This window comes from Takifugu flavidus, chromosome 5, assembly GCF_003711565.1.
Source record: "Takifugu flavidus isolate HTHZ2018 chromosome 5, ASM371156v2, whole genome shotgun sequence".
NCBI lineage: Eukaryota > Metazoa > Chordata > Actinopteri > Tetraodontiformes > Tetraodontidae > Takifugu > Takifugu flavidus.
In genome coordinates, this window is record NC_079524.1 from 8,296,249 (window position 1) to 8,357,196 (window position 60,948).

The window sequence follows — 60,948 nt, forward strand, 5'->3', positions numbered from 1 at the left end:
TGGAGTGGCAAACAAGCCACATTAGAGTTATTCTATTCATACGTGGAGAGACAGAGAGATAGGGAGTGTGTGGGGGGGGGGGCATTGGCAGTTAAGTGGCTAACAAGACCCATTAGCCCTACTCAGAGGTTCAGAGTCATGGTTGGCAGACAGATTGACTAGCTTGCTGACTGACAGGATGGGAAGAGGGGGGCTTCAAAATAAGGCAAGAAAAACTGTGTGCTCAAAAATAGCATAAATGTGGACCCAACAGCGGAGCTTTAAAGATGGCTGCCTTTAGGGCTCCAGAAGTCAAATGTACATCCCACCTCCACCCATTTGTTTGAGTAAGAACAAAGCAAGGATTCTGAGACTTCATTTCTCAATGAGAGGATTTTCTGTACTCGGATGATGAGCGGATTCGTTTGCAAATATTACCTTGTTTAATTTTGTCTCGGAGCAAAGCCTGATGGGAATATAAGCTCACGCCAGCCATGGTAACGTTTTAGCTGGCAGCCTTGCTAAGATCAAATAGAGGAAAAAGAAAGGAGGGCGCGCGGAAGGATACAGTGCGAAGGGCTCGGTAACCTTTCAGATTTGTTCCATTGTCCCACATTAAAAGCACCAGTGTCCATTGTGAGAGCATGAGGGGGCAAAGTCGTCCTGAAGTTAGACAAAGGAGAGCAAGCAAAGAAACGGAGGATGACAGAAAGTCGAGGGGGAAAAAAGCAAGACGATGCGGCCACGGCATAAATTGTAAGTAAACAAAACGTACGACAGGAGGGACAGAGAGGAGAGAAGAGGGGGTGCAGGTAAAACAACATGATGAACGGCCCCTCCTCCTTCCCTCATGCTTGGCTGCTCCAGGACGGAGAAAGAGAAGGAGCGGGAGAAAGAGAGAGGAGATGGGGGGGAATAATGGAGGGTCACACCAGACAGTGGGGGCTTTGTGGGCACTTATCAGTGACTGATAAAAGCAGAAGACGGAGGGTGGGAAGAAAGCGGCGCAGATCCCTGAATGTGCGCGTGTTTGGGATGCAGAAAAAAAGGATTTGAATAAAACAAATCAGAGACAGGAAAAGAGAAAAGTGGAAAACAAGGAGATACAGAAAATGTGCCGAGCTAATTAAGCATCCTGTATCACTTTACCAGCCTGAATGCACCTTACGGAGAGTTTGAGGGATGGGGGGGGGGGGGGCAACAAAGAGCGAGAAGGTCAAGGAGAGGTATATGATATGGAGGGCGAGAAAATGGGAGGTAAAAGTACGACAGGAGGAGAGAGAAGATCGGGTTCCCGAGCAGCCACCAAAGATCAGGGTCACTTCCATCACAGACGGATTCAAGAGTCCACGTGAAGGGAAACATAGTGGGACACGGACGGAAAAGTTTTGTTGGTGTTGCTCATGGTTTAATTCCATGTCCAGCACTCACCCAACCCCACACACACACACACACACACACACACACACACACTCAGTCAGCGGCGGGCTCCCAGCTCCTGCGCCTGCTGAGAGAGGTCATGTCAGACATCAGCTCCCATCGCGTCAGCTCTTTTTCTCCCACAGTTCCCCACAGCTGAGGCTGTCAGCGGCGAACCCACCCCCCGCCCGCCGAAGACGGCCCAGACACCGGCCCCTAACGCTCACGGAGACATGCACATATTTATGACGTGCACACACATGAACCAGGATGCACACGCACAGGCGACCGCTCGCTCGCGCACATCCCAGCGGTGTCCCGCAGGAGTCAGACCCCCGACCGGCGCCCAGCAGCAGGGGTTCCTGCCGCCGCCTCAACCTTCGTGTCAGCACGGATTTCAAAGTTAACAGGGTTCGAATCCTCTTCCTGCGCGTCTCTGCGAAACTTCGCCCAAGACCAAAGCTCTTTTGAAGCTGCTGTCAGGCAGCGTAATTAACAATGTAGAAGAGGAGGCCGATGTAAAGAGCTGATATTCTATATCTATATTCACACCACAGATCCAGCTGGGACACCCACAGCTTGGCACTGCTGACCGTGTTTGGCTCCAGACCACTTAAGTCTCTGTCAGGCCACAATAATGAATCCTTACTCCGTGCAGCTAAATGACAGAGACATAAATGGAATCCTTTGACTCAACTGTAGACACGAAGACAATGCAGAGGCATGCAATGCCAACAAAGCTCTGGCTGAGCAGCGCCCTGCACGGCGGCCTAGGGACTGCTCATTGTCCCGCTGTCCTTCTGCACGTCGTCTCTTTAATTAAAACGCTTTGATAACGTGACAGATGCCGGCAGAAGCCGCTACAGCGCAGGCAAACGGAAGCATGTGTAAACTTTTAGGTTGTTAGATTACAGCGAAATGTTCCTGGCGTGGAGCCCTCACAGGTACAGGCTTTATGTGGAGGAATGCGGCGCTAACAAAGCTCGGTTTGACCGGTCTTCTGTAAGTCGGCCTGGAGGATCCGTCATTGTCTCTCCGGGATCGGTCGGTTGTCTCGGCTGCTCAAAAGCGTCACCTCCAGCAACACGGGAATTCTCCCCCGCTGCTGCTTCCCTTTGTCTCCAGGGGGAGAGAGCGGGAGCGCGTACATGAGTGATGACTAAACAAAAGCTGCTGCAGAAACGTCAGACGCGTTCGCTATCAAACTGCAGTTCAGAGCACTTTAGCCATGTCGGGGTGGCAGTGTATGGCTGACAGGGGGGTTCAAAGGTAACTCCTACTGTATGTGTGATGTATAAAATGTTTTTGCCAACAATTCAGACACACCCAGGTCCAGACTGCAGGAGCCAATCGTCTGATCACTCTTCCAAAACTTTTCTCTTAAAGTTTGCATTAGCTTGTCCTTTTGTGCCACTGGACGCTAACTCCCAGTGCTCTGGCATTTGCTCTGTCGTGACCTTGCTGGTGACCTCTTTCTTTTTCCTTATCTTTTTATTTATCTTTTTATTATATAGGTGCTGGCAAGCTGGTTGATTGTGTGTTCAGCCCCAATTGGTTAAATAAGTCCAACACTTGTGATCAATACTGCTTCTGCAGAATCTGTTTCTTTACGTCATCGTTCATCCAACATCAAACTGCCTACCCGACAGCATCTTAGATCGGAGGTTGACGACAGTAAAAATAAAGCCCATCGGTTGCCAACATTTAAACTAGTGACAGAAACTGTCATTAACGTTAGATCACTCGCTAATGAACTTGTTGGTGCTAAGGAGCAACTGTTGTTGTGTGACCTGGGACATGGCTCCCTCGTTACTGTTAAAACTGTTCTACGCTTAAAGCTAGCCTTCCACACATCCTATACAGGGGCGGGCCGGAGCCGGGGCGTCGTGGTAACATCCCAGACTTGTTACCACGGTGACAAGGTGCTCCCTGCCGCCGTCGGGTCTCGGCCAAGTTTGGGCGCCATGGTGACTGGGTGGTGACAGAATTTGTGAAAAGTCCACAGGGTCGCCGCAGTTGAGTCAGTGTTAGGAACATGCACCGTTACACATGCACAGAGATGCACTTGACACTGGCTTTTAAAAAAAACAATCCACCTTCAGATGCAAAGGTTGGATGTGTGTTTACACACACGTTCGTCATGATTACTTTAATTCGCTTAAATCGTCAAGCCAAACTTAACTTCTCTCTATCTATTTATGGACACTGGGTTTTATGGCGTGCAAAATAATCCGCTGGCTCCGACGAGGGTTCAGCCTCTAGAGATACTGTAAACTCTACTGTACACGCTGAAAGGAAATGATAAATAATCAAACCATCCATCCTGGTGCAGATGTAATGAGCGCACACGGGGCCAGGACGCCTGGCGAAGGCGAGGAGCCACAGTTTGAGCCTCCTGCTGCGAGGGGTCATGACCCCTATCAGACTGTGTGACAATCTGCCTATTGTGTACTGGTACAGCCCAAAACACACACACATGCATTAACTTACACTGTCTCCATGACGATGGTGAGGGCGACAGTAAGGCGACGGGATGGCGCTGTGGTTGTGATGGGAGGTGGCGATGATCAGAATATATTCACAGGTGTGGGTTAGTGTGTTGTGTGTGTATTTGTGTGCACATACATCTTGCATTTGCTGAGTAACAAATTACACATTTTACTGGCAAAGTGAGGACATTTTTGGCTGGTCCTCCAACTTCAAAGGACTGTTTGCGGGTTAAGACTTGGTTTTATAGGTTGAGGTTGGATTTGGGTTTAGGTTAAGGTCAAGGTTAGGAGGGCAGTCGACATGCATTAGAAAGTCCTTACAAGGATGTGTGTGTTTCTTCATGGTCGTTTGTGTTAAGGCATTGACATTGAGCATCAGTGATGGATGTAAAACATTATTATGGGCCTTTGCCATTAAATATTATAATGGTTATAAATAATTGTGAATTTCTGACGCTATTAAGCATGGCATTAATATAATTGACTTTGATAAATGAAACAAGAGGTCTGACATTTAGTTATATTTAATTTCACCATTAAAGTCACATTGATAATGATTAAAATGGCCACATTACAATCCAGTGTATTACTGTTCTGATTGACCAGCTGCCCTGAATGGATCACGGCCATTGTTAAGGTCAGTACCTACTGTGGTCCGACAAGTCAAAAGGTTGAAAAACTTTTCAAAACCAACAAGTGATTGAAAGAATTTGAAATTTAGTGAAACATTTTATGCCTGAGTGAAGAAATTTTGACATTGTTTTTTTTTCTATCAATTCTTTAGCCTAACCTAAAATTAAGTGATTTTCTGTTTAATTTATTTTTCTTTCATTTTAATTTGATAAAAGCGCCAAGGCACCCAACGTTTTAAAATGTTAATTAATTAATAGATTCATTAATTTGTAAAATGAAAAACTTTTCAGACGTTTGTTGTGAACATGTCTGTCCTGTTTCGCCCTCTAGTGGTGAATTACTGTTATAACACAATACATGGGCGAGGGGGGATTTTTAATCATTTTTAAGTTGTGAGAATCACCTCGTGCTTCTTTCTATTTCTGAACTTGTTAGTTTTGCAACATGTAAACTGCAGTTTTTCTGTTAATTACAGTGTAAAATATAAAACAATGTTAAATTAATGATTGCTTTATTACAGTATCATTTTCACTATATATTTAATGTCAATTATCTTTGATTGATTGATTGATTGATTGATTGATTGGAAGCTATATGCTTGAAACTAAACGTAACCTCAATACCAAATGTTTCATCTCCAATTTAAAGGTTTTTTGGCCTAAATACTATAATAGTTAAGAAATTTGTTCAGAAATGCAGCATGGGAAACTTCTGGGGAGTTTCTTAAAGAACAGTGTATTGTGTTATAGGTGTTTAATTTTAATCATTACTTTGTTAACCTGCCACACATGTGTACATTTTCATATAATAAATATATAATAAACATATGTGTTGCATTTAAGTGTCCTACCCAATCACTTGTGTTTGGAGGTCACAACTGCCCGGCTTTTTGAGACTAGGTGTAATTTTTATTATGTAACTGCTCTATTTGTAGTTTTGGAGGTTAATTAGCCAACAAGCATTAAGTTATGAGGTTAAAAAAAAAGCTGTTTCTGATGGGTCTTTTCGGTTCTTATGTGATCATGTTTGTTGGTTGTATAAGTGAAGCTGAGCAAGTTCTAGATAGTTCACCTCCTATTCCAAAATCCCACTGTACAGGATTTAATATAGACATGTAAAATTTAGAATAACACATGTCTCTGACTGGATCGTTGGAAATTACATTGTATGGGAATACAGGCCGTCGCATTTTAATTGGCATGCATTGTATTTATGTCTATTTTATATAAAACACATGGGTTTTAAGGAAGTCGAGCGTAACGGAAGTAACACACGGTGAACTATCTTGACGGAATCGGGAGTTTCCGCCTTCCTCCTGCTCTCGGACCAATGAAAGAAGCCGACACGACATCCTCCAGGGCCGCTGAAGATCGCGGGAAACCGGCTGTAATCGAGAAAACGTCGATCGTAACAGCACTCCAGACGAATTCCTTTCACATAGTCGTATTGCACATTTGGTCAGTCGACACATTTTACTACATTGCGCTGTAGAGGGAACCGGTATCACAACTTAAATCCATTCTGCCTTTAAGGCTTTGATGAACGCTAACACACGTCGCTAGTCGGCTAGCAAGGCTGTCACATTGGCCAACAAGGAGCGCTTCTTGCTGTAGGATCCAGAAGATACTGCTGGGTACAAAGAGACAAAGGATTTTGACGAGTGGTCTCCAGCTGAATGTCAATGAGCACTTTCAACCTAGACCGTTTTCGCTATGACAAGAAGTCAACGACGGCGTCGAACAAAGAGGAGAGTTGCTTCTCCCGAAGTCCCGATTCGGAGAAGGAGAATAAACCAGGTAACGAGCAGATGTTAGATGTTAACTAACAGCGGCGGTAGCCAGATGTGGCGGTAAGAAACCCGCTGTCATCCTTTTTCAAACGTAAATGTTCATCATCGGACGACTGTCCTGACCTGGAAACATCGCAAGGTCGCAGCCAATGTTGCAACAATTAAAAACCTCGCAAAATGTGCTACATTAGTAGATAAATCCTGTTAAACTGAACTGTTTAATGCTGAAAACTCCTGCTTGCAAATACAATAACAGTTGTGCTGATTTTCTTTTAGATTTATCAACGTGTAGTGATCCATACAGTAGAAGACTATAGTATTTCTTACCATTTAAAATTGTATATGTCAGGAGATGGAATAGTAAAAGCATGTGTGGTAATATGTGTACTGGTCTTCGCAGCTCAGAGGAAAGCTGTCAACGCGCCACCAAAGCCCCAAGCCCGAGGAGTTGTCTTTGAGGAAGTCGTATCTTCTGATTTGGACGATAATGAGCTCCTGTCTGAACCGACCACCAAAATATCATTAAGCAGGAAAAAGAAGTAAGTGTGAAGCAGATTCTCCCTCGTTCCCGTCGCTGCTGAGCTCTCTCGTTTTAACTCGTCCTCTTTATTGCGTAGGAACCCCGCAGGGCGATCGACCGAAACATCGGAATCTAACACAGACGATGAAGACGGTGAATTAGAGGAGAAAATAAGCAGAATACGAGAGATGTTTCCTCAGCTGACAAGAACTCAGCTATTGGACGTGAGTTGGCTTCCTAAACCTCATCTTTTCGACTTGTTTAGCATTATTAAAAATATTTTAAAAATCGATATTTCCAGGTCATTACAACTACAACCACACTGGAAGGAGCCGTCGCAACCTGTCTCTTGAGATATGGTGATAAGGAAGGCAAGTTTTGTTTCCTATAGCCTTTATTATATTATTATTATTGTTGTTGTTGTTATTGTGTTTACTGATTAAAATGCTTGATCACAGTCTAACGGTTCACCACACAGATTGGTGAATTCTTCAGGATATCGGTGCTTCTGCATCAAAAATGTTGTTTTCTCTGTTCAGTTGTAGGACGGAAGAGGAAGCCGGATGGATCCAGCAGTTCTCAGAGCAGCGATGAGCTTCATCCCAGCAAGAAGAGGAGGTCGTCCGATGTAAGATTCCTGATCGTTTGGTCCGCTTGGATACAAACTGGCACTAGAGCTATTTCACCTGTTCATATTATTATGTGGCACCTGTTGTTGGTCCAAAAGGCTTCTGTTAAAACCGACGAGGAGGACGGCGGTCCGAGCTGGGAGACGCAGGAAAGCATGGTTAGAAAACTGCAAAAAAAGTTTCCTGACCAGGACAAGGAGGTAAGATGGGACGCTCTTCCTGTCTGTCCTTCATCAAACCATTTCACCTTATTGTTGTCCAGTCCAATTTATAGATGAGGGGAAATAATTACAATGCACAGGCTCAGAGCATGAGGTCGTCACTCCGATCACATGACCGCGTGGAGGACTTCTGTTTCAGCATTATAAACTCTGCTAACACCTCAAAGTCCACCTCTGTGTTTCTACGTTGCAGGAATTGCGAATGGTGCTGCAGGAACATGACTGGAACGTGGAAGACGCCCTGCATGTTCTGCAGATGTTCTCCGACTCCGGTGGGAGCGGCTTCCTCCGTTAATTGCGCTGTCGTGGTCACGCGTTGATGCTCATTCGCTCTCGTGTCGTTTCTTTTCTTTCATCTCTGCAGATAATACCTCCTTCAGCTCCCCAGAAATGGAGGAAAAGAAGCCCAAGAAATCCAGGAGTAAAGAGAAGTCGGGCAAGGACAGTAAAAAGAAGCACTATGAAAGCGTGAGTGAGTCGGAGGAGAGCGCCGGCGACTCGGACGCTGCGAGGCATAGCGAGGACAGCGATTCGGACAAAGACGCCCACAAACGTTTGAAGACACAGAGCAGCGCTTCCACACTTTTGCCGTGGATTACCAAAGGCTCCGAGTCCGCGTCCTCGCTTCCCCCCGTCAGGAAAACCACCTCCACTTCCTCCACAGCTCAGATGCTGTCCCAGTTCGCCAGCGGGACCAGTATCGCCAAGAAGCAGGCAGCAGAGAGCAAGAGGAAGGCCCGCGCCTCCGATCAACACGTGAGCTCAGACGAAGAGAACGACCCCGAAGACACGCTGAGCAGTGAGTTCGAGGACTCGGACGAGGAGCTGAGCGCCACAGAGGGCATGACGGAGATAAAGACGGAGATTGTTAAGTTCTTCCAGACGGCGTCTGTGGACGAGATGTCTCTGATCTCTGGCTGCTCCGTCAAAAAGGCCCAAAAGATCGTGGAGCTCAGACCCTTCGACAGCTGGAGAAGCTTGGTGAGAAAAGATGATTCCGATAATGAATATGACTGGCATCAAAGAGCCGTCGACAAAGATTTGCTTGTTTATTTGGGGCTGTTGTATTTGATGTGTATCTGAGCTTCATGCTCTCTTCTTCAGCTTGAAGTTTTCCATAAGGACAACGGGCTGTCGGAGGACTTACTGATGGGCTGCAAAGTCGTCCTCAGAGAGCGAAAGGTCGTCCTGGGGCTCATGTCCAAATGTGAGAGTATTTCCTCCAAAATGGTCAAACAGGTCACCATGGTAATGCAGAGAGGCACCGCCTCCATGAAGCAGCCGCATGTTCTCAACAACCAGTGAGTAATAGTCCACGTTAATGTAAATCACTGGTTTCGATCCGCAATTTTTTTAAATGTGCAGCTCATTTGTCTCGATTGAACTGTTTGATGTTGATCTCTGAAATGTTTAGGACGCTGTCTGTCTGTCTGTCTGTCCTCTTCCAGGTTCCAACTGAAGCCCTATCAGCTGATTGGTCTGAAGTGGCTGCTGCTTTTGCACGAGCACAAACTGAGTGGCATCCTGGCCGATGAGATGGTGAGCAAACTTGGGATTAGAGATGCAGATTACATCTAATATCTGCAACGTTTAATTTGAGAACCACAGATGTTGCGAAATGCTTGTAATATTTATAATAATTGTGAATGCTGCCACCAGAAAGCTGCTGTGGAGTGACGAGGGTCATACGTACGAGGATTCTATTCCGAAGGGTCGGTGTTCAATTAGATATGTGCTTTTCACGCTCGGAATCTCTTTTTTTCCTTCCTTTTCCTCTCAGGGTTTAGGGAAAACTATCCAAGCTATAGCTTTTCTGTCCCAGCTGTATCAGAATGGAATAGAAGGTCCTCACCTCATCACTGTGCCGTCCTCCACACTAGGTAACCATTGCTGAAAGATTTAGCTGTTGATGCTGGACACAAGTTCTGGTATTGATTCATTCATTTCTTGCTTTAATGCTCTTGTAGATAACTGGGTCAGAGAGCTGAAGCTGTGGTGTCCCAGCCTTAAAGTTGTAGTCTATTATGGTAAGACTCTTCATTCTTCTCTTCACATTGAACTTTGACCCCTCTCCCCAGAAATAAAGGTTTTACGCTGCTGGTAAAGATTTTTTCCCGTGTTTGCACAAAGCTGGAAGCTCTTGTGCTCTCAGGTGAAATCCCTAGCACGCGGGTTTGATTATCATCGGGCTTGACCACGAGGTGGCGGTGTTTCCCCAAACACTTCTTGCTCTTCAGGTTTCCAACAACGATGTTTTTCAAAATGTCATTTTAGTGCCACCTAAATTGAAGTTCCCAATGCTGCCAATGGTGATATAAAGCACTGGAGACCATTGATTGTTCAGATGTTCACTCCACACTCTTTAATAGTCACTTTGGATGTATTATTGACAGTATATAGAATAGAATCTAAACAATTGACTGTACTGGAGCTGAATAGTTGAGAACGAGAGCATACACTGTGTATCTGTACCTGCGCATACGTGTCCTATTTAGATGTTTTGAAGCAACACATTTTGTCTTCTACGATCGTGCAGGATCTATTGACGACCGTCGCTATCTCAGACACGAAATTCTCAATGAAGACATTGAGTACAACGTCATTGTGACCACGTGAGTAAACGCACACCCAGACAGTAGGGGGCTCACTACACTGCATGAATGAATTCAGTGACAGCCTGTCCTTTTTTACTCAGGTATAACTTGGCCATCGGAAACGACAGCGATCGCAGCCTGTTTCGCAAGCTGCGTCTGAAGTACGCCGTGTTTGATGAGGGTCACATGCTGAAGAATATGAACAGCTTGCGCTATCGCCACCTTATGGCCATCAATGTTAGTTCATCACAGTTTCTCTCTGTTAGTAATCAGAATTCATTCATATTTTCTCGTTCCAGCTTTGCACCTCCTTTAACGTCTCTCTCGCTCTCTCGCTCTCTTCCTCCCCCCCTCTCTTCTCTCTTCCCTCCCCCCTGTACAGGCTGAGCATCGCTTGCTGCTGACAGGAACTCCTTTGCAGAACAACCTCCTGGAACTGATGTCTCTCCTGAACTTCATCATGCCCTCGATGTTCTCTAGCTCCACTTCTCAGCTTTCTAAAATGTTTTCTATGGTAAGACTCCAAACTAAAGCTGATTATTTGCAGATGCGTCTCTTCTATAGACCAACATTTAATGTTGCACTGTAGAAATCCCACGAGGAGCAGAGCCCCTTCGAGAGAGATCGCATTTCTCAGGCCAAACTCATCATGAAACCCTTCATCCTCCGAAGAATCAAGAGTGACGTGAGTTTGTGTCTTTCAAGTTCTTTCCTTTGACAATGACTTTAATTTAAAAGAGCTTTAAACATTAGAAATGGTGATTTGTCTCTGTTATCCAGGTTCTCAAGCAGCTACCAGCCAAGGAGGAGAAAGTCGAGACGTGTTTGATGAGTGAAAAACAGCGTGCTCTCTATCAGGCCCTCTTCACGAAGCTCAAGCGTTCCACTAGCGGAGAGAGTGAGCTTAATGCGCTCCTCTTTATGTTGTCTAAAGTTTCCCTTCCGTATACATGGCAGAAATAACACCTCCTCCTCTCACTTCGTTCCTCTGCAGAGCGTGAGCTGTGTAATGTGATGATGCAGCTGAGGAAGATGGCCAACCACCCCCTGCTCCATCGACAATATTACACTGCAGAAAAACTTAAAGCCATGAGCAAACTCATGCTGAAGGTCCGTCCCACTCTGGCCTGTCCCGTCCTCACTCGGCTCCTCCTTTTGTACTTGTCACCTCACCCACATGCGTGTGTGTCCGCAGGAGCCGAGTCACTTTGACGCGGACGCCGCTCTGATTCAAGAAGACATGGAAGTGATGTCAGACTTCGAGCTGCACCGACTGTGCCAGCAGTACTCCTCCATTGGCTCCTACCAGTTAGAAATCGACCTCATACTTGACTCTGGGAAATTCCTCCTCCTCAAAGAGCTGCTGACCTCTCTTAAAAAGAAGGTAAAGGCAGATGTGCGGAGCGCCGGTTATTTCCAAGTTCGCAAGTATCGTGTAGCTTAGTTTGAGGATTTTTATTCCTACAGGGTGACCGAGTGGTGTTATTCAGTCAATTCACCATGATGCTGGATATTATAGAAGTGTTACTCAAGCATCTCAGTCACAGATACATCAGACTGGATGGATCCACACCCATCGCTGACAGGTAACTGGTGTTACTGGGTTACCTGTGTTAAAGGAATTTTAGGGGGCTTAAATTGAGCCCGGACGTCTTTTTGTCCTGTAGGATTGTGCTGATTGATGAGTACAACACAGATCCGGACATATTTGTCTTCCTCTTGTCAACGCGCGCGGGCGGCCTTGGCATCAACCTCACCTCGGCCAACGTCGTCATCTTACACGACATCGACTGTAACCCCTACAACGACAAACAGGCAGAGGACAGATGTCATCGTGTGGGACAGACCAGGTGGGATGGAGTCCCGATCTTAAGAGTTGTTTGGTCTTGGTTAAGCTGGTCTTTGGACCTTCTTCGGGGAAAAAATCTGTTCCCGCAAATGGAGAGCAGCCACATTGACAATAATTTGAAAGGACGCCTCAGGACTAATTAACATTTCTCTTTCAGGGCTGTCCGGGTCATTAAGCTGATCAGCAAGGACAGTATAGACGAGTGCATTTTGCAGCTGGGCCAGAAGAAACTAAAGCTGGAACAGGACATGACTGCTGCTGAGCAGGGTGAGCAGATACATCCACATAGGAAATGCAGCAATTCCTGAGATAATTCCTAATTACAGTAGTTACATGTGTTGTCATTTTCTCTGCCACCAGTAGCCTAAACATCAAATTACTGAACGCTAAACAAATGCCACACCCTCGTCCTTAAAAACTGACTCTTGACCTCATTCCAAGCATCTCTTGGCCCATCTGTGCCTCAGAAAACATGATATCAAAAAGCAAAATTCAAACTGAACCTGAACCTGAACCTGAACAGAAAGGCGGGATCAAACATCTCGGTCACAGATACATCACAACTCGTCCAGTGGGTGGAACAGTCGGTCATTATCAGCACTTCAGGACTAGCGCACATTGTCTGGCAGATGGCAGCACTGCTCTGTGCCACATACAGTAGAAGGAAAAGCTTTATGGATGATGGGTGTTTTTGAGTTGGTAATGGATGCTTAATGCAGAAAATGCGTATTTGAGTAACCCTTAAACCCTGAATTTTCTGGAAAAACATCACTGCACATGGATTTTACATCAGTTGGGGATTGTGAAAATAAACTCTTGGATTATCTTTTTATGCTGGATGATGATACGTAGCACGCGGCTAAAAAACAACAGACCCGACAACAAATCATTTTGGGTTTCTACTATATGGAAGCAGGCGTGTCACATTTTTGACCATGGTTCTTTTTTTCCTAAGGTGTTGAGGGGACCATAACTGAAGACATGGCGTCGTTGCTCAAAGCCTCCCTCGGACTGTAAACCACACTTGAACCTTGGCGCGTGTCAATCCTCTTGGATTGCCGGAAGACTTGAGTATCCTGACTGAACGCACACTTTCTTTCATTTTGATGAGAAAACTACTGAGAGATGACCAATATATGCTGCCATTTCCTCCAAGCACATGATTGTAAAACCAGTACATTAAGGCAAAACTCACATTTTATGTACTTGTGAATACTTCATGTACCACATGGGCCTTAATGGAGAAGCCTGAAAACAAAAATGGGGTTTAGATGTTAGCATCAGGAATTCGTCACGTCTCTGCTGGCGCTCAGATGTTGTCAGTTGCATTCCAACTGTGGCACAGTGGTTTAGATAAGAGGCTTACTGGCAGTCGGTGATACATGCTCACACCAGAGCTCCTGCATGCATTTTGTACAACATCTCATTTGGAATTTTCTTCTATCTCTTCAAAACTCATAGAGGAAACTCATCCAGACTAGAATGTCGGTCGTAATGTCGTTTTTTAAGCGAAAACCCTCCGGATGAATCTAGGTGAGCTCAAGCTAATATCGGAAATATTCGGATTTTCTACCGTATTTAAACAAAGCATCACAGAAATTACAAAGTGTTTGTTCACGCGGTGCTTCGACTTGAAATGTGCTCACGCCGAGTGATACTGGTGAAGGTCGATGTGTTCAGGGTGTAGCCGCTGCGTTCTCGTACTGTACAAACGTGTTACAAGTGTTACTATATAAGACTGATGGCATTTGTATGTTTTGGTTTTTTATTGTTCCTCTTTCAACCGAATAAAAAAACAAAATAACAGTGTTTACAAGACTTTAGTTGCTAACATTCAGCGTCACAAATCACTTTATTTTGCATATACAGTAATATGGTCCAAGGAAAAAAAGAACATTGTTATGAACAGGTTATAGACTGTATCCAGATGTTAAACTTGACCTTGTTTTGTAGCGACCTACTCGGCGCTGGGAGAGTAGCGCCCACACCTAAAACCCGTCAGGTGAGCGTCACACTTGACCACATAGGTGAAGTAGAGAACCCCTCTCTTCAGCTGGCAGCTGAAAGAGTGTGTTCCCCTCTCGGGAACGGCGATGCATCTTCCAGCGACATCGTTGTAGAACACGTCTCTGTCCCAGACTTCAAGCCTCAGCTCCAGACCCACCTCCACTGACCCCAAGTCGTAAACGGCGTTCCACACTGGTTCGTCGTCGTCCATCACCGTCTCTGTTTCCTCGTAGATGCCGTTGTAGAAGATCTTCACGTAGGCGTCCGTCTTCGTGAAGGTGTCGGCGTTCAGGCCCGCAGCTCTGTGGATCATCAGTTTGAGAGTTCCTCTGCCGGACCGTAGGGGGCAGCAGTTGTGATCCAGGTTCGGGGTCGGGGAGCAGTTCTTGGACCCAAACTGGTCCTCCCTCAGCTGGTTCTCCTGAATGTACCCTGTGATGGCGTCTCTCAGATTGGCGGCGATCTGCGAGTCCTGCACTAGTTGATGCAGAGGGAAGATGGCGTAAGAGACGACGTCGGGGTTATCGTGGAGGCTGTTCATCCAGCTGTCATACGCCTCCGACGGGTCCTGCTGGTAGAGGATGTCGGGGAAGTATCTCTCCCCCCCAACCACTTCGATCTTGTGGGTCATGAAGCCCTGGTAGAAGCCCATGCTCAGGTTGCCCCTCAGAAGGTTGTCACACTTGTTGGAGAGGGTCACGTTCGCAGGGAGGAACCCAAGAGACATTCGCAGCTCCGCGTTCAGGCACTTTTTGACATCGATCTCGGCGAAGCCCTTCAGCGCAGCCAGACAGGTCCTAAACGCTGTTACCCGTCTCACCTTCCCGCCGAGCTGGACCTGCACGAGGGAGGCAGAAAAAGCGTTTGATGCTTCTTTACAGCAAATTTCAATGTCCAACATGGTCAGCTGTATAACCTGGTGTATGTAATGAGTTCCATAGGTGTTTATCAGCCGCCTGTACAGGGCTCTGTCCTGGGTCGTATTCAAACCCTGAGGGAGTCTCTTCAGATGTTTGGTGAACTCTGCGCTCAGCTGGGGGTGATCAGCCAGCCTGTAGCTGTACAAATAAAACAAAGAAGCTGTACTTCAACCATGGATGGATGGACGCCATCGCGCCCCAGCTGCTGGGCTTTACCTGTAGTAGGTGCAGCTGATCTCATGGATGGCGAAGGTGGCCTTGTCCACGCTGTGCTGCAAGCGTGCGAATTTTGCCAGGTCTGAGCGGCTCCCTCCCAGCACGGCGTTGCCAATATTCTCCAAGCTCAGTCCGATGCCCCAGTTGTTCCGGACCAGGGAGGAGGAACTGCGTAACAGGGAGTCCACGGAGTGGTGGAGGGCGCTGGAGAGCTGCTTGCTGCAGCGGCTGAAGGGGCGCCAGTCGAGAACAGCTGCTGGGAGTTTCTGACTCTGAGCGGCGAGATGGGAGGAGAATGGTCCAAGAATGGAGACTTCATAGCTAGAACTTTGCATTTTTGTACCTGTCCTTGTTGGAAGCGGTTGGAACACAGCGTGCAGGTGCTGTTGTCGCTCATGTACCCCTTGACGTTGATCACAAATGCTCCTGTTCGCTGCATACGCACCACATCGAACCCCTCCCCTGCCAGGTTGTGGCCCGGCACAAAAGGGGCTTTCTCGCACTCTGGACCTGAGGCGGTCCAGCAGGTCTGTCCACTGCGGACCTCCAGTGTGACCACTAGAGCCAGAACAAAAAGAACATAGCTGTTCCCTTTGTGTCCTGCTGCTCGCATGGTTACCTGAATGTTACAACGGGAAGAGTGACAGTGTTAAACTTTTTATTGAGGTCACTGTAGACAGAAGTCTGCCAGTTTGTTGATGGTACTGAGCTCAAGCCAGAAAAATTCTGGCATTTTATAGAGTAATTTCTGATCCGCTCTGTAATCTAAACCAAAATAATCCTCCACCAGATGTTCTCTCAGACCTCAAGTCTTACCTTATTATTTTAACGCTTCTTGTCTTCCTTTTGTTCCGTTTATGGACTTTGGACGAAGTTTCCGCTCTGTCTTTTCCTAAATTCCTCTGCAGATTCTAGTAGCCTGAATGATACATTTGTTCTCCCTCTCTCTCTTCTTCTATCCCTCAAAGTGCTCAGCTCACCGTAAACGATGTTCTCCGAGCGAGCTCCTCTCCTGATCTGGATGGGAAGGAGATTGCGCTTGGAAGAGTTTCGCCTTCTTGGCAGGCAGCGCCAAAATCCTGCTGGGTAACTAGGCAGTGTTCTGTCTTTCAAGGTTATGTGGCGCTCTCTCTCTCCCTCACTCTCTTCTTCTTTTTCTCTCTCTCCCCCACGGCCTTAACAATTTCCTCAGCGTGAGTGGGTTGTTTTGATGGATATGACCCAGCTTTCTGAATCCCTCACAGCTGTGTGTGTGTCTGTGTGTGTGTGTGTGTGTGTGCTGGGGGATGGAGATTATTGTGCAGTCACGAGAGGAAGGGCGGACATTAGTGAGTCCTCTTTATGGGAAATGCTCACATGTATGTATGCTTGCATGTGTTTTTAACGTGTGAGCTGGCCCGGCTTCCCGACATGAGCTCAGCTTCTCTGCTGTTTATGTTGTCTCCATCAAAGCATTAAACGCCACAATGAACCACTTATTTAACCCAGATTTGCTTGGACTAGTGTGTTCTTGGGTGCCACATCTGCAGCTTTTTCACCGCTGTAGTTAAAACATGTCTGACCACATCGACAGTACGACCTATGAACCCATACATGGATTTGGGTTCATGGAGAACTGCACATCTAAATGAATTTAGAGTTTGACTGCTTCTAAATCAAATGTATGTGTCTCTTTAAGTAGCACGTGCTGTGGGCACGACTGCTGGTCTCACTTATCATGCTGGAGCTGCTGACACAGTGTTTCAGGATGAATCAGAAATTTGACTCTGGGATATTATATTATACTAAAGCTTTCAGGGACTTCTGGATATTATGGCCATGGGGGGCTGAGCTGAGAAGTGGAGGGATCTCAGTTGAAGCTTCGGTGCCGACAAAACATGTAAGATGTTCTGGTATTAGAGGAAGGTGCAAGAACACCTTCAGAGCACTGCTGAGGTACCCTTGAGCAAGGTACCAAAGCCACCAATGTCCACATAGGGCCCTGGATGAGCTGGAAACTGGTCTGGGTGCGTGCCCAGCCTTCCCCCATGTGTGCACCTTCACAGTGAAACCGAAAATAGATAAAGTTGTCAAGAGAACGAAAGGGTAACGAATATCAGGGCCAAATATATACCGAACATGCACAAGCACATGTGTCTTTAAGCCACCACCGGCTTTCATTCAAACATTGAAACAGGCCATAGTTGTGCCCTTTTCTAGCTGTGCTGTCACCACTTTAGAGAGGATGGCATTCAGCAGCTTTATATGGGTTTCTTGAGGTTGGTCTAAGTGCAGACAAGCACGGAGGCAGACTCATTCACTGTTTTTATTTTTTATTATTATTATTTTAGTGACTTGCAATTGTTTCACTGTTATATTTGCAGTAAAGGTACTAGCAAAGGATATTGTTGTAGTATGAAACTGAAGGTTAAACAAAATTAAATGAAATTCAAAAGATATAAAATAAATGTGCTGATTCATTTTATTAGCAAAAACAGTTGTGTTATTAAACACTCAAAAAACGTAGATTTGTGGCGTTCTTCACACTGGCCTCCAGGGGGCGCTGCTATCCTACTTTCGGAATTACTTCCACTTTCCGGTCTGGTGACGGCTCTTTCCATTACAAGAATAGGGTTTAAGTGCAAAAAAAATAAAAAGCCAAATCACACAGCTTTTGAAGTGATTCTAATTTCCATTGTCCATAAAAATAGAGAAGCGAGGAACAGACTTCTTGTTTGTGCCATGTACTGACACTAAGAGGACCTCGTCTCATCAGTTTCAGTTTCCTGGAATAACCCGTCATGAATCTCTTCATAGCCGCGACCTCTCTGCAGCCAGGCACCCAGCCTTCGCCTCCTCTTCACCATGACTGTTGAAACCACAACCACAAGCGCCATCAAAGCCAGTACCCCGAAGGCTATGCCGGCCTTTTCTCCACCAGTCAGCTGGTTATGGGGGTCAAACTCACGCATGGATTCAGACATTTCCTCCAGTTTGACCAGCTTCCATTCCTTGCTCTGGCCGATTCTGACCCAGCTCTTTTCTCCCTCCGTCAGAACCATGACCGTATTAGTGGCTTGCAGGCTGATAAGTGGAGAACTGGTGAAAGGAGGCAGGTGAACGGGGAGCAGCTCTCCCCCTGTGAACAAACCAGACTGGACACAGTAAAGAATCTCACATCCGTCGCTCACTGCGGCCAAATGCTGACTGAACTGTGGAGGACAGCGCTGTTTGGAGTCCGCCAGTGGGTTGCTTGACTGACAGCTGAAGAGACCTCCAAACGCCACCGAGAACCTGGTGGCGGCTTCATAGTCGTTGCTAATGCAGATCATCTGGCCGTCGGACAAAAACTTCAGTGGAATGAAGTTCGCAGGGCAGCTTTTGGTATTGGTGAGCGGGTTGATGAGAGAGGGGCTGTAGATGCCACCAAACAGATACCCCGAGTTTTCCGGGGCCTTTCCTGTATTCACGGAGCACCAGTAGGTGTTGATGGTAGCGGAGCGAACGTGGTAGTTGTCCTGACAAACTCTGCTATGGCAGCGACTCCAGCCGAGAAAGCCACAGTGATGCGTTTCGTCATGGCAGTCATACGTGGTGTAACTCTGCTGTCTCCTCTCAGATCTCAGCAGCGTGGGGGTGTACGGTGCACGGCAGGAGAAGTCGCCCGTGTTTGGGTTCTTTTGGGCCAAGGCGTCACATAGCGGGCCTGCATCGGAGCTGATCGGAACGCACACTTGGTAGACCCCACCAAAGCTGAGGTTCGTCACCGGACCGTCACAGGACTTATCGTCAATGTTGGCCTGGAAATTAAAGTTCTTGGAGTTGATGTCAACGCAGCCGGGACGCGTGTTGACTTTATAGTATCTGTCAATGGCCTGACGCACGGAGCGAGACACCTTTCTGACGGTAGGCTGAGGCAGATCTGGGAATGTGTTGGGGTTGATAAAGTACTGCAGGGGCATTCCTGAGCGGTCGATAGCAACAAGGTTGTTCCTGGTACTTTCCTGCCACTTCTGCAAAGTCATGCCAGGGTAGAAAGGAATGCCGCCACCATGGCTCTGGATAATGGAGTACGTAATATTGGACTGGTACCCCTGAAGGATTGAGCTCTGCGTGGAGGTTTGGCTGCTTATGTCAAACTTGAGCTTGTCAAAAAAGTTCAAGCCTGCCTGGGCTGTAATGGAGGAACTTTTCGACGTGGCGTCTGACACGTATTTGGCGGTGAGGTAGTCTTCCTCCACAAGCGTAGCACCAGCGTCGACACTGGTGATAACGTGGGTTCCAAATTCCAGCACCATCTTTTCCGAGAGATAGTCTGCATTCTTGGTTTGGTTGTTTTCTATTGCATCAGCGATCTCTTTGGCTTGCTGAGCGAAACGCACATCCAGAGCAAAGTCGGGAAAGGCTTTCACTTTGTAGATAAAGTTGCGGATCTTAAAGGAGAGACGAGAGGGATACAAATCACCGTTACCACCATCAAGCACGTTAATGTATAACTAGTCATAAACTTAAAATGATTACTCATTCTCAACAAGGGACGAGATTAAAAGCTAGAACTTACTTGCACTCTGGTGGTAATTGAAGAGTCTTTGACCTGGTGGATTTTCATCCTCTGGTTCTCTGTGGAAAACTTTCCATTCAGCACAGAGAAGAAGGAAGCATCAGCATTGATGGAGTTAGATGTGCAGCTTTTCTGCTCCAGCCAGGAGCTGATGATTTCAGAGTTTGTCTCCACGCCGGTCTCCTTGTGCGGGATGACAAACACCTCGTCAGGGATGAGGTAGAGCCCGTCCTCCGTGGTCTGGCACTGGAAGTAGCTGATGTTCATGACCCGGCCCATGTCCATGTTGCGCAGGTTGTCCCATCCTCCGCCCGGCAGCACCTCCAGAGCTGTGATGGAGTGGTTGGTCAACTCACGGCATTGTCTGAGCCAGTTGACCGGCCGGCTGATGGGGACTGAGGAGCCGGAAAAGAAAAAGAAAAAGAGGGACAGGACTGTCACTGCTGCCTTCATGGTGTCTGAGAGAAATGAGGAAGTCGGTGGAATTTATAAAGGGGAAAGGTTCCACCTCCTGCAAGAGGAAGCAGTTTTACTTTTGATCAAATTTTGATTTTGCGTAGGTGTGTGTGTGGGTGTGTCTGTGTGTCTGTGTGTCTGTGTGTCTGTGTGTCTGTGTGTCTGTGTGTCTGAGTGTCTTTGTAATGATTGGATGGGTGGGTGGACAGATTTCCTAACTTCCTAAACTTAAACTTGGATTTGTACATTAATATATTTTAGGGCCAACATATAGAATTTGAAGTTTTAAAGGTAACATGTATAAAGTAAGACTTCACAAAAGAGAAATGAAACCAAAAGCAGGAACCAGTCTTGCATTTTAATGGTCGGACATCATGTGTGAACAATGTCAGTGGAATTTCCCCACAAATTTCCAACTGTAGTCAACAAATACAAGCTTCCAACCTCAATCCCATTGAATAACATCCAAATCACGACAGAAAAGAGCTACATGAAATCATCAGGTAAACACGTATTGATCGGGTGTGGCGATTTTATGTTGTATGAACTGTTTTTGTTTGTTTTTCCCATGTCATGAAGGCAGTTTTTTACACGTAACAACAATCTCCCTGGAGACAGGCCTTTTGGATTGTGGACTTTAAAAATCCTTATTAATAAGTCTTACCTGTGTAATTTCAATAATAGCATTAGAAATATATAACTAAATCATGCAGCAAACACTCAAAACTCATCAGTTAACCTATTTAATTTGATTTATCATTTCTGAACACTTCCTCCTCTGTATCATTAGTTCCTGGTGTGCAGGATCTCTATCAGGTGGCACCATCTGGGGCCATCGCGTGTTTCCTGCAGCAGATAAGAGGGTCTGCGACAACCATGGCCGACCCCGCCCGAGGAGCCCCCCACGATCATCAGCAGGGCTGTTTTTGTTTGCTTGGGGGTTTTTTGTGTGTGTTTTTTTTTCTATATCGTGACTCTTTGCAAAATCAATGTGCATGTAATAGTGTAAATTCCCAAGTTAATATTCGAAATATGGGTTTGCTCCAAAATAGGCTTTATATTTTTGCACCGTTTAAACTATGGCAGGATTTAAAACTTTATTGCATCATGTATTTTCTTCTTGATAAATCATCAGACCACAGTAAAACAACATTTTGCTCAAGAAAAAGAAATCCCTCACACGTGTCATAAGTATAATCACTTTATTATTTTCAATAATTGCAATTTAAGAATAGAAGATTTTTTAGGGTGTAAATAGGTTTCATTTTGATTAGAATATTCCCCTTTTCTCCCTATATTATAATGCTCAGGGGACGCCACACAAGGATTTACTTCTTGGTTGCAGATCTAAGGGACCTGGTAAGAGGACGTCCAAAGGTTGGCTTCCTGGCTTTTTTTGATCTCTTGGCTGCCTTCTTCCTGGCTCCAGTGGCGGTCACTGCTGCTGTGCTCACTCGGGTCCGCTGGACCCTTCTTACTTGATTTTTCTTCTCTTGCGCCCCTTTCTTCCTCGCAGGTTTGGAAAGATTCTTGTTCACTTTGAAGGAGCCGGAAGATGCGCCGGTACCCTTGACCTGGACCAAATATTTTTTGGCCACCAGTCGCTTGAGGGCGTTACTGATTCTAGCTCTGTCTACGTCGTAGCCTCCGACTTTTAGAGCCTTTTTCAGGGACGCCAGGGACACGGTGGCCCTCGCATCGGCGGCAGATGCGGCTTTCATGATGAGGTCCGACACTGTCGATCCTGCCGTCCCTGGCTGTGACCGGGTTCTCCTCTTGGTGGCAGCAGAAGACATTGTAAACGTTTCTGCAAGTGACAGAAGGCGATGTCTGCGCTGTCCATGTCCAGCGACGGGTACCTATAAAGCCACGATGAGGACCGTGTAGTGTCAGCCTCTTCACTGAAGTGCGCCTCTCCTCTTCATCTCATTGCCTTTGTGTTTTCTCCAGATGAATTATTCAACAAAACCGCCCCCTTTAGCACAGTTAACAACATAAAACCACCGTAAGTTGACCGACCTGTTTGTATTGTTATTAAGAGATTTGCAGAAATATTTGCCTGCGTTGTGCGCAATTACGCACAGGCTGTTACGCGTAATGACATTTAGACTTCTAAACACCTTGTCTATGACACTCTATAAACCTTCAGACACATCAATATGCTTAACATTAATGTGAGACGTTTGTTAAAGAGACAATTGTGTTTAATCTATGCCGTTTTCCTTCATTGATTGGAGTTAGAATGGACGAAAGAAACACAGTTGTGTTCACGCGATAACTTCACGAGGCGTTTTGCGGGGTTACATGTTACGTAACGACGTCAAATGAACACCGATCTTCCTGTTTCCTGCTTTGATACTTTTCCCAAAAGAAGTTATTCTCAAAACCGTCGAAGGTATAGACAATGAAAATAAAAAGGACACGGCCTCTTGGTGGGGTGCATGAAATAACACAATAATTTATTAGGATTCATAAATAAATGTGTTATTGTACCAAAACCTATCACCATTATTCTCATACATTGCAGACACAAAGAAAATCCACCATCAAGATGGCTCAACGGTGCTTCCATCAGCTCATTGCCAGCAGAAAAGGAACTTTTTGAGCTAAGAGAGTGAGCATTTAGCTGTGTTTAAGCACATGAAAATGTTTTTAAATCAGGCTGTTGTTTGATGTGTAATTGAATTTTTATGCTAAATTGACCATGAAATCTTGATAACTTGCAGGTTCTGAGGTGTACTGTGTTTTGTTGTGGCTTTAGCTCCTACAGACCATAGAGCACATTTGTCATACAAGATTCAAGATTTTATGTTTTTTGCAGCAGTGATTATTGGCAATGAAATGTGCAATAAGATATTAGTGTAACCACTCAGTAACTCCAACTCCCCCTCTCCACTGCCGTTCCAAAACGGATGGGCGTAATCTTTTCTGAGGTTTAATATAAATCCATGACAGAAAAGGTTTGAGTAGAATACAGCAAATACAGATCAAAGCAATAACACCTGTCAATAGATCCATGTAGGAGAAATAGCACTACTGAATAACATGTGAAGTAAGAAAAGTGTGTGTGTGTGTGGGGGGGGGGGGGCTTAAACTCAATTAAACTAATAGTTATTCTCGCCTTGTCAGTGACATTTTGATCGTATGAGATCACTGAAGATCCCGCCTCTTCCTGTCTGTGCACTCTTTAACCACATTTAATAGCCGCCTTTCAGCCAGCCACATTGTATAAATGATTAAAATCATGCAATTTCTCACTGTACTTGTTTGAGAGTAAGCCTTGTTGGAAGGAAGGCCAGTTGAGGCAGATTATGGCCCATGATTCCAGTTAACACTTGTATTTGAAGGTGATGAACCCCTGCCAGGACCTCACCCACTGAAGCTGTTCAACTGATATTGGCTGCTTTGATGCACTGTTCAAACCAAAGTAGGGAGGCCTTCATATCCAACCCCACCCTGCTGTTATGTTGGGGCTTCAGCGAGCATCCCAGTTTTTAATATGGGCCTGCTTCTCTACTAGATGAGCCAAACAGGTCATTTAATTATCAAACAGTCTTGTTCGGTCTACTAAAAACATTGTTTAAATAGACAAAACAATCCAATTTTGTTAAATAAGATCAGTGAGATATTTATGCTGTTAGCTGCTAATGACTGGAGGCTAATGGCTGCAGTCTGGAACAAATATGAGCATTTAATGCGTTTACACGCTCCACTATGCTGATCTGCAATGACTCGTCAGTTAACTGTTGCTGTGGGAACGCACATGAGGCTCACTGAGTTGACTGATGTTCGACTTTCTGGTAGGTCAAAATAGGGCTTATGATGATTTCCATTATGTCACACAACAAATAATGACCCATGGAGTGGTGGTAGCACGACGTGTCAGCTGACACGGTGAAGCTGACTGGGCCTGGTTACTGGGAGATGTTTACGCAAACCTGGGGGCTGTAGTGTGGTACATTTCTGGGCTGGAAACATCAATTCTTGCCAGTGTCAAAGGTCACGCAGACAGGTGACGCATAGGGAAGCAGTCAGGGTCGGTCCTGGATGTGTTCTGTGGTGAATGTTGTTCTGAAACGGACCAGTACCGACACACCCTGCAGTCCCTGTGGGTTTGATGAGAGCGATGCGACGCACCAGGTTTTTAATCAGCTCAGCTACTCTAAATGACCTTCTTATTAGAAATAAATCCATTAAAAGTGCACATTCTTCTGTAGAACAAGTCATTTTTATTTGGCACCTTTAGATCACACTTCTTATTTATTAATTTATTTTTTGGAAAAAGGTGACTCAAACCGAAATGTTTAAAATGGGACCTGCAGAACTTATTTCTGATAAGATTTTATAAGAGCGTTAAGTATGCGTCTCCCCAACCCCCCTGTGAGGGTGTGTGTGTGCGGGGGGGGGGGGGCACCCCCCTCAGGCAGCATGTGACCGTGTGATCACCGTCGGCGCAGTCAGATTGGGAGACCTTGTGACCGGGCGTCAGGAGCGCGCAGCAGATCGGCGCTGCGCCTCATACAAAGTGGACCAGAGCGTCTCGTCAGTCCTGCCTCAGCTCCTCCACGCAAACATGGACTGCGGAGTCGTCATCTCCAAGACCGTCCTCCTCTTCCTCAGCCTGGTGTTTTGGGTAAGAGAAAAGATTTAAAATCTCATTTCTGCTAAATTGCTGAAGCTGCCGTCAGAAGTTACAAAATGCTGCGTCGCCATTGTTGCTCAGGCGCTTCCTCGTTTCTCAGCATGATGCCCAGCGGGTGACGTTAAAGCAGAAGCGACGCGCTTTGGCGCAGGTTTCACTTGAACACTGACCGACCAGCTATTCCCGACAACCCACCGGCTTTGACTCCTCCATACTTGGAACGGTCAAACCGGGCCAAACACTGTTTTCCCTCTCTGGAAGGAAAGAACCGAGCCATTGTTTCGTGTTTGGAAGACTGTGATTGATGTGAAAACTGTTTTTTTTTGTGTGTGAGGAGGAATGAGGAAACCGAGTGAGGAAACAGACACACTTTTATGGCCCTATTATGTCTTTTCAGATCAACTGGCGCACCCTCACAAAGAACCCTGGCATGATTATGACTATTATGTTTGATATTCATAACAGGATGTGAAGCTCAAAGCTTCATGTGGACGTTTGTTGTTGTCTTCAGCCCCTCAATAGTATTAAAATGTAGAGGAAGGAGGAAAAAGCTCTTTGTTGTAACCCAAATCGGCTACTTTAATGGAATTTGTAGAGAAAACTTTTGGAATTCTTGCATTTTTGTTCCTCCAAAAGCCCCGAGGGTCCTCGGGGTCTGTCTCTGCAGTGGCAGGTTAAAGGTCATTTATTGACTGTGGAGTATCAGTTTCTCTAATATAGGAGGTGAATGTCTGAGGCTGGAGTGACCACCTTATTCCTGAGAGCTATCTAAATCCACAAAACACAATTTTTACAAAGAGGTTTTATGTTAATGGACCACAAGTATCATAAAACTGGGCATGAAATTGTCGATCAGCTTCAGTAATTTACCTTTTTGGCAGCAAGTTTTCATTCTGTAAAATTTAGTCAGCATTATATAAGATTACCACTTTCCTTCCTCTCTCTTAACACATTTTGCCGCTGGAAAATTGAGATTTTCTACATGAAATTATTTTGTTCACGGCAATTTTTTCCCCTAATCCCAGTATCGCACACAGTCCAAAGTGGGGACTAAATAATGGTGGCACAATTATGGAAGGGATTAACAATTATTCCGCGGAGCAGAATTGTCCTCTTGATGGTCTCTCGCATTCCAGAAGTGGCACCTCACATGAGCAGCTACAGTGTATGTTCCGTAAGCTGCTTTGTGCTGCCTTTTAGGCACAAGATCAGAGTTTCTGGAAAGCTTAAAAGAGGAGGGGGGTGATGGATCCCGTGACTGTGGAATGATTAGGAGGAATGAGTCATGGGGCCTATGCGGACGACCAATGACTGTTGGGCTGCAAAAACCAAAACACCATCAAATATGGTCAAAAAAGAGCTGAAAACACGGCTCGAGTTGGCCTCATCACTAAGGAAGTAAGAGTGAAAATGAGCAAGGCACCGAGACCCTAAAGGGGATTTCCTGATATAAACTGTGGCACAAATTTATTTTATTTTTTCCTCAAGCTGTGACACATGTGATGGAGTTTCTTTTAGCCCCCCAAACAACTTCATTTGCACCCTCGCCCTCCTTTCACAAGATGGGGTTTTTGGATCCATAATGACGAGTTCATGTGATAAAGAGTTTCAAAGTTCAAAGGGATGTTGGGTAATGACGTCAATACCTTCGGAGCTCTTGTTTTTCCCCACACTCGCCTCTGTTATGGGGGCTTGTTTGGGCCAGCTCCTCAGGGATTCTGCAGTTTCTAGCACGCACACAGAATTGGCCCGCACGCCGGCGGTCTTATGACGCGTGAAGATCCTACTGCATGACGTCAGGGAGAGCTTGTCTGCGAGCTCCACACAGTCGATTAGAAAAGGAAGCAAACTCTTTGGGCTTCCTTTTTAAAATGCTGGTTTCCACTCAACCTTTAAAGGTTTCCCATAACGCAGTGGTCCTCAACCCAATCCTACAAAACCTGCAATCCAGCGGGGGGGTTCTGCCATACCAGGGAGACACCTGCATGCATGTTTTTGTACCAGAGTGCCAGAACGGCACTGAACGGTGGCAGTAATCGACTCTGTCGTGGTTCCACCGTGTGACCTCTTGAACTAAAAAAACAACTTTAGAGTGCGTTGATGTCTGCAGCTGATGTTTCACAAGCTCCAAACAACATTTCACAGCCAATCTGCTCATTTGGCACAGTTGTTAATAAGTAGCGCCGCATAATTAGACCATGTGCTTTAAAGCAGGGATCAGCCACCCAGTCCAGGGCCCGCTATCTGGCCAGGCTTTCTGTCCTACCCAGATTTTACAAAGGAAACTAGGGGGGAAGGTGGTGTGAAGTATTCACCAAAAATGAGATAAATGAACAGCTTATGGATGTCCCAGCATAGCTAATGGAGTGTTGGAGATGTTCAGTTTGTCAGATCATAACCATGGTGCCTATCCTCCCTGCAGGCTGCAGGGGCGGCGCTGGCCTATGTCGGCGCCTACGTGATCAAGAGCTATGACAACTTTGACAGCTTCATCCAGGACAGGTACACTCTGATCCCCGCGGTGATCATCATCTGCATCAGCGCGGTGATGTTCATTTTCGGCCTGGTGGGGTGCTGCGCCACCATCCGGGAGTCCAAAGTCGGCCTGGGTTTTGTAAGTGTGTCTAGACCTTCACACCTGGATTCCACCATGTCTTTATTTCTGTCCTCTAATTTTCTCACTTCTGTCTCCTTTCTTCTCAGTTCTTTATGATCATCATGTTGATTTTTGCCGCTGAAGTTGCTGCTTTGGTGTTTGGCTTTATCTACAGAGGAAAGGTGAGACATCCCAGATGCACTCCCAAATACAGTAGAGACATTTTGTTCTGAATCTTGAATATTTTGTGATTTCGCCACATCAGATAACCCAAGACTTGGACCATTCAATGAATGACGTTTTCAAGAAGTACGATGGCCAGAGCAGTGAGTCCAAGGCTGCAGACTACCTGCAGACTCAGGTTTGCTCTTGTTTGCGTTCTCTTCTAAACTTTCATTCTCATCCACAGCTTCTGCCACACTTGCAACCACCCCCCTACACACGCGCACTTTCATTTCCGCTTTCTCTTCAAAGTTCCTTTATCTTGTGTTCTCTCCCTCGTGTTTGGTATTTTAAGAACAAGACCTTATTTGTATTGCACAGTGTATATGTGCCCAAATGTTCAATTGTTGTAAAAGTATGATGGTGTTGTCAGTGTGGGCCACGATTATAGATTTGTGCTCCCTCCATTGTATTTATTACATGTGATGAATGTAATTTCGAATTGCAAACCATTCAGAAATAGCAATTTGTGTTAAAATATATCATGAAATACAAGAAAATTTGGATTAATATTTTCCTGGTTGAATAGGTACATTTGTGCAGTATGAATGGAAGACACTGCGCCCCCTGCTGTTCGTATAGTAACACTGCACATAAATTGGCAATGAAACGCTCCAAAGTCCATTTCATGACCTAGATTAACGATTTTTCCCCCTATATCTTTTCACCTTGTTGTCACTTTACATACAAACAATTGAATTTTCTGTTTGTGTGCAGTTGAATTGCTGCGGTGTGCACAATTACACCAGCTGGATCAGCACTCCCTGGTACACCAGCCACAACAACACGGTGCCTCTGTCCTGCTGCAAAAACTCCACCGGGTGCACTGGCAGGCTGGACCAGCTGGACCTGCTCAACCTGCAGGTACCGCATTATGCAGTTTGTTTTGCCCTTATAACTGCGACTTGAGCCTTTGAGGGGAACAATCTTACCTTGATGGGCTTTTTTCTTTCATGTAGGGTTGTGAGACCGAGCTGGATCAGCTCTTTCGGGGTGTACTGGGTTATGCCCTGTTGGTCATTTTGGGCTTTGCTATCATTAAGGTAAAATCTTTTCATTGCTGCACTGTCATTATTGTAACTTAAGCTGTTTAACCAAATGTTTGCAACAGCCTGCAAATAAACTGTCCATTTTTGAGGAACTTGCATCCAATCTGCCTTGTTTCTCTTTAAAGTTGTTCGGAATGCTGAGCGTATGCGTGATCTCCTGTAAAACGCAGAGGAGCGGCTACCAGCCCCTGTATGCCTGAGCTGCTTCCGGACACCAAAATCCACCTCCTCAATTGGTTTCTTTAGATTTGCTGACTGTATATGTGTTATTGTACAGACGCCTGTGGCCATTCGTGGTACAAATCAAAGTTTTATTTGAATAATTGCATATTCTTCATACAAACCTCATCACAGATGATGGGATAGTTCAGTAGCATGAAAATCAACACAAATGTTATCATTTTACTCTTATGGAGGGGGGAAAATAATTTTCCTTAAATTTTATTCTAAATATTGTAGCCTGAGTTTTCTTTGTAGAATAAACGACAGTGCTAAGTAAAATACATTCTGAAATTGTAAATCACATTGAGCCATTTCTGTTTTGTGTACATATTGGTTTAAAGATAAATCTTTAGGACATGAAGGACCTTGAGCTCTATTTTAAGCTTTTTTTGGTCAGCTGTATTAATTTCCAAAGTTAGTTACAAACAGTCCAACAATGCCTGTGTTTATGTTTCTAAATTAAACATTTTTTTCAGTTCTGTAAAACTTTGTCAAACCTTTCTTTATCTTCTGCATTTTACCAGTTTTTAAAGTTGCAGGAAAAGTTACTAAATGTCCATTTAAGATTCCGTTAAGTAGGACAAACATTATCTCTCCTGATGTTGGTGAATATACACCTTACAACATTTAATGGGTGTTCCTGTTATGTAAATGCTGCCACGTAGTCTGACAGTACAAATTTCAGGTTACAGTCCAAGTATATTGCTGTTGCAGCTGTAAAATTCATTTACAACAGTTTCATTATCACTGATATAAAAGAAACATCCCAAGTTGGGTTTTTTTTAGCAAGAAGACCTGCAGTTTCTTTTTATGACCCTCAAATGCATATTATCCTGTCTTTTTCCATTGTAAGGCCAACATGCATTACTGCCATCTATCCTGCAGGTGGTGTCATCGAGTAATGAATATTTAATTGCTCAACGAGTGGTTGTGTAACTAAATGAACCTTAGAATTTGCTCAAATGTAAATTCATATGTTGCTGCATTGCGTTAATAGAACTTAAATTGTTATTTTTGGTGTCCCCTTTTTGGTTTCCTCCATTCAGCCCTGTCGTTGCATTTATTCATGACATTATCTCAATTGTCAAGCCGATTTCCACAGTGTTCCCTAATTACTAACTTTTAAGTTATCATCTCCCACGCAGCCCACCCTTCTGTTTTGTTTTCTGTTCTGTGCCCCTGTTTTTCTCCCCTGGCTCTGCTCAGTCTCAAGTGTTAACCCTTTATCTGGTGCTGCAACAGGACAGATAAAGCTCGAACTCCGCAGTTTTTTGCACCAAAATGCAGCCTGATCTAAGGAGAGCAGCTGTCTCAAGAAGCAAATTATCGCCACATTGAGCAAGAACAGAAGTCTAGTAAATATCATAATGTTGTGAAATATGACATTTTATCTTGTTGCTTTTAGATGTAATACTTAAATCATGCTATCCGTGACCTTACCACTAGATGTCGCCAAAGCACACACTGTTAACTGCAGCTGTTCCATAAAGTTCTAAACATTTAGTCATCTATTGCATAATGAATGCATGGATATAGACCAGAGAATTCAAATTTCAATGCATCATTTGTAACCATTTAAAGACTATGTCCTCCGAGACAATAATGTCCATGTTTTCATCCCCGAATTTTCAACCAACTTAAATCTGACAAGTGTTGGAATCACATGGAGAGCTGCTCAGGCATATAATCTGCTGTAGCATTTCCTATTCCCTCATGAGCTACACGTACAGATGAGCCCTCATCTGTCTCAGGCCATTGTCTCCCCGGAAAAGGGCACTCATCACAAATGTGCGCCAACTGAGCAGCCGTGGACAAAGAGAAATTTCAGCCGCACCTCTAATTTATTTATTTATTTTCCCACGTAGACGGAGCTCTGTTGAAGAGAGGTAACCTAAGGAGGAACACACACAATGTGTTGGTGCTGATGGCAGATATTATGTATTTAAGCTGCAGATCCAAGGACTCTTTTCAAGGCCGTCCTTTCATTCCTGTTAGTGTGTGACATAGAGGAGCCTTGTGGGGTTGAGCCAGTGCATTAGTACAATGTTAATTTTTCACTTTCCCCCTCTACAGGGTCACACATTTGGTGTCACGAGCAGGAGCAGGTGCCGTTGACAACACACACGCGTGTTTCTGGAAATAGCCACCCAGCGCCGACACTGTGATGTCTTCATTTGTCAGATGCTGTTATGGCTGGAGGGGCCAGAGCTAAAGATAGTGAACAGAAACCTCGACAAAACCCAATCAAAATAAATCATATCACCAATTTTATCTTTTGGTTTAATCGATATAAAGGACATGAAAGACTGCTTGCCTTCCACGTCCCTGTCTTTTTTTCCAGCATCAATCAATGTGTTGTTTGAAAGCCAGCAGTGACCTTTGACACACAGCTGTTGCTGCATGTTAACTGCTGATGTGTTTGTCCCCTTTGGAGATGCTTTCATGAACTAAGTCTTCTGTTGGAGCTAAATGGACTGGCTGATGGGTCACGATATTGAAAAGAATCAGCAGGAAAGGAAGCTTCTTCAGCAATAATGTCCTATATCAAATATGTCACCAGCTATGAGCAGAGAGTGAAACCAACTGGGGGAAACAGCAGACAAAACTATTTGACAATTTCCTCTCCTACATTCCATCCTCTCCTGCACAGCAGATTCAGCTCCTATTTTAGAACATCTCAAACTGCTGTCTCATTCATAATCTGGTGTCTTTTATTCAGCAGCATTAAATAAAACCATGCACCAAAGTTGCACCAGGAAGTTATGATAATGTGAGAAAGAGACACTTTTATTCTCAGGGTATCAGAATGCTGTGGTTTCATCATCTCACCCATTATCTCTCTCTCATCGGGTGTGTAGTCGCCGTGGCAGCTGGCTAAGCAGCATGCTTCCAGTCCAGATGGGATAATTCCCCCCCCCAGCAAATTCCGGATCTACCCCAGCTCTCTCCGCTCAGCCAAACCTCCTTTCCGGCATCATAGAGTCCGGTTTCCTGAGGAGGCGGATCATTGAGGTACCCGACTGATTGCAGAACACCCACCTCTGTTGGCCTGGTTGAACAGGTTGTACTCCACATCTGCACTGACTCCGGTTCTCCTTCTCCATAAAGACACATCTTCAAAGCCCCCTTTCATATGTTCACCAGCACTGTTTGTTTAATGTTTGATTCATAATGTTAGATGATTCATGGCTCCAGATCTCATCAGAATCACACCTACAGAAATGTAAATGTTGTCAGGCTGTTACACAATACAGTCGTAAGGCGTCCTGTATGAAGCACTGGAGGAACTGTTTAACTCTCTCTCTCTCCATCTTTCAGAGGGCTGGCAACCTACACAGTGCATGATTTGGGAAAAGTTTGGCCTCACCAAAGAATCCTCTGACAGGTTTCTGCAATTTTATTTTCATTTTGTCAGTTTCAGTTGCAACGACACTTTGAGAGCCTGCAATGTTGTGCCGCAATGCACTAATGAAACATTATTGCTACACAGGCTGCATTGTAGACTTGAACAAGACAGCCTGCTCTTTAGGTAGCTTACAGACTCCGCAGCTCCTCTACAAACATACTCTATATACGCTCCAACTTCAATAATCTCAACTGGCACGTGAGGATCAGGCGATGACATGGCGATGAACCAGCAGGAGTTAACCTGTAATAAAGTGGAAGCTGGTTTTGGAATAAACTCCTGTAAGTCGGCAAAGACCCACCCAGGTTTAAGTGAGGTCAGGATTCCAGAGAGAGAGAGAGAGAGAGAGAGAGAGAGAGAGAGAGAGAGAGAGAGAGAGAGAGAGAGAGAGAGAGAGAGAGAGAGAGAGAGAGAGAGAGAGAGAGAGAGGAGGGAGGGGGGTACTTAATCATCTATGGTGCAGTGTGTGTGTGTGTGTGTGTGTGTGTGTGTGTGTGGTGTGTGTGTGTGTGTGTGTGTGTGTGTGTGTGTGTGTGTTGTGTGTGTGTGTGTGTGTGTGTGTGTGTGTGTGTGTGAACACTCTCAGGTATCAGACAGAACTGAGCCGGGGTGAAAGAGAGCGGACAGTCGCGCACAATAACCGGCTCTACATCTGCCTCTGGAACCTTTATCTCATCCCCACATCGTTCCTCTGCCGGCTCTTCCTCTCCGCGATTCTCCAACCAAATCCCTTCTACGCGAGAGAGGGAGAGGAGGAGAGATGATCCACTTTCTTCGCATGCAGGGACCCGTATCTCCCTCATCTTTCCCCCCGTATCTTCGTCTGTGGACGGCGGGCTGCGGCGGCGTGAGTACGCGCATATGGATGTTATCTTCCTCCGTTTCATCCTCCTCTTGTTATCGCAACAGCGCGGACAGTGAGCTAAATGTGAAGCTATAGCTGAAAGGAGGCAAATCAGGAAAAACTGTATGTGTTTTTTTTAATCCATTTAATACTTTTTTTCCTCCCAGAGACAGATTTGTGGTGTCTGACGGGATCGGGCTGTGTTTTTGTTCTGAGAGGGGCGTTTCTGGAGTCTCACACAAAGGCAGCTGTGTGAAACCAGTGTGTGCAGAGAGGATACAGCTTTTACTATGCAGAATAAATAAAAATAAACATAAAAAAAACAGTTGTGGACGCAGAAGCAGCTGCAAAACAGACCCCGTCACTTGCTAAACAATCTCACCTCAGACGGTCTTAATACTCCTAAACATCTTAGCATTAAAAAGATTTCAAATGTGCACTGCACTACAACAAAAATAAAATTGCAACATTGAATGTATTTTTTTTTTAAATTAACTTGTCTCAGTTGCATAACCTGGAACTGCACAGAGAGGATGGCAGGCAGCATCTCCAGTGGTTATGCATTATACATAAGTTAACCCAGCACCAGCATCAATGCACCCTGCCTGCTCTCATCCTCTCTGTTCTCACCTTGCACTCTCTGTCAGCCCATTTCTGAGCCTGCTGAGCATTTGTGTGCGAAAAATGCTGCACAAAGAGCACCTCAGTTATGGGGCTGCAAATGGCCACCACCTCTGGAGAGTTACTCAAGACAACTAATACAACTAAATGGTTGTTGATGAATTGTTAAAGTTCCAATCCTCTGGGATTCAGGCTTGTGAGGCAGCCAGTTTGTTGGGCTTTTTGTGCCTCTATATGAGCAAAATAATCTCGTATTTCACCTGTCATTAAAATGAAAATGCTTCCATGGTAATCCCTACTCTGGCAATTGTGCCGTGAAAGAGCAGTGGCGTGTCTGTCTTTCACCTTTAACCTCTCTCTGTTCTGCTTTCCCCCTCTCATCACAGCTCACGTGCTGAGTGACGGTGGCGTCGTTCCAAACGGACCGCAGCATAAAGAGGAAATCCCTACATTCATCAGACGGCAACAGGAAGCTGCTTAGTGAGGGATTAAATGCACGCACATAAACCAGTTGTAGGATTTGACCACTGTGCCACTGTGGATTTCGTCCTGAATGAACGCGCCTGAGTGACTGAATCTGGTGCCATGGATGAGGAGGAGCCAACAGAGTCTCATTGAATGTCATTGTTCTGTCTCTCTTCTCGGGTCTTCACGCTGAAGGATGAAAATGACAACAAACTTAAGGAGTTCCTAACTGTCCACCTGTTGCTGTCCCATGATGCATCTACACACGTACGGGCACACACGTAAGGACTGTTTCTATGGATGCCCCTGTCTTGGGGGGGAACTACACAAAGTGACCGATATTCTCACTCTGTGCATGAAGAGAGTAGAGCGAGATTAGACTTGTAGCAGACCGGAGTATTCTTTGGGGGCAGACAAAGACATCAAGCGTGAAGTGAAGCATTGAAAGATATCCTCCTGATGCCTGCAAATGTGCTGCTTGCCAGCTGAACCAAATGCTGTTTTTGTTTTCCAGCCCTTTCTGACATTGTTTTCCTTGCCTCCCCTAATCTGCTGTTCAGGACACCAGCCGCTGGTTCGGTGAAACGGGAGATTTGATTAGAATCAGCCCACACGGTAGCAGAGGTGGAGGCAATGACGATGTGCAGATGCCCTCGTGGAGGCCTAAAGGAAGAACGTCCAAGTTGCAGTACTGCACAAAGTTAGAAAACCAGATATCTCTAAAACTGCAGCTTCTACCTACCAGTCTAGATGCATGGAAATAGTCATGACCCAACCAGCCAGAGGAAGATCAGCTCTCTAGTCGCTCTGGACTCTGTAATAAGATCCAACATTATGATGGCTAAGACACGATCCATTAGTTCAGCCTGAGAAACCCGGGCTCTGTGCTTCACACCTTCGGTGTGAGCTATCATGGCCAAGCTTGACACCCCCATTACACTCCACGGCTTCGACCTGGGCGGCCACTTTGTCGACCTTCGACCTCTCGGTGTTGGTGTCACCGGTCTGGTGCTGTCTGCTGTGGACCAGCGCACCGGACAGCGCGTGGCCATTAAGAAGCTGGTGATGCGCGATGTGGTGACAGTAAAACACGCTCTGCGGGAGGTTAAGATCACCCAGCGGCTGCACCACGAAAACGTGGTGAAAGTCCACGAGGTGGCGGCCCCATTTGGACGGCCGCTGCCCAGAGACCCCACCCAGCTGAGCGCCCTCTACATCGTCCAGGAGTGCATGGAGACAGATCTGGCTCGGCTACTGGAGCAAGGGCCCCTGGACACAGGTAGGGAACAGGAAGAGGAATCATCATTTCCTTTTTTGGTGACACTGACAAGATTATCTATATTTGTCTGTTTGTGTCTTGGAATAATTGTTTTTAAATATCCAGTCTTAATATTGATTAGGGGAACAAATGTATTAAAAGTCCTGTTTAAATGAAGCCTCTTCACTGCTTCTAAACAAGATTCAGTCAGCAGAACATGTTTGCCAGCTAATGTTCATTCATCATTGTTTATTTTGAGGTATCCTTATATTTGCCTTTTTTTCTACTGAGCAGATCACGCAACGCTGCTGTTCTACCAGCTGCTGCGGGGGCTGAAGTTCATCCACTCTGCTAATGTCCTGCACAGAGATCTAAAGCCTGCCAACATATTCATCAACACAGACCAGCTCCTGCTCAAGATCGGAGATTTTGGGCTGGCCAGGATTGTCGACCCTCATTATTCCCATAAGGTGAGTGAAAGGACCACCTGTGCACTACGTCTCCTCTTTCTTTGCTATTATTCAAAATAAAAGTAAGTTGAGGAAGCTCTTCTGCCATTTAGAGAGCATAACTTTCCACAAATGTGTGGATCCATAACCTTCTACACACAAGATGGAGCCAAAGTCGATACAAATTTGAAGTTATATCTTCTCTGTGTTACGGTGTCGGCTGCTCTGGTCCTCATGATTGCATCCATGATTGTAATAATGGACATTATCTCTGTCGAGATCGAGCCGTTGTTAGGGAATTAGTTGGCTTTGCTTTGTGTGGTTATTGGACAGCATTGTGCAAACCAGTGAACAGTATAACACTCAGAACACTGTAGGATGGTAACAGTATTTTTTGAGGACGATTTGGTTTGCATAGCTCTCAATGAATAACGCTTGATCTGTCTTCTGATGCTCTCTCAGAAATCAAGCTTTTTATAAAACATTCTCAGGCTAAATATAACTTTGAAAGTGGGCTTTGGAGTGAAACGTTGATTAGTTGTATGTGTTGCTGATAGCTTTCACGTTGAGTTTAAAACCATCTCAGTCATGGATGGGGGAGAGTTTACGTCTCAACCCCTGTGATTATTCAGTCCATTAGAGATGAAGGCGGGGAGATTAATGTGACAATTAACTGTTCTGTTGTGCCATTCCGTGCTTTGATCCTGAAGCAGAGCAGTGTGTGTGTGTGTGTGTGTGTGTGTGTGTGTGTGTGTGTGTGTGTGTCCATTGGAGAGCTCTTCTGAAAGCCGATCTTTGTCTGTAAGAACACGGGACCGGGGATCAGGTGGGTTTCAGACATAGGGCGATGTGTTTGTTGCGGGGACGGGAGGGGTTGGGGGCGTCGGGGTGGGTGGATTGGGGTGCTGAGGCCAGATGAGCAAATCGTGTTGGTGGGTGAAGCACAGACGGGGAGGCTGAGAAAGATGAGGATGAGCAGATGTGTGAATAGGAGAGAAAAACACCTCACAAGTCAAGGACGACGGACGCGGTTTGGTGTGTATGGGACAGTCAAAGCAAGCGCACCTCCACCAGTCTCACACTGGTCCCCCATTCTGTGCACGTGTTTGGATTTCTCTGATCCCCTCCTGAGTATCAACAGAAACTGCTGCCTGTGAGAGAACATAATGTTCTAACACTTGAGCTGCTGTATCATCATGTCAGATAGATAGATAGATAGATAGATAGATAGATAGATAGATAGATAGATAGATAGATAGATAGATAGATAGATAGATAGATAGATAGATAGATAGATAGATAGATAGATGGATAGATGGATGGATGGATGGATGGATGGATGGATGGATGGATGGATGGATGTGTGTAAGCTGTTGGACTGTTTGTGATGCTGTGTTGACACTGAAACAGATGCCTGCAGGGAATCTGCCAGCATCCACTCTCAAATTCAATAATTCAGTGCCAAAGCAGTTTTTCCCTCCTCACGGAGCTGCGTTAATGGCCACGGCCAGCGGTGACCTCAGCTGTTTGCAGACTGATCAGTCATGTTGTGCCGTAAAACGTGGCTGGGCGCGCTCTGCAATTCAACAACCTTTAGCTGAGCCTGTTGGATGACTTTCACAAACATTTGCTCTGACAACGGATGACAACGGTCCAAAAGAGAGAGAAGGGAAACACTTCCTTTTACGATTTACCCAGACATTATTCACGACCCCGCTCGGACGACAGGAAGCGTGCAAGACAGACAGTTATCCAGAGAATGCTGGATGGGTGGGAGCAATGTACAGAGTGGATCTGTATTTGCACGGAGAATAGATGAGACAGGGGAGAAGAAGCATACAGAGTGTCAAAAGGAGACAGATGGAGTGAAGTGCAGAGGAAAGATTAGAGTGAGAGGAAACAGTCGCAGTTGCTGCTGATGTAATGGAAGTCGGAGGTGAGGTGAAATGAAAAGAAGGGGGAGGTGACAATAGAGAAGCACCCAGCAAGAATACAAAGTAAAGACTAAACTTTTTTTTAGTGGAAACATGCTCTAATGATGTCTTTTTATTCAGAACCACTTCCATCTAATCCCCAGAAGTCCTACTTCTCTGGTGGCCAAACACTGAAACCAAATGATGGATAATGGAGATATTGTCAAACATTATTGAGTACTTAGCAACATATTTTGCTCTGTCATCTCCTGGCCATTCTCCCTTCATCTTAATGTAGATTATGAATGTTATCAATTAAAGGGATGAGGATATGAATGTAAAAGAGAGTCCATAAAGAAATAAGGAAGTGCAGCAAGAAGAGACCGCAGCGAAAATGAGACTCAAGAAGCACCAATAATAACAGATTGTTGATGTTTTACCTCAGCATACATGCAGGAGGCTTGAACTGTGGAAACGTAGGATGTTTTACACCATCATGAGTCAGTCTGACCTCTTTTGTCCCTTTTCTCCTGCTTTTTTTTAACCTGGCTCACCCCTCGCCTGCTACTCCAGGGCTACCTGTCCGAAGCGTTGGTAACTAAGTGGTATTGCTCCCCCCGTCTGCTCCTGTCCCCCAATAACTACACCAAGGCCATAGACATGTGGGCTGCCGGCTGCATACTGGCTGAGATGCTCACTGGACACATGCTGTTTGCAGGTACTGTCTGTTTTGATCATATAAAGTCATCAAAAATTGAATTACTTCATTGTGAAACAGAGAGCACGAAGACTTGACCGTCTTGTATCTAGTGAGAGAGACGATTTGATCAGAGAGCACAAGAAGGACTTTATACCCTTTCTGTGCTCGACTTCTTTGCCTGAGCAGAATACCAATCAAGACAGAGAAACTCTGGCTGAAGAAGACGTAGTTCCTTCTGACAGGCTGATCTGACCTCCACAGACCTCTTCACACATGAGAAATAGTGCTGCAAACTCACATCAACCGGTTCCAGTCAGATTTTCCACAGTTAATTAGCTTGCTCTCCATTTATCCATTTTAAATCAATGTATGAATGGAGTTCATCATCACTGTGAAAGCTTTCAACTGAAGACACTGTCGCTGCTTTGCGCAAGATGCACAATTCTTTTGCTATAGCGCCCCCTTCCGGGATCCAATAGACTCACAAGTTCAAAAATTTCATATGGTTGCATTTCTGTTGTTGCACTAAGGGAAATAATGACACACATTCATCCATTCTTTTCCCTCTCATCAGTCACCATTTTACATCCCGTCTCTGATCGGTTGGTTTCTTCTCCCAGGGGCTCATGAGCTGGAGCAGATGCAGCTGATTCTTGACACTGTGCCAGTGCTGAGAGAGGAGGACAGGCAGGACCTTTTACAGGTGACGCCTCAGCTGCTGCCAGACGTCCAAGCTGGTCCTTCACATTTAAATCACGAGCCTGTTGTCCTTCTCTTTAAAATTACCACAGCAGATCTCTGGAAATGTTTTGCTTTCATTCTTTCCCAGGTGATGCCTTCATATGTCAGTCATGGGTGGAAAGTGAAGAAGCCCTTTCGTGACTTGCTGCCAGAAGTGGATTCACAAGGTGAGATGATGGCATTGAGGCTCAGAAATCTCAAGAGGTTTGACGTAGAAGGAAGATTAATGCAGAATGTAAAGCAACAATGAGCCTGCAATGAGCATTTTTTTACCTTATCTTCCACCCTTCCTCTCTCAGCTGTGGACTTCCTGGAACATATCTTGACCTTCAACCCCATGGACAGGTTAACAGCAGAGGCAGCCCTGTCCCACCCCTTCCTCCTGCAGTACTCCTGCCTGGAGGACGAGCCCACGTCTCTGCATCCGTTCCGCATCGAGGACGAGCTGGAGGACAGCTTAATCACCGAGCAGAGCCTTAGTAACAGCAACAGTCAAGCGTCCAGCATGCACTGGGAGAGGTGTGGAGATTTTATTCATGTTTTAATAAAAAAATAACATAATATGTACTTACAAAATTTGTAGGAAAATTGATATTGATCATTGAAATTTCTGAGTCAATCTGATAGATTTGGATGGAATATGCTTCACAAATCCTAATAGCTCTCGATCTGCAGGTACGGCAACAGTCTATCAACAGATGTGTCCTGGCAGCAGTCAGGCAGCAGTTGTCACTGTATGCCCCCCAGTTGTGGTACCTCTGACCTAGGTGATGCCACTGAGGATGAGGAGGTGCAGAGAGACCCCCGGGCCAGCTCCACCTTGCTGTTAGAGGAGGCTCAGGTTGGAAGTGTTTTTTCTTTTTTTGCTACTTTACACCAAAGAAACACTTTTAAGGGCCTCACTCAACATAGTTTTGTGGTAAAATCTGTGTAGAAAATTGCATAAAATCCTTGAGATCCCTGGTCAACCCGCTCCTTTTCATTTATCATATACAGGTCGATCCACGCAAGTATTCCCACAGCAGCTCGGCAGAGCGTTTTCTGGAGAACTCTCACTCCTCACTGGACCGGGCCTGCGGTTTAGGCTATGGGGACCTCGACTGCAGCCACTCGTGCGACTACAAAGTAGGCTCGCCTTCGTATCTGGATAAAATTGCCTGGAGGGAGGGCAAGCCTCAGCACTACTCAGAGCCAAAGCTCATCCTCGATCTGTCTCACTGGAAGCGTAACACCAACTGCCTCCCCGTGCCCGCTGAAACACTTGGCGGGAGCATGGAGGACCTGGGAGAGATGAAGAAGGAGGAATCAGAGGAGGAGGAGGAGACAGGGGATTTATTTCAGGAAATCTCCCGCTGGGTAGAAAGCACCCATGTCCGTCTGCAGTCAACCAGTCCCTCTTTCGAGCCTCGGTCCCTCTCCTGCTACACCTCCTCTCCCCCCCTCCCTCTTTCCCCAAGTGAGATTCCGGCTCCAATGTTCCACTACACAGACGTTGTTCATCAGGCATCAGCTGATTATGCTGAAGACAGGCTCAGCCCACTGCCGCCGGTGACAGCTTCCTCCAATTCCCCTCCCTTGCTTTTCCCCTCATCCCCCACATCCCCACTTCCTCCTCCTTCACCTCAGACAGCACCTCCCCCGATGCTTCCATTTTTTCTCCCCCAGGACTCTCAGCCACTTTCATCTACTTCCTCTATCCCTCAGCCAGCAAACGGTGACTCTCTGGAGTCACTTCCTGTCAAGCAGAGGGAACGGATGTTTGACCTGGATGTGTTCATATCACGAGCGCTGAAGCTGTGCAGGCAAAATAAGGAGAAAGGCGATCACAGGAGAGGAAAAGAGGGAGGCTGGAAGGAAGAAAATAAGCAGAGCGGCATCCCCCAGAAGATGGTGAGGCTTCCAGAGCACCTGACTCCACCATCACAGGCACCCAACTTATGAGTATCAACTTCAGGTGTATCACAGTAATGCTCACATTTAGTTAGCATTCAAACGACACAATGACCTGTTAGTATTGCTACACACATTGAACAAGCAATTCTCCAGCTTTTTCCACAGGTGCTGTGAGGCTTTATACATAATTTGGGTCATACCCAAATATTGTAACATTAATTTCTCCGTGAAACATATTTATCAGTTCAAAAAGTGCTTTGTCCAAGTAAAGCTTAAGGTTTAATTTGACAGTAATCTCACAGCTGACTAGACTACGTACGAAGTTATTGTATGCAGAGAGGTGACTTGTTCAGTTTGAAGTTAGCTCCTGATGCTGCTGATTGTTATTAGTTGTCTTCCTAAACTGGAGTTTAGACTGCAAATAAAGGTCCAGTGTGTGAAATTAAGTGGAATCTACTGGTTAGACTAAAATCTGGGCAAAATCTTGCTCCCTTTTTAAGAGACCGCATCCACGAATTAAAATGACAAGTTTCAGCGTGCGAGTAAATTCGTATTGAAGCCCATTTCTCAGAGGGTTATTACACACATTACAATGTGTATATTTGTAATTTGTCCACAGATGATTAAAAAACTAACACATCAGACCTGTATTGCATCACAGGAGAGGAAAATTTACGAGTTCAATTATAAGGGGCGGAACGCTCAATCGTTGTTTTAGCACTGAATTAATTAGCATTTTAACTGCTGTATGCCTTCTTAACTATAAAAGAGTTACCTTGTTCACATCAAAAGTACAATTCTCAAGACTGTTGTTAATAGTATTCCTGGGGCTAATATGTTTGTGTGTTCTTTGTTGACTCTAGCTCTGTGGGAATGCTTTACTGTAATTATTTATGTTTTTCAGATGATTCGCTGTTGTTCAGCTGTTAGTAAGTTCATATGCTGTCTGTCTGATGAGCCAAACAAGGACATCATCTGCTGCACACTTTCCTACTATTTTATTCACTTAAAGGAAAAGCTGGGATACAAATGATATCTCACACTTTGAAGAATGTAGATCTTTTTAAAGAAATGATTTGTACGCATACCTCAATGCTGCCTGGTTACAGTAAATATATGGAACAGAAACTAAACAATACACATCTTGTATTTTGATTATTTTTACCCTTTGGATCCTCAGTATGCCATTTAATTTGGCATACAATTTTTAATCTCCATAAAATGCTAAATTGGGTTCAAAATGAATAATATACCGGTACTTTATAGTGTAACAGTGTACATGCAACACAGCAGTTTTTTGTACAATACGTCACAGTTAACATAATGAAATCTATTCTTCCTTTTTAGAATCAAGGATATTTGAATAGGAACTGTTGTTCTTATTTCACACTGACTTGTTTTGTTTCCAGTATTTGCACTTTTATTGCAGCCAAGTTGTGAGGATCATCGCTTGCACAACTATAGGACTTCCAAAGGATTGAGCCATAATTGTAAACAGTGCAACCTATATTACAACAGTCCAGGTATATTCTTATTCATAAAAGACACGAAGCACACCGAACCACTAGTACAGCCAGCTACATTTTTGATAGATACCACTCCACTTCTGTTTATTTATTTTTATTGGAAGGAGATGAGGATTGTTCTAACTTTTCACTTACTTTCAGAGTCATTTATGAATTTAATTGTGTTAGCTCTTTCAAGTGTGGAATGATGTTAAAAATGTGCCTCAGTATCTCGACGCTTCCAGCTTGCTGAATGTAACATGTCTTCTCTCTTCTTCTGCATGGCTTTCACTTTTTTTGTTATTTTAACATGTTTGAAAATCAATAAAATAAATCTAAATCAATTAGTCACATAGCTTTCTGTTGTGTGTTGTTTCCATTTTTTTTTAAAGTTATATTTCTGAGGTTTTTTGTACTCCTGTGCTTTTCATGAATGTTGAATATTGTTTGGTTGTATCTAATTGTATTTATTTTGCATTCCCCCCTCTGCTGAAGTAAAAAATGACCACATGTTCTATTGTTGTGGCATTCTGCCAGTGGAAATAAAATATACCTTTTTTGAGTTGAACTTTGAAAAGCACTGAGACCCCAGTACCTCATTGTCACTATAGTTCAGCAAAACATTAGAGAAACCATTACAAAGAAACTACAAAATCATACATAAAATAAACAAAGCATACGTAAAGGAAAGAAAGCATACATACTGCATACAACGCATACTGAAACTGGAACATCTTTTTCGATTTATAACATTATAATCGTTTCCTCTATAATACTGCTGACTGTTTTTGTCTGTTTGTTTGTTTGTTTGTTAGTAAGGTACGAACCCGACAACTGCGCAGTTACCTGCTTTTCAGTCTGCAGGCATTTGCCCGCATGCTCGTCGGGGGCGTGGTTTGTAGTATTGTGTGATTACGTCACATTTGGTCGACAATTTGGATTGGATGAGGGTACGGCACGTTCACACGCGCGAGAGCTCGCGACTCCATCCGCACTGTCAAACTGTTGCATCCGCGTCCGGCTGCCGGTAAGGGACAAACCGAAAGGTCAAATAACGGCACATTTTCAGCGATGTTTCAAAGGAGAAAGCTTTGTGAAGAGTAAACTATCCGAGCGAGCGGACTGTGGTGTTAATCCAGCGCAAGGTGAGACGAGTCAGGGAGAATCTCCTTCGAAGCACGTCCCGTTTCTCAGCCAGAAACTAGCAAAGCGGCGGGGGTCCGAGTGAGTGACAGCCTACCCGAAAACTTTTCATTCTGCCGGGTTCTGTCTGTTTTGTTTTGTTGTTTACTGTAAACAATGCGGGCTTGTTCGCTGACAAAGCTGCACAGATTACAAGGTTGGCAGCTTTTGCGGTGAGCTAGCGAGATATTGGCGTGTTAGCAAGGGTTAGCTGGTGTTTATCGGTGGTTATTGTGCGAATGCTGCGCTAACTCCTCAATAATAAAGCCTGGTGCAGAATTACATGGGAGTCATTTTATTGAAACTCTGCTCGGCACAAGTGCAATATTTGTTTCGAATGTTGTAACATCCTTTCTTTGTCCTCGAATGCTTCTGTCATGATTTTGTCTTCTGATGCTGAAGAGAAAAGGGGATTATGACAATCTTGCAAAGCTCCCTTTCACTAAATCACATCTGTCCATCCAGATTAATGTCTTGCCACTCTTATCAGCATTTGTAATCTGGGAAACACAACATTTATGGGCTTCTAAGCGTGTACCAAAGGAGCATACCATTTTATAACATCAGTTATGATGAAGGTAAATGTTCAAAGGTCGTCGAGGTAAGAACTATTTAACGTTAAGGGACAGTTTCAGTTTCACCCGAGAAGCTTTTGAAGTATTTAAAAGTGATGGATAAAGCTTAAAGTTAGATATATAATTATAACACATTTTTTTCCATTTGCAGATCCTTACCAGTAGCTTATCTTAACTAGTGACACCATGTTGTCCCAGTTGAGAAGATCAGTGTCCCTGAGGACTTGTGCCACGGCTTGCAGATGGGTTCACACCAAAGAGAAAGGGAAACCACTCATGCTGAGCCCTCGCACCAACAAAGTGAGTACATTTGGTATGTTTCCCCCTACACCTTAACTCATGTTGGCTCCAGAACACCAAAGGTTAAATTAGTCATTGCTTTATCAATGGTCATCACATTATTTGTTGGTTCAGAGCACTTTATAGATGGCCAGAGTCACGGTAGATCTTGGTTGGTTGAAGATGCATGGTCTCACTTTCTGTAGGTTGTGCTAAATTTAGAATAGACTGCACGTTTTAAATATAGACATACTGTCCAGCATGTGAAGTGGTGATTACCGTACCTTATTCATGGTCACTGTGCACAAAGAAATTATATCCATATTGCCTTATTTCTATCACATTTGTGTGATGCGATGTTTAATGAGCGCAAACAATTATTGTAAAATTTGGAATTAAATTCTACTCTCTGCTGTATCTTGAATTGTATTAGATTGCACTTTCAATTCACCTTAAGTAAAGAAAAACACAAATAGTTAGTGGATTTTACTAATGCATCCATGAAGAGTGAAAATCTGTTTTCATCCTTAAACTTCACGAACTGTTAATGTTTCTTTGAATACAAATGTTGATTTAATGCTAGAGAAAAGAAATGAATCCAGTTAGAGAGTTTTCAAGCATGTTATTTATGTTTAGAGGAACTGACTACAGGCACTAAGTGAAGTGAAAAGCTGCATCAGCATGACTCAGCAGGCAGGCCCTTCCTCCCCAGTCACTGTGGCAAATCTGCTTCCTTCTCCGCCTCAGCTGTTATGACTTCAGTGATTTACACTGTGATGTCTTTCAGACGTGGGTTCATACATGCACACTCTAAACTCTCCTCCTCCCTTGTAATTAGGGGCTGTTTCTGCCAAGAATCTTCATTGGAGGTTTCTTTCCGTCTAAACAAATGTGCCTCCTTTCAACTGCATTTCAGTTGTTTTTAAGGGCCATAATTCTGAAGCCTTGCTGTAAGAAACCTGCTGTGTGTCACAAAACAGACCTCAGTGCTGCGTGTTATGCTGCAGCGGTTTCTGACACAATGACCAACCTTCCTTCTCCTTCTCTTCCTTTTGTTCCCCCTCAGGGCATGGCCTTCTCTCTCCAAGAGAGGCAGATTTTGGGAATACATGGACTGTTGCCTCCAAAAGTGGAGACCCAAGAGATCCAGGCCATGCGCTTTCAGAATAACCTGAAGAAGATGACAGACCCCTTACAGAAGTAAGGATGTGTAATTGTCTCTCTGATGAATTTTACCTTCTGCATTAATGTTTTTGAATTGAATCCTCTCTTTTTCAACAATCCTCATTCCCGCACAGGTATATCTACTTAATGGGCATCCAGGAAAGGAACGAGAGGCTTTTTTACAGGGTTTTAATGGAAGACATAGAGGAACTAATGCCAATTGTCTACACTCCCACTGTTGGCCTAGCCTGCACTCAGTATGGACACATTTTTAGAAGACCAAAGTATGTATATGTCACTGAAATGTCGAATACACTTTCTGTTCCGATTGTGTCTTGTTCATTAGTAACCGATAATTCTTTTCTCACCAGAGGATTATTTATATCCATTCGAGACAAAGGACATATCCGATCTATCCTGGACAACTGGCCAGAGACTAATGTTGCCGTAAGTACCTAAAAAGCTCACACTGACTTTTCCCCCCCAAAATGTGGATTTAGTCCTTCTCGGACTACATAACTGTACATCATTAATTATCTGTGTGTAAAGTCCATTAAATGATTCATTATTATGCATCGTTCTTTATTTAATCATTCCGGATTCTTTATCATTTCCATGGCTACATTTTCTCCCTCTCTTCAGGCTGTCGTCGTGACTGATGGTGAGCGGATTTTAGGATTAGGCGACTTGGGCGTTTACGGAATGGGAATCCCCGTTGGAAAACTTTGCCTGTACACGGCCTGCGCTGGTATTCGACCTGAAAAATGTCTCCCTGTGGTGATCGATGTTGGGACTGACAATGAGGTAGGCGGGATTTATTTCTATGGCTCAGTTTAGGGTTGGTGTACATCTTCTCTAACAGATCATTCCCTGCAGACGCTCCTCAGGGATCCCTTTTACATGGGCCTCTACCAGAACCGGGATCGCTCACAAGCCTACGATGAGCTGATCGATGAGTTTATGGAGGCTGTGGTGGATAAATATGGGCAGAACACACTGATCCAGTTTGAGGACTTTGGAAACCACAACGCCTTCCGCTTCCTCAGGAAATACAGGGAGAAGTACTGCACCTTCAATGATGATATACAGGGTTTGTAGATTTTTCCAGCTTTTGGTAAATCGGCAGTTGATTTTCATGCAAGAACCCAGATGTAGGAACCTTAGAATTAACTTTAATAAAGATAAAAATAACAACAATTAAATGTCTTTGATAAAGAGACGGAGAACAGTCCAGGTAAGGATGTCATTGTTTATTTATATCTGCTCCTCCATTTTTGCAGGTACTGCCTCTGTGGCCCTGGCTGGTCTTCTAGCTGCTCAAAGGGCAGTCGGTAAGCCCATCACTGAACACCGGGTGCTTTTCCTGGGAGCTGGAGAGGTACGAAAATGACTTCAGTCATCAATGAATGCCCTAAAAATATTACACAATATTGATCTTTAAAAAAAAAAAGGATTTAAGTTTCCAGAATGCATTCCTGCCTCTCCTTCTGTTTTGTCCTAATGAGGAATAATTGTTTTAGGATAAAGCTGAATAGATGGATTTAAGTATTTAAGTGGACACACTGTCAAAGTAGTTTGGACGTATTACTCATTAATGTCAAACATCATTAGGCTGCGCTGGGGATAGCTAATTTGATTGTCATGGCCATGATGGAGACTGGAATGACCCAAATAGAGGCCCGCCAGAGGATCTGGATGTATGATAAAGATGGATTGTTAGTAAAGGTTAGTGTGTCTGGGATCATATGTCTGGGGAACTTCCTTTCTCTGGCTCAATGTTCCTTCTGTAAACTTAGGACAGGCCACATAAAATGGACTCAAACCAGGAAGCTTTTATTCATGACAATCCAGGGAAAGTCCAGAGTTTCTTAGATGCCGTTAACACCATTAAACCAACAGCCATTATTGGTAAGTTTAATGTCGAGGTCTGAAAAATTCTAATAAATATTCACCTTTTTTATGAGCCAGAAAGACATTATTATGTCATTACTGGCTGAGCTGTAGTTGAAATAACACTGCGATTCTTTCCCCATCATCCAGGTGTGGCTGGCGCTGGCCCTCTTTTCACCCACGATGTTCTCAAGTCCATGGCCAGCCTGAACGAACGACCAATCATCTTTGCTCTTAGTAACCCAACCACCAAAGCAGAGTGCACAGCAGAGGACGCCTATGCCCTCACCGATGTACTCAGCGCTTCTTCTTTCCATATGCATTTTTCATTTATCTTCTTGCCGACTGCCTTTTCCTTCATCTCCTGTCATCCGTCGATGACTCTGAAGTTTTTTGTCCACAGGGCAGATGTCTCTTTGCCAGTGGGAGTCCTTTTGGGCAAGTGACGCTGAGCGATGGCCGTGTCTTCACTCCTGGACAAGGAAATAATGCCTACATCTTCCCAGGTGAAATAAAATGTCACGAAAGATATAGGCACAGGTGTTTGTGGACTTTGGAAGTATTAAAAATACTGTTGAAAACTGATAAATTGCAGAAGCTTTAACTATCACTCAAAGGTTTTGTTTCAGATTTTTCCTTTTCTGTACAATAATTGGGACATTTGATGTAAACATTTGATAAATAGATGAAACGTTGTTGTTTTGTGTGTGTGCGTGTGTTGTGTGGGCTGCAGGCGTGGCTCTGGCTGTCATCCTGAGTGGCGTGAGACACATCAGCGACACAGTTTTCTTAGAGGCTGCAAAGGTGGGACTCAGGACTGAGTGTTTGCTCTTTCTCCATCTTTGTTCTTGTCACTTTTTTCCAACGATAAATTGACCCTTTCTGGCTCAGTGTTAAAAGAATTTGCTTGCAAGGATAAACTTCACATGTTGGTATTATGAAAGCGTTTCCGATGGAGTCACAATATTTTTGTGTTTTCTGTGTGTGGAAATCCTCCTTTCAGGCCCTTGCAGAGCAGCTGACTGATGAAGAGCTGGCAAAGGGCAGACTCTATCCTCCACTGTCAGACATCAGAGAGGTCTCTATCCAGATGGCTATCAAGGCAAGATAGAATGTATACCTTTTGCTCCAGATATTGGATTTGATATTACACTCAGTCTAAAATTTTGCCCTTCTTGCACTAGCTGGTGGAATATGTCTATTTGAAAGGCATGGCGTTCTACTACCCTGAACCGCTGGATAAGGAAGGTTCTGTCCGGGCTACTGTGTGGAACACCGACTATGACTCTTTCATGCCGGACACCTACGACTGGCCAGGTGTCAGCTTTTCTCCCAAGAAATAACTCTCGAAACAAATTTCTCTCCGTCTGCTGTCACAACTCTTTATTTTCCACATAACAAAGGTTTGAGATGATGTGTTTTAGTGCAGCTCTTTGTTCTAGGCTAAACACCGTGGAAGCACTTGAGTAGTCATGAAGGGTCTATGTGAAAAGCAACTTATGAAGGAAAACATTTAAGTCAATGGTCCCTCCTCGTCACCGTTTTTCCCCCCAATTACAAATCTCAAGTTAGAGAGCCCCCTGGTGGTGGGCAAAAGCACTGTGGGGAAAGATGCCAGGTGCAATACTGTTCTCTTTTGTACTGCTGTAAAGGTTTGACTCCATAATTTATGTAAAGTTTATGGTTTTATATGCTCTAATTACAGATGCTAAATTATAATCTTGAATTCATACATTGAAGAACAATTGATGCACAGGTTAGACTGAATAAACTTTGATTCTTTTACTAAACTGGTGCACAATGTGTATCCTAATATTAAAATAATTAAAATATTTTTTCTTCTATTAAACCATGGTAAAAAACAAAGTGGATCCTAATATTAAAATAGTGATTAAAATAAAGAATTAAGATATTAAATGTTAAAAATTAATATAAATTGTGTAAATTAGTTTTTTGTAAACTCAACCATGTCCTGTCCATTACATTTATATTCTACTACATTTCTAACAAAGTACTTACAGAAAAATATGTGAATACTCCATTGGCAGTTTTTGGGGAGGGGATGATAAGCTACATCACAAGACTACCTACTATCTGTTTATTTCTCCTCATTGTCTTCTGTTGATGACATTGATGTTATAATTGGAATTCATGGTTGGGAATCTCAGGATAGTTCATCGGGACATTTTGAAGTACTTGCAGCGAAGATTAAAGTGCCTGCACAAGCATCGCTGTTTGTTTATGACCTTTATGATGTAGAGCTCATCTTGCTACACAGCTGAAACTGAAGAGACCTATGAGGATTTTGGTCCAAAATGGTGTCAAGGTTTAGTATTAAATGTGCAGCTATTATTCTGGTTTTCTATTTCACTTTGGTTGCTGTATTTAACAATGGTGAACATTTTAAATTTGATTTAAAGAAACACATGTATTACATTGTGTGACTCCATTACACGTTTGCTTTTGTGTTTTTTTCACCAAAAGTATATTGCCTTAAAATATTATTGTGCCCTCCTGTTTTCTTTAGAAAATGTATTTTTGTCACAGTATTATGGCCCCACCTTTGGCCCTCAGAGAGCGATATGTTAGTGATGCTTCTTCATACCTATTGTGAGATGCCTCTAAAAGTTGAAATAAAGATTTTCTGTATCTCAATTCCTTTATTAATTGAAATTAGGATAACTAGACACCATAAATACACATGAAAAAGTTTATATTATATTATTGTAGAAAACTTTAAGACATATTTTCACATACAGAAACAGAGAAACCTTGGATTTACTACTTTCACTTCACACTTTTAAGGAACACAAGAGGGCATATGTGAAAAGACAAGATGTACAGCGAAAGGGACGAGATCAAAATTCCACCGATGTCCACAAAACTAGTACAATTATTTAGCGTAATTTTCTGTCTGGTGACTTATCATTGTCACTGCAATTAATGAAAATAATCAATAATGTTAATGGTTGAAAGCCAGCTGGCTCGTCGAGACGTGGGTTTATCTTTAACACATCGTTGCATCTGCTCAATATTATGGGGAGACATTAAATTACTCAGTTTAACTGCACGTCAATTTTGTGCAATTAATTTCATTCGCTCAGTTTAATCATTATCGGCGATATCTGGCAGTAAATTACTTTTCAGTCTTGAGATAGAAACCTATTCAAGATATTCTAGATTTCAAGATATATATTTTTTTTGTAAATGACACTTTATATTATACTATAGTTTACTTAAACGCTGCATCCTCTTTACAGTCACTGTTTTGCAGCAGCTCGGCCACAATCAACTCGTTAACAAGCTCGTGAACGCGCAGCGATGATCACGGAAACTGTCGAATGAGCCCGGAAGAGCCCGAGCGGTAGTTTGACGTGCTTATCGGAAACGCTACTGCGCAGTCGCGTCCCTTTTTGGTTCTATGGAGCATGCGCAATAGCGCTTTCCTTAGACCCGGAAGTGGAGCGTTTTATTGCTTCGTGTGCTATTGAGCAACTTTCATGTGAATCAATGAAAGCTCCACCCTCACCACGGTGTCCAGTTCTCTTTATAGATCCATGGCAGGTTGGGAGCCACAGCTGTGAGAACTTTTCTTCACTTTTTTAGTCCAAACGAGTATGACTATGGACGTGACTTTCCTCGGGACCGGCTCGGCCTACCCTTCTCCTCACCGCGGTGCCTCGGCGCTGGTGCTGCGGACAGAAGGCGAATGTTGGCTGTTTGACTGCGGGGAAGGAACGCAGACACAACTAATGAAGAGCCAGCTCAGAGCCGGTGAGTCCACAAAATGTCTTAATGTGCATCCTTTAGGCGACATCCAGAAGAAGAGCTCAGGTGTAATGTATGATTACTTCTTCTACCCAGGTCGAATAACCAAGGTGTTCATCTCTCACTTGCACGGGGACCACCTGTTTGGCCTGCCTGGATTACTTTGCACCGTGAGTCTCAACAGTAACCCCGACCCCCAGCAGAGGCTCGGCCGTGTGGACATCTACGGCCCCCGGGGCCTCCGGCACTTTCTCAGGGTGACGCTGGGCCTGACGGGGTCACAGCTGCTTTTTCCTTACGCAGGCAAGCGCGCACTCTCCCCAAACACAGACGGTCTATGACAGGTTTACACATCAAATGGAGAAATATTAAATACTGTGTTGAATTCATTTATTTAATATAAATCTGTTCTGTCATAGTACATGAACTGGAGCCAACGAGCGACCAGAGTCCAGAGGAGGGACAGCTCAGCCCAGAGGTGAGGGACACAGCTTGGTACCTGTCATTCTAGATGATTCTATATTAATGTTTGATCATTTACCTGTTTTGTGACCTCCCCTAGGTGACGGCTGATGGCCCCCTGCACCCGCAGGAGCAGCCCGGCAGGACAATTTCCCTGGACGTGTCCAGTGAGTGTTACCTCCTCTTTGAAGACAAGAGGTTTGTCGTTCAGGCCTTCAGGTTGTTTCACCGCATCCCCTCGTTTGGTTTTTGCGTTCAGGAGCATGATCGACCCGGGAGGCTGAAGACGGAACTTCTGAAGGAATTAGGTGAATGCTGTTTTTAATTCAAATCCTATAGAGGAAACATGTGTGGTCTTGGGTAATCATGCATGCGCTCTTCCCCCATGTTTTAAAAGATAAAGAATTTAATCAGATTTTTTTTAAATTTGTGCCCAGGTCTGAAACCAGGGCCCCTTTATGGGCGGCTCAAAGCTGGTGAGGCGGTGACCCTGGAGAGCGGGCGCCTGGTTCTGCCAGCCGAGGTGCTGGAAGACGCCACCCCCGGGAGGAAAGTGTGCATCTTGGGCGACTGCAGTTCCGTCCTGGGGGAGGGGCCCCTGAGGCTGTGCCACAGAGCAGACATCCTGGTACACGAGGCCACACTTGCAAACGAGCACCGGGAGAAAGCAGTGGAGCACGGACACAGCACGCCCGAAATGGCGGCCGCGGTGGCCCAGGCGTGCCGTGCGCGGCGGCTGGTGCTGCACCACTTTAGCCAGAGGTACAAGCCCTGCGGCGCGCAAAAGGAGGGGGGCAAGGACGACGTGTCAGAGCTGAAGAGACAGGCTGAGGATGCTCTCCAGGACAGCGGCGTGGAAGTGGTCCTCGCTGAGGACTTCCTGACTCTAAATGTACCCATCAGGTGCGACCAGTCACTTCCGGTTAGATAACTGATGGAAACACAAGTAATCTCCATCCTGATCTTTGTTTATAGCCAAACTTGGTCAGAAATCAAGCTTTCCCTGGGATGATGAAAACTGCCAGCATCTCTGAACCTTTTCCAGAGCTTTATTTCTGGATCTGTACACAAGGTATTAAAGAACAGAAAATACAAAATAATTAAAAAAAACAAAAACCTCAGTGATTATGTACAATTCTTATATACAATAAAGATAGCTTCTTGAACATTTCTTATAGTGAAGTCTTTGATTGTCTCTATTTCTGGATATACATTTTTCTGTTTTGTATGCTTTTATTCACAAAGGTGTTCTTGTTTTCATCAAAGGACTCGACTTTGTTTCCAAAACCACAACTTGTCCCCCCCCCCATTTTCAAACTCTGAAACACAATACAAAATATAAAATAAATTTTAGTGCTTGCTTGCACACAAGTCTCATAGCAGAGATAGATAAAATCACATTTTCCAGAGATCACAGGGTGCTGAAAAAAAAAAAACCTACTACTTAATGGCCTTTACATTCTGACAGGGTTTCGGAGTCTTTGTACAAAACCACAGGTGAAAATAAATATCACGGCACTGCTAAAGCTTGAAGAGTCTGGAGGACCTACTGCATTAAGAGAAATGAGCTCTCCACATACCAGAGCAGCAGCCATCCCTTTACCATCGAGACGAGTACAGACATGTACAGAGAGATGAGCATCTTTTACACGTGGTCGCCAGTTTTCAAACGTGGATTTGCAACACTGACTATATCAATACGTCTTCAGGTAAAGCCTTTTTTTTTTTTCTTCAGTGCTACACATTAAGAATGGGACGCAGCTGGCATGCGTGGTTTCAGCCGAGCCCTGGGGTGTCGTGACCTTTTCAAAGAACGAACGAAACAGAAAACAAGTCGATTGGTAAACCTCGGAACCTAAAACATCTGTACATATCTACAAATTATTGCCTTTTACCCAGGAATCAAACTTTCATATTAACAGATTCACAAGTGTAAGAGGTCAGATAATAGACTTTTTAAAGGCTATTTGCTAAATATTTACATGAAACATAAGTAAATATCCTCTGTTGACGGGGCTGTAGACTGAATAACTCGATCCAACCGCACGATGGTTTCTAAGCATGGGTCTGGGCAATACACAAGATGATGAATCACAAGATCTACAGACACGTCAGTCACTGTGTACCCCTGAATCAAACTAATTATTCATAGCACAATGCATAGATAAAGTAAACATAACTACTGCATCCAATCAACAGACAACAACCCGCTAAACATAATACAATTCACAATTATGGACTTCAGTCAAGAGAAGATGGCTCAATCTCAAGAACCGTTGACCAGAAGCATTCTCTAGTCAGTACAGGTCAGGCGGAAGTTTGATACAACAGAGTGGCTTTAAATAAGGAGATAATACTGCTAGCAAAGAAGTCAGAAAATGGCATTTACTCTAATACAGGCATTAATTCAAGAGCAAATTCTAACGTTTTACAACTAAAAGGAGATAAGGCTAGGCTTTGCTAATAGTAGCATGAGTGAAAACGTTCAAAGGATTAAATAATGTATATGCAATAAATATATATTCAACAATGTCTGGTGATGTTTGAACAACTTAACCACTAGGCCAGCTTCTACTGGAGGAAAAAAAAAACCCACGTGCTAGTGATGCTCTTCATAGAATATTTAGTGACATTTGCAGAAGGCAAATTAAAAAAATAACAAAAAAAACCTCTGAACTAGCCTGATTGAGTAGACGTAAACCAAACACATTTAAAAACAGTACCACTTCTTTGTTTTTAAAGTGACAAGCAACTAAACAACACTAATGCTTGAGGCAGAAAACAAAGCCATTTTTGGCAGCTGAAAGAATGGCAGGATAACACGTAGCTCTGAAGATGTTGTGTGTAAATATGAGGAAGGAAGATACACAACTCTCCTACTGCAGCCTTTGGGCTCCACTGTACACGGACATTACACATATCCAAGACTGCAACAAAAAAATAAAATAAATGGCTATATAAACTCTTGAGAGAAATCAAGATTTAGTTCTATATGATAGACATCACTGATGTCATATTACACGAAAATGGAAACAAAATGTATATTCATATATATATATATTTATATATATTTATATTAGAATTTAAAATTGGATTCTCCAGTGAGGTCAGTCTTATGTACATTGGGTTTGGGGGGGTTTCAAAAGGGAAGCACGAGGAAAGAAGATGAGAGAGATCACTCTGACTGAAGTGCCGTAGTGTGCTGTGTGTGGTGCCTTGCGTGTGATCCCAGAAACCCGTTGGGCTCGCCGGCGCCAGTCAAGCTCCCAAAGTCTGTGACAGACACCGCCATTTTGGCCCCGGTGATCCGGTGGTGGTGTGCTGTTGTCCGCCGTGCTTCGAAGTCCACTCCGAGGTTACCAACAGACACGTCGTTGATAAAAGAATCCGGCAGAGCCATCTTCAGTCTTTTGGAGGGCCGCTCGCAGTCCTTGTTGACGCACACTCCTCCTAGCTGGCCCAGCTCCGAATGGTAGAATCCGGTATCGAGCATGTTGAGGCAGTCGGATTCAGCACCATTGGAAGGGAACCCGAGGGATTCGTCGTGGTTCAGGGAGCCGCGATGGAGACCGTCCAGGGGGGGAAAGCTGTAGGAGTCCAGACAACCGACCTCTGCAGGGCTGCACACGGTGGCTACGGTGTTGCTCAGAGCTGCAAGAAATAAAAACAACCTCAACAAAATGTTAAGACGGATGCAGACTTCCCCCCAGGAAAGACCGACTCGTTCATCTCACTGACCTGTGAGGTCACTGGCTGTGATGGAGTTGAGCAGACTGAGCTGCTGGTCTGTGGTGGCCTCCAGCCTTCCTCCTCCACCTGCCCCTGAACACACCGAGGAGGAACTGTCCACCGCCAGTCCCTCCGCCTCGTCCACCAGCCTGTCCATTAAGTCGCTGCGCAAAAACAAGAGTTGGACGGGAGTTTCTACAGGTACGCAAGCAAAAGCTAAACGCTTGTTCTACCACTTACGTTACGCCAGGATAGCTGCTGTACTTTTTCTTCCCAAAACGGTTCTGCTGTACAAAGTAGTCAAAGCGCTCCGACTTTTTCCACATGTAGTAAAACGCCACACATTCTGCTACGGTTCGTGTCGTGACCTGGGAGACAAAGTGAGTCAGCACAGCTGAGGCTTGAGACGGGGATCGGTTTACTAGTCCCATCAAAGGAAGACTCACTTTATGTTTCTGTATGAGGTGGAAGTTCTTGTCATACATCTGTAGTGCATGTTCAAAGTTCTTGCATTCTTCTTCCGACCAAGGAGGCGATTTTTCTGAAACCAAACCGGACACATGAATGTATTCACCTATATATAAGCCAATATGTAAAAGTGCTGATTAAACCGTTACTGGATATTTATGTCGGCCTATGCAAAAATATCTGGGTAACTAGGACTTAAGGGTGAACAGACCAACTATATGGTGAAGTTTGCACTCTTTTTTTTGCCATTTGAGCTGAACGTTAAACAGCCTCATTACACATGGCTCAATCTTTAAAAGGAAAAAAAAAAAAGCAATTTGTCCAGTTGAAATCTTCCCATCAATTTCATATGTAGGACTGCAGAGATTATAAAGGGTCATCATGGGGGTTCTTAATATTTGCTGTCACCATTCATAATCTGATGTAGATCTAGAAATCAAGCACAAAACTAGCTAAAATGCTCAAAGTTGAATGACATTCAAAGGGTCATAGTATAGGTTATTAAATGAATATCAAAACTTTGGTGCCAACATTTCTAGAGCTGAAGTTTTAAACAACTAATAATCCTAATAAGCCAACAAGGCGGATGTTCCCTTACCTTTTGAGGATTTCACGTGGCTGCAATATCTCTCGAGTGCTTCACGAGTGTTGTAGTTGCTTTTGACAAGCTCATTCAAAGCCTATGGGAGAGACGCGTCATGTATGAGGGGGAAAATACAGCTGAACCAATCACACAAATGAAAGTCACTACTAATAATCAATAAAATATTAACACACTGAAAGCTTAAGCTGTATACAAGACAGCAAAAGCTGGAATAGAGCCATTACAGACCTGCTCGTTGTCACGAAGATGGATGGCTGGTTTGTCACATCCCAGCTTTTCATCCGTTGTCCGCGAGAGCACGTCCAACAGGAAACTTCGGACTTTGCTTTCTGGAATTACACCTGGGCTCCATAACAACTGATCATCTTCTTCATACGCTGGATGATAAGATACACAAAACAAACGCAGTCAACACCAGAAGGGAACAGTTCCTCTCATATGAGAAACAGGTCAAAAGAGGTTCAAAGGCCCATGTGGACGTTACCTTTCTCTCCATCTTTGTAATGACTCAGGCAGGAGGGAACATCTGCCTGATACTGTGTTCCCACCATTATTTCCTACGATTAAAATCACAGGTGTAATTAAACAGTTGTAACATACGTTTATTAACATATTAAGAGCTCTTATTTACCTTTCTAGAGTCTTCGGGGCTTGGACCATCTTCATCGCACTCTGATTCCTTATCCCCATCAGATATAGTGTTTGCTAATGAAAACACAGCATGTAAACAACACTGCAGTACACTTTATTCTAATGGTTCCTTTTGAGCTAAATGTCTAATTTAAAAATAATAAACTAAATATCTCGTATTATTTCTTGAGAAAATATATTTAGCATTTATATATTTATACACAAACCAAACTGGAAAAACATACAATAGTGCGGAATTCTTAAATCATCCAACATAAAATAAAGGCATTTTTGTTTTTTCATGCATTTAGTTTTTAGGGAAAATAAACTCATCAGTTATGAAGCTCCTACTTCCAGCTCTAATTTGTGCAACGTCATGCAGTAACTGTTACTATACAGAAATGGAATTTGGCTCAAGTTTTTTTTTTTTACTGTGCATAACCTGCTACTTACATCGAAGTGTTCTTGGGAAGAAATCGGTAGCCTCGTGAGAGGTTACAGAAGGAGTTAGATCATCAGCCGAGGACTGAGTCTCCTCTTCATAGTCTCCAGACAGCAGGTCTTTAGCTATTTCCTCCTAGACAGAGAGAATTTATATATATTTATACATTTTGTACAACTGTGCATACAATGTGGCCAACATCTATAGCTTATTAAAAGCGACTAATTAATGTCTATGCAGTGCTGCCACGTAAGAATTGTTAAATACCTTGTCCAAAGTCATATCTGGCAGCTCATCAGTCAGATCTCCAGAGGAGCTGTCTATGCTGGAGCCCGCTGATGCCTCATAACGATAGATGGCCAAGAGTTCCTCTAGCGGCATGTTGCCCTCCTGATAGGAAAAAAGGCAAGACAGACAAGAATAGCCAAATAAAAAAAACTGAATTAGCAAAGCTAGTTTGCACTTTCTACATCATATGAGTGAAAATTGTTTTTAAATTAAAATAATTTATCCAAAACTCAGTTGGTAATCAACCTTACCACTTTATCCATATTGACAAAGCTTAAAAATAAATGCTTCATCAGCAAATACGGTGGTTGCAGTATAGTATTTCAGCATATTACTGTACAGTATATAAGCATTAATAGTACAGGTTTAGACAACATGGGTTGCTTTAGGATCAAATGCCAGTTACAATCAAAACCTCTTGGCTCTGCTTCTTGGAGGATCAAAGGTCAACGTGTCTCTGGAATCCAGAACATCACCAAACCTTAATTACCTGTTCTTTGGCCATTTCCCCAAAATTTCATTAAAATCCATTTATAACCAACTTGTTTTGTTCAGGGACCGGGGGAAAGGCTGGCTATCACGTTAACTGGCAGAGATGGTGATTTCATTTGTACAGGTAAACCAAATGTGCATTATTTACCCTTTCAAGATCTGCAATCTCGGAGCGGAAATTTCCTCCTCCCTCAAGAGACTCTTCTTCCTCCAGAGTTCTTTCATCATCGTACTCATGAACTAACATTTCTGCTGTTGGGTCAAAATCATGGTCCTCTGACGATAAAGAGCCAACTGAATTTGGAAGAAAAAACATGCGTTGATTTTGTGAAACAGATTTACTCAAAGTCAACACAGGCGCATACCCAAATCAAGACAGTACAATCACAAGTCAATTTATGGCTTTACATGAATGTATTTACTCTATTTCTCAATATCAACTAGCATCAGCTACATTTAGCACAGCCACAATAAAAACTACACTGGACAAAAATATTTCATTTGTATACGTTGTTTTCTTACCTGGACTTGAACTCCCTAGGGAAGCCTGCATAAAAAGAATAAAGAAACTTTACAGTGTGCACAGTAGGCATAAGCGAACACTATAAGCTAAAATTGTTTTTCCCCAAAAACGATGTAAAAGAAATGCATCATTTAATATAGAGGCCTATTAATATCTGCAAGAAAAATGGTTTGCCGCTAACTTTACCTGGACTAACTGGCTACTACACCATTAGCATCAATCTAATCCGACCGAAAAACTCAAGACAGTGCAAACAAAAAACATAGTTAACACGGCAGAGGTACGATGATTCAGTGTGTGAAAAATGGCTGAAATAATAGCAGCAACATGTGAGAAATATCAAATATATACTCAGTGTCGGCTTCCACAACTGTTAGCTAACATCAAGCTAACCCTGAAGCCTGATGAGAACGATTTTCACCGAAAATGTAAACACTAATTTCGCTTGCGCGGCACTGTAATCGACAGAGTAGACTTACAGTTATATAAGAGGCGGCACTCATTCATTAGAAATCATAAAATTCATTATTTTCACAGCGATGGATTTTTTCCCCTTTAACCAGCGACCTAGCGTTAAATTTACGTATCAATTTACACCGCCGCTACAGCTGAGAGAGCGAAGGCGCAACGGCCTAGTGGTGAAGGATGAGCCCAGACATTCAAGCATAATTTAGAGAAAGAAAAATGACCACTGCGGCCTGGATTGAAACGTATGGCCGGGAAAAAACTGCAATAGGCCCAATCGATTGAATAAAACTGAAAAATACGAACCCCGATTTTTAAAAATATCGATTTAAGATTGTTCGCTTCCCCCCTGTTTTCCCTCTTACCTCCGCCATATTGGTACCTTTAGCTAATGGGCTCGATCTCGCGCAGTACCCGGATGAGAGCGCGCAGCCAATCAGGGATCCAGGTGACCGCTGGGCTCGTGACGCTCTTCAAACCCTCCACTGATCACGGCGGAGTCATTTACGCGACTCTGAAACATAAATATAGTCCCAAACGCGTATGTGCACAGTTTTCGATTGAGTCAAAGTGTCGCTGATGTAGCATTTTTTTTTATTGAATGTTTTTGCTTTCGGTTTGGTGGAATCTCACCTTAGTGCTGGCATTTAAAGTTAAGCGATGTGTTGTGTGCTATAATAATATGTCTATTAATTTATTCTGGTGCCCTAAATGTTTATTCTATTGTGCATTTTTACGTTGTGCACGTTGTGTTCATTGGATGGTCAAAAAGAACCAAGGATATTTGGTCAAGTGGAAGCTTTATTCAAATGTCCTGCTTGATTCACTATGGAAAACAAACTTTATATATATATATATAAACAGAACACAAAATCAAATAACTAAATTAAATTGATGATTTAATAAAGAGGAAAAGCTGTTAAAGAGCATTTTATACTGGCTGAGCTTTTCTGTCTAATTCCTGCTCTGAAATGGACACAAAGTCATTCCCCCTACCAAAGTCTCTTGTCCTGGGATCAATTTGACCCTCAATTAAATCTTTGGCAGTTTTAATTCATCAAATGTTCTTAAAATGCAGGGTATTATTCTATAATATAAGTATGGTTTTGGGTTGTTCCAAAGTGAAACTAAAAGCACACCACAGAACTAACTGGGAGGGTCATTCTTGACCTCAGAGGACGGTGACTGTATTGCAAATAT

General features: G+C 44.1%; 9 protein-coding genes across 18 annotated transcripts; 5 read left to right on the top strand and 4 right to left on the bottom strand.

The window, feature by feature from the left end:
- The first annotated feature begins 5,841 nt into the window (after positions 1–5,841).
- On the top strand, positions 5,842–13,931 carry smarcad1a (SWI/SNF-related, matrix-associated actin-dependent regulator of chromatin, subfamily a, containing DEAD/H box 1 a). The gene is made up of 23 exons (XM_057032274.1): positions 5,842–6,316; positions 6,710–6,848; positions 6,927–7,053; positions 7,131–7,200; positions 7,369–7,457; positions 7,557–7,658; positions 7,873–7,951; positions 8,044–8,660; positions 8,784–8,980; positions 9,128–9,218; positions 9,460–9,559; positions 9,647–9,706; positions 10,216–10,291; positions 10,375–10,510; positions 10,656–10,787; positions 10,863–10,958; positions 11,054–11,171; positions 11,268–11,383; positions 11,469–11,657; positions 11,741–11,859; positions 11,941–12,123; positions 12,280–12,389; positions 13,078–13,931. The coding sequence occupies exons 1-23, from the start codon at positions 6,196–6,198 to the stop codon at positions 13,137–13,139; spliced, it is 3,129 nt and encodes a 1,042-aa protein (XP_056888254.1). The 5' UTR covers positions 5,842–6,195; the 3' UTR covers positions 13,140–13,931.
- On the bottom strand, positions 13,865–16,440 carry prf1.5 (perforin 1.5). Its single transcript, XM_057032276.1, has 6 exons — positions 16,246–16,440; positions 16,082–16,184; positions 15,609–15,884; positions 15,266–15,537; positions 15,046–15,187; positions 13,865–14,967 (listed from the first exon to the last, which is right to left on the bottom strand). Exons 3-6 carry the CDS (start codon positions 15,876–15,878, stop codon positions 14,080–14,082), a joined length of 1,572 nt encoding a protein of 523 aa, XP_056888256.1. The 5' UTR covers positions 15,879–15,884; positions 16,082–16,184; positions 16,246–16,440; the 3' UTR covers positions 13,865–14,079.
- A 1,124-nt stretch (positions 16,441–17,564) lies between these two features.
- On the bottom strand, positions 17,565–20,276 carry mpeg1.1 (macrophage expressed 1, tandem duplicate 1). The gene is made up of 2 exons (XM_057032275.1): positions 19,806–20,276; positions 17,565–19,677 (listed from the first exon to the last, which is right to left on the bottom strand). Exons 1-2 carry the CDS (start codon positions 20,256–20,258, stop codon positions 17,998–18,000), a joined length of 2,133 nt encoding a protein of 710 aa, XP_056888255.1. The 5' UTR covers positions 20,259–20,276; the 3' UTR covers positions 17,565–17,997.
- A 1,170-nt stretch (positions 20,277–21,446) lies between these two features.
- Positions 21,447–22,232, bottom strand: LOC130525469 (histone H1.1-like). The gene has a single exon (XM_057032278.1). The coding sequence runs from the start codon at positions 22,055–22,057 to the stop codon at positions 21,590–21,592; it is 468 nt and encodes a 155-aa protein (XP_056888258.1). The 5' UTR covers positions 22,058–22,232; the 3' UTR covers positions 21,447–21,589.
- Positions 22,233–24,713: 2,481 nt separating this feature from the next.
- On the top strand, positions 24,714–29,478 carry tspan36 (tetraspanin 36). The gene is made up of 7 exons (XM_057032277.1): positions 24,714–24,894; positions 27,326–27,517; positions 27,607–27,681; positions 27,765–27,860; positions 28,439–28,585; positions 28,681–28,764; positions 28,896–29,478. The coding sequence occupies exons 1-7, from the start codon at positions 24,835–24,837 to the stop codon at positions 28,968–28,970; spliced, it is 729 nt and encodes a 242-aa protein (XP_056888257.1). The 5' UTR covers positions 24,714–24,834; the 3' UTR covers positions 28,971–29,478.
- Positions 29,479–32,944: 3,466 nt separating this feature from the next.
- Positions 32,945–43,364, top strand: mapk4 (mitogen-activated protein kinase 4). Of its 6 annotated transcripts, none has more exons than XM_057032248.1 (11): positions 32,945–33,245; positions 34,250–34,343; positions 34,524–34,609; positions 34,843–35,607; positions 35,881–36,056; positions 38,522–38,666; positions 39,269–39,351; positions 39,478–39,556; positions 39,689–39,908; positions 40,065–40,230; positions 40,386–43,364. In XM_057032248.1, the coding sequence occupies exons 4-11, from the start codon at positions 35,241–35,243 to the stop codon at positions 41,328–41,330; spliced, it is 2,181 nt and encodes a 726-aa protein (XP_056888228.1). In that variant the 5' UTR covers positions 32,945–33,245; positions 34,250–34,343; positions 34,524–34,609; positions 34,843–35,240; the 3' UTR covers positions 41,331–43,364. The 6 variants fall into 6 exon arrangements, with proteins under 6 accessions (XP_056888228.1, XP_056888227.1, XP_056888230.1 ...); XM_057032247.1 differs by having other exon boundaries at positions 34,889–35,607; XM_057032250.1 differs by having other exon boundaries at positions 32,945–33,365; positions 34,524–35,607.
- A 306-nt stretch (positions 43,365–43,670) lies between these two features.
- Positions 43,671–50,532, top strand: me2 (malic enzyme 2, NAD(+)-dependent, mitochondrial). Of its 3 annotated transcripts, none has more exons than XM_057032254.1 (15): positions 43,671–43,814; positions 44,696–44,844; positions 45,890–46,023; positions 46,122–46,271; positions 46,359–46,434; positions 46,630–46,791; positions 46,864–47,077; positions 47,268–47,365; positions 47,599–47,712; positions 47,784–47,895; positions 48,028–48,170; positions 48,281–48,383; positions 48,611–48,681; positions 48,881–48,979; positions 49,062–50,532. In XM_057032254.1, the coding sequence occupies exons 2-15, from the start codon at positions 44,731–44,733 to the stop codon at positions 49,218–49,220; spliced, it is 1,749 nt and encodes a 582-aa protein (XP_056888234.1). In that variant the 5' UTR covers positions 43,671–43,814; positions 44,696–44,730; the 3' UTR covers positions 49,221–50,532. The 3 variants fall into 3 exon arrangements, with proteins under 3 accessions (XP_056888234.1, XP_056888232.1, XP_056888233.1); XM_057032252.1 differs by having other exon boundaries at positions 43,699–43,932; XM_057032253.1 differs by having other exon boundaries at positions 43,770–44,011.
- A 655-nt stretch (positions 50,533–51,187) lies between these two features.
- On the top strand, positions 51,188–53,278 carry elac1 (elaC ribonuclease Z 1). 2 transcript variants are annotated; one of them, XM_057032258.1, is made up of 5 exons: positions 51,297–51,651; positions 51,742–51,948; positions 52,065–52,123; positions 52,208–52,415; positions 52,545–53,278. In XM_057032258.1, the coding sequence occupies exons 1-5, from the start codon at positions 51,495–51,497 to the stop codon at positions 53,036–53,038; spliced, it is 1,125 nt and encodes a 374-aa protein (XP_056888238.1). In that variant the 5' UTR covers positions 51,297–51,494; the 3' UTR covers positions 53,039–53,278. The 2 variants fall into 2 exon arrangements, with proteins under 2 accessions (XP_056888237.1, XP_056888238.1); XM_057032257.1 differs by having other exon boundaries at positions 51,188–51,948.
- mier3b (mesoderm induction early response 1, family member 3 b) lies at positions 53,139–60,208 on the bottom strand. Of its 2 annotated transcripts, none has more exons than XM_057032256.1 (13): positions 60,114–60,208; positions 59,283–59,307; positions 58,909–59,054; positions 58,248–58,370; positions 57,992–58,115; positions 57,540–57,613; positions 57,393–57,465; positions 57,137–57,285; positions 56,903–56,984; positions 56,283–56,377; positions 56,077–56,204; positions 55,846–56,000; positions 53,139–55,758 (listed from the first exon to the last, which is right to left on the bottom strand). In XM_057032256.1, exons 1-13 carry the CDS (start codon positions 60,120–60,122, stop codon positions 55,283–55,285), a joined length of 1,659 nt encoding a protein of 552 aa, XP_056888236.1. In that variant the 5' UTR covers positions 60,123–60,208; the 3' UTR covers positions 53,139–55,282. The 2 variants fall into 2 exon arrangements, with proteins under 2 accessions (XP_056888236.1, XP_056888235.1); XM_057032255.1 differs by lacking the exon at positions 60,114–60,208 and adding an exon at positions 59,763–60,093.
- Positions 60,209–60,948: the final 740 nt, after the last annotated feature.

What these genes read in the sequence shown, in the direction of transcription:
- smarcad1a (XM_057032274.1), top strand. Translation starts at nt 6,196, where the DNA reads ATGTCAATGAGCACTTTCAACCTAGACCGTTTTCGCTATGACAAGAAG. An exon ending in AGAAGAGGAGGTCGTCCGAT is followed by an intron (nt 7,458 to 7,556) that starts GTAAGATTCCTG and finishes TTGGTCCAAAAG; the next exon opens with GCTTCTGTTAAAACCGACGA. An exon ending in GCGTTCCACTAGCGGAGAGA is followed by an intron (nt 11,172 to 11,267) that starts GTGAGCTTAATG and finishes GTTCCTCTGCAG; the next exon opens with AGCGTGAGCTGTGTAATGTG.
- prf1.5 (XM_057032276.1), bottom strand. Translation starts at nt 15,878, where the DNA reads ATGCGAGCAGCAGGACACAAAGGGAACAGCTATGTTCTTTTTGTTCTG. An exon ending in ATCAGCTGCACCTACTACAG is followed by an intron (nt 15,188 to 15,265) that starts GTAAAGCCCAGC and finishes TTATTTGTACAG; the next exon opens with CTACAGGCTGGCTGATCACC. An exon ending in GAACTCATTACATACACCAG is followed by an intron (nt 14,968 to 15,045) that starts GTTATACAGCTG and finishes TCCCTCGTGCAG; the next exon opens with GTCCAGCTCGGCGGGAAGGT.
- mpeg1.1 (XM_057032275.1), bottom strand. Translation starts at nt 20,258, where the DNA reads ATGAAGGCAGCAGTGACAGTCCTGTCCCTCTTTTTCTTTTTCTTTTCC. An exon ending in CAATTACCACCAGAGTGCAA is followed by an intron (nt 19,678 to 19,805) that starts GTAAGTTCTAGC and finishes CTCTCCTTTAAG; the next exon opens with ATCCGCAACTTTATCTACAA.
- LOC130525469 (XM_057032278.1), bottom strand. Translation starts at nt 22,057, where the DNA reads ATGTCTTCTGCTGCCACCAAGAGGAGAACCCGGTCACAGCCAGGGACG.
- tspan36 (XM_057032277.1), top strand. Translation starts at nt 24,835, where the DNA reads ATGGACTGCGGAGTCGTCATCTCCAAGACCGTCCTCCTCTTCCTCAGC. An exon ending in GCTTTATCTACAGAGGAAAG is followed by an intron (nt 27,682 to 27,764) that starts GTGAGACATCCC and finishes TCGCCACATCAG; the next exon opens with ATAACCCAAGACTTGGACCA. An exon ending in CAGACTACCTGCAGACTCAG is followed by an intron (nt 27,861 to 28,438) that starts GTTTGCTCTTGT and finishes GTTTGTGTGCAG; the next exon opens with TTGAATTGCTGCGGTGTGCA.
- mapk4 (XM_057032246.1), top strand. Translation starts at nt 35,241, where the DNA reads ATGGCCAAGCTTGACACCCCCATTACACTCCACGGCTTCGACCTGGGC. An exon ending in GCAAGGGCCCCTGGACACAG is followed by an intron (nt 35,608 to 35,880) that starts GTAGGGAACAGG and finishes TCTACTGAGCAG; the next exon opens with ATCACGCAACGCTGCTGTTC. An exon ending in TCCAGCATGCACTGGGAGAG is followed by an intron (nt 39,909 to 40,064) that starts GTGTGGAGATTT and finishes CTCGATCTGCAG; the next exon opens with GTACGGCAACAGTCTATCAA.
- me2 (XM_057032254.1), top strand. Translation starts at nt 44,731, where the DNA reads ATGTTGTCCCAGTTGAGAAGATCAGTGTCCCTGAGGACTTGTGCCACG. An exon ending in CTTCAATGATGATATACAGG is followed by an intron (nt 47,078 to 47,267) that starts GTTTGTAGATTT and finishes CCATTTTTGCAG; the next exon opens with GTACTGCCTCTGTGGCCCTG. An exon ending in TTTTCCTGGGAGCTGGAGAG is followed by an intron (nt 47,366 to 47,598) that starts GTACGAAAATGA and finishes AAACATCATTAG; the next exon opens with GCTGCGCTGGGGATAGCTAA.
- elac1 (XM_057032257.1), top strand. Translation starts at nt 51,495, where the DNA reads ATGACTATGGACGTGACTTTCCTCGGGACCGGCTCGGCCTACCCTTCT. An exon ending in GCTGCTTTTTCCTTACGCAG is followed by an intron (nt 51,949 to 52,064) that starts GCAAGCGCGCAC and finishes GTTCTGTCATAG; the next exon opens with TACATGAACTGGAGCCAACG. An exon ending in AGGGACAGCTCAGCCCAGAG is followed by an intron (nt 52,124 to 52,207) that starts GTGAGGGACACA and finishes GACCTCCCCTAG; the next exon opens with GTGACGGCTGATGGCCCCCT.
- mier3b (XM_057032255.1), bottom strand. Translation starts at nt 59,786, where the DNA reads ATGAGTGCCGCCTCTTATATAACT. An exon ending in GTGCCGCCTCTTATATAACT is followed by an intron (nt 59,308 to 59,762) that starts GTAAGTCTACTC and finishes CTTTTTATGCAG; the next exon opens with GCTTCCCTAGGGAGTTCAAG. An exon ending in CACAGCCAGTGACCTCACAG is followed by an intron (nt 55,759 to 55,845) that starts GTCAGTGAGATG and finishes TATTTCTTGCAG; the next exon opens with CTCTGAGCAACACCGTAGCC.